The 69926-nt window shown below is 36.0% G+C and overlaps 9 protein-coding genes and 1 pseudogene across 14 annotated transcripts; 9 read left to right on the top strand and 1 right to left on the bottom strand.

Moving 5' to 3' along the window:
• Nucleotides 1-8889: 8889 nt before the first annotated feature.
• Nucleotides 8890-10160, top strand: LOC132172488 (peroxidase 56-like). The gene is made up of 4 exons (XM_059583999.2): nt 8890-9114; nt 9222-9407; nt 9515-9680; nt 9754-10160. The coding sequence occupies exons 1-4, from the start codon at nt 8890-8892 to the stop codon at nt 10158-10160; spliced, it is 984 nt and encodes a 327-aa protein (XP_059439982.2).
• Nucleotides 10161-13111: 2951 nt separating this feature from the next.
• LOC132172693 (NDR1/HIN1-like protein 26) lies at nt 13112-13844 on the top strand. The gene has a single exon (XM_059584243.2). The coding sequence runs from the start codon at nt 13160-13162 to the stop codon at nt 13829-13831; it is 672 nt and encodes a 223-aa protein (XP_059440226.2). The 5' UTR covers nt 13112-13159; the 3' UTR covers nt 13832-13844.
• An 11182-nt stretch (nt 13845-25026) lies between these two features.
• LOC132170078 (protein NDR1-like) lies at nt 25027-25629 on the top strand. Its single transcript, XM_059580985.2, has one exon. It carries the CDS (start codon nt 25033-25035, stop codon nt 25627-25629), a length of 597 nt encoding a protein of 198 aa, XP_059436968.2. The 5' UTR covers nt 25027-25032.
• Nucleotides 25630-26717: 1088 nt separating this feature from the next.
• On the top strand, nt 26718-27281 carry LOC132170077 (protein NDR1-like). The gene has a single exon (XM_059580984.1). It carries the CDS (start codon nt 26718-26720, stop codon nt 27279-27281), a length of 564 nt encoding a protein of 187 aa, XP_059436967.1.
• A 4667-nt stretch (nt 27282-31948) lies between these two features.
• Nucleotides 31949-32508, top strand: LOC132170076 (uncharacterized; annotated as a pseudogene).
• A 681-nt stretch (nt 32509-33189) lies between these two features.
• Nucleotides 33190-33744, top strand: LOC132170074 (uncharacterized). Its single transcript, XM_059580983.2, has one exon. The coding sequence runs from the start codon at nt 33190-33192 to the stop codon at nt 33742-33744; it is 555 nt and encodes a 184-aa protein (XP_059436966.2).
• Nucleotides 33745-34054: 310 nt separating this feature from the next.
• LOC132171259 (putative UDP-3-O-acylglucosamine N-acyltransferase 2, mitochondrial) lies at nt 34055-39474 on the bottom strand. The gene is made up of 10 exons (XM_059582532.2): nt 39148-39474; nt 38289-38496; nt 37234-37310; nt 36704-36753; nt 36518-36582; nt 36333-36384; nt 36192-36262; nt 35988-36054; nt 34431-34502; nt 34055-34268 (listed from the first exon to the last, which is right to left on the bottom strand). Exons 1-10 carry the CDS (start codon nt 39332-39334, stop codon nt 34200-34202), a joined length of 918 nt encoding a protein of 305 aa, XP_059438515.1. The 5' UTR covers nt 39335-39474; the 3' UTR covers nt 34055-34199.
• Nucleotides 39475-42413: 2939 nt separating this feature from the next.
• LOC132170073 (cysteine-rich receptor-like protein kinase 10) lies at nt 42414-45276 on the top strand. 3 transcript variants are annotated; one of them, XM_088516333.1, is made up of 8 exons: nt 42414-43191; nt 43270-43386; nt 43468-43493; nt 43569-43667; nt 43788-43998; nt 44115-44352; nt 44443-44593; nt 44983-45276. In XM_088516333.1, exons 1-8 carry the CDS (start codon nt 42414-42416, stop codon nt 45274-45276), a joined length of 1914 nt encoding a protein of 637 aa, XP_088372459.1. The 3 variants fall into 3 exon arrangements, with proteins under 3 accessions (XP_088372459.1, XP_088372458.1, XP_088372455.1); XM_088516332.1 differs by having other exon boundaries at nt 43468-43667; XM_088516329.1 differs by having other exon boundaries at nt 43270-43398; nt 43468-43667.
• A 5995-nt stretch (nt 45277-51271) lies between these two features.
• LOC132172356 (cysteine-rich receptor-like protein kinase 25) lies at nt 51272-54233 on the top strand. Of its 3 annotated transcripts, none has more exons than XM_088516327.1 (7): nt 51272-52058; nt 52144-52260; nt 52342-52532; nt 52621-52831; nt 52938-53175; nt 53326-53476; nt 53847-54233. In XM_088516327.1, exons 1-7 carry the CDS (start codon nt 51287-51289, stop codon nt 54144-54146), a joined length of 1980 nt encoding a protein of 659 aa, XP_088372453.1. In that variant the 5' UTR covers nt 51272-51286; the 3' UTR covers nt 54147-54233. The 3 variants fall into 3 exon arrangements, with proteins under 3 accessions (XP_088372453.1, XP_059439823.2, XP_088372450.1); XM_059583840.2 differs by having other exon boundaries at nt 51287-52058; nt 52144-52264; nt 52391-52532; XM_088516324.1 differs by having other exon boundaries at nt 51287-52058; nt 52141-52260.
• A 3584-nt stretch (nt 54234-57817) lies between these two features.
• LOC132172398 (cysteine-rich receptor-like protein kinase 8) lies at nt 57818-60797 on the top strand. Of its 2 annotated transcripts, XM_088516320.1 has the most exons (8): nt 57818-58604; nt 58717-58833; nt 58916-58940; nt 59016-59115; nt 59227-59437; nt 59552-59789; nt 59879-60029; nt 60411-60797. In XM_088516320.1, exons 1-8 carry the CDS (start codon nt 57818-57820, stop codon nt 60702-60704), a joined length of 1923 nt encoding a protein of 640 aa, XP_088372446.1. In that variant the 3' UTR covers nt 60705-60797. The 2 variants fall into 2 exon arrangements, with proteins under 2 accessions (XP_088372446.1, XP_059439869.2); XM_059583886.2 differs by having other exon boundaries at nt 58916-59115.
• Nucleotides 60798-69926: the final 9129 nt, after the last annotated feature.

Below are 69926 nucleotides of genomic sequence, written 5' to 3'. Positions count from 1 at the left end.
TTGCAATGCAATTCTTCCATTTCCTTTTCTTTTGGTCCCCGCTTTAATTTCTTTCAATTATGCGGTTGTGGTTTGCGTCAATAAGAGAACATTTTGTCCTCAATTTGAAATCTCGAAAATGAAAGGCAAGTTTTTAATTACCCGAAAAAACAAAAAAGAGAAGAGATATTCCTACCTTATCTTGCTTCAAAATCACATATCTGGAAAATCTTTTTCTTAGCAAGGAGAGAAAGTAATTAACTCGTTTTTTAAAAGCATGTTTCTTTCTCTTCTGTTAAATTACCAGTTATCTCAAAAGCTTAAGTTGATAAGAAGAAGTGGTTGCCCATTCCTTATAAACATGCTTAAGATCTTATCCACAGGCAATATGAGACTATTTCTCAACATCTTCAACCAATTAGTGTGACCTAAACGTACGTGCCCAACAATGAGGCCCATAGCTGAAACAAATTTTAAAATTAAAATATAAGTTGATCTTAATATATTTTTTTTCCAAACCCTGTGGGAAGTTGGTGTAATTTGTTTATAAAAAAGAGAAAATATTACAAGTCAAAGAAGGTGGTTTATTGGGAAGGCTCTAACTCTAACTACCCCCAAATTCTGGTTTATGTTTGCTGGCCACTTCACAGCTTGATATAATCCCTTTGAACATTTGGGTGGTTCAATGAAAATGATAAGAGAGAGGGTCATTGTTCAATCAAATTCCACATCTGCGCGAACTGTATCTCCCATCTTTGGCCTTTGCTCATGCAACCATTCTCATGCATTGTAAAATATCCCCCGCAAATTTGGCATCTTTGTGAAACGAAAGTAAAATTCTCTTGGCTTACTTGTATTTATCTAAAAATGTAAAGAAAAGAAAAGAAAGTCTTGTTTTTTCTCATATCTCGACTGTTTGGAAGCGCAGATGATTTATGAAATGAAAGCTTCAGCTTCATCATTCCCATATATATATATATATATATATATATGTATGTATTTGGTCCACAAAGAAAACAAACAAAAATATACATAAATTAATGCACATATATACACACAAGAACTTTTGTCTGCACATTTTTTTCTGTCATCATCTTCTTACCTGCATATGCAATCTGCATTAATTAAAAATGGCTATATATATATATATAATATTGTTCTCCATAAAAAAAAACAAGGCGAACTATCAGATTGATAAGATAATGCAATCGATCCACCAATTAGGTTGGTGAAAATCCTACCACGTGGTGATCTGCTTATCCAATCGGCGGTTGACATATCCAGATTGTTTTTTATGTTAACTTTCTTCAGTGGTATGTGATACACACACAAGGGGAGAGAGTCAAATAGAGAGATTGTGGGTATCATTAATTTCCTCTCCCACTTAAACCAAACTATTTTTGACAATGAGGTAGATATAATATGTGAGTATCCACACAGCAAATTATGTGGATGGTGGAGAGACAGAGAGATATATTGTTCTAGCCAGAAGCCATTGTTGGTTGCATAATCAAAAGTAATTATGAATATGTAGTCATCCACCAAAACCCATTTGTCTCCTTCAATTTTCCTCTAAACAGAATGAGAATTGGGAGCTCCAATTCAAAATGATAGCTTTCTTGTTATGTGTATCATGTTAGTGGCAAATTTGTTCATTGTATTTTGCAGCTCCGATCCAATGGGCACTGGACTTAATTCACAAAATCATGGTCAGATTGATCTGACAAGCTATGTTAGGTAGAGAGAATTATTAGTTTGTAATTGGATTAATAAATATCAGAATAAAGTAGAACATAAATCCTCTCATCATCATCATTAGCTAATAGCTTGCAGTTAGAACTCAATAATGATTATGGGGCCGTGAAACTAGAAGAGGTTAACGTTGCACATGATGACACCTTTTGAACCTGCTCAAGGAGACAAGTACTGTATACTTTTTGTTTACATGTTTTTGTTTCCCACTTTTATCAATAATAGCTTTGGCTTGAAGGGGAAACCAACAAGAGCTAGAGTTTGCCAGCATGATCAGCCAAAAAAGAGCATAGAAATAGAATACATAGGAAGTGGCCCTTTTCTTGCCCTGGCCAGCAAGGAACAGTAGTTTTGCTTGGCACCAAAGAGCTCTAGCTTCTATAGCGCACACCCCCCCCCCCCCCCCCCCCCCCCCCCTAAAAGTCAGAAAGAAGAAATTAATGGCGGAGTAGAAATTATGACAGAACAGAATCTTCGAGAGTGGTCCGTGTTATGAAGGTTTGGGCCAAGCATAGCTTATCCACCCCAAAACCTCATCAAGAATAAGTACAAATTTAACTGTATATGGGACAATAGGACAATTGGACAGAGATAGTGAGAACATATGTGCCAAATTCCCTATACATATCGAAAGGGAAAGGGTATAACATTATAGGCTCTCTTGTGATTGCTTCGCTGCTTTCACTTGATCTGTACTGATAGGAACCTTTTTGCTGACCCAATTAACTAACCATTTGTTGTAAAAATCGTGTCTACATATTCACCTTAAACCACTTGAACCTTCCATGCAATTAATGTACCAATCTTAATTCTCACGCACTATCACTATCAGCGATTGCTTCCAAAAAAAAAGGCATCTTTTTTAATGATTTTTTAGTAAAACATCCTCAGTAGTGGGTTTTGGAGGTTTTTCCTATTCAAATGGGCTTTATATACAATCAAGGCCCAACAGTCCAAGAGCAATCAAAAGTATCCCGTTTCCATCTCACATGGTTATTTCCCGTTAGAGTTTCATGGCAAACATTTCACTAGCAAGAGACCTAGCAGGTCTTTGAAAAACCCTTCACGTTTGGGGTAGGGAAGGAAATATCTAAATCGGTGCTTCTCATTCATCACAACATGGTAGCTACCTTTTCAAATTAGTATATGTAAAATCCACTATGTGGGTAGAAAATTACATGTAATAATTTAAAAGATGCATGGAACAATAGCTATCCCATGCATAACACTTAATTGAGAAAATAGGGTTAAATTCACTTTACCTCCCTAAAGTTTTAGGAGTTTTTCAATTCGAACTCTAATGTTTAAAAATTAGCAGTATATCCCCCTAATATTTCAAAAATTTTCAATTCAAACCTTCCGTTACTAATTTCCGTCTAATTGGACGGAAATCATCTCACGTGCCTTTCGTGTGGAATTTTGATGCTCTCTATTACAATTTTTCTCTAATTAAAGTTTATGAAATTATGTAATTACCCTCAATTTGATAGGTTTTAATGAGGGTAATTACTTAATTTTATAGGTTTTAATGAGGGTAAAATTGGAATAGAGGGCATCAAAATCTCATGTGAGACGCACGTTGAATGATTTTCGTCTAATTAGACAAAAATTAGTAACGGAGGGTCTGAATTAAAATTTTTTGAAACATTAAGGGGGTACATTGCCAATTTTTAAACATTGAGGTTCGAATTAAAAAATCCCTAAAACTTCAAGGGGTAAAGTAAATTTTTCCCGAGAAAATAAATAAATATCCGCGAATGTGCCACTAATTTGGTAGCTACCACCCACTTCAATTCTAAAATTTTCTTTAAATGGGAATTAGGGATAGTCTCCATGCCCATCAATTATTTCCAATCACAATGCCAATATCATCACGCAATAATTATCTTGTGATTAAAATAAATATTCAGCACAAAATAATGCACATTTAACTCTCAAAAATTAATTAATATATCCCACATGTAAATTTTTATGGAGACTGGTACACATTTATCAACTCAAAAACATTGACCATCAAGGGTGGAGGTTCAGTGGCCTCAAGGCAATCCCTATGTAATTAGTTAAATACTAAGCGTGCGTTTGACTCTCACAATGAGAATCCTCATGCCTGATTAATGTAAATCATGTTGATCGAGTCCTACTAATCGATATACAATCTTAATGGGACTGAGTCAGGATATGGCTCAACCACGCTTGAGGGAATGTTTGTAGTTCTCATTGTCTATACCCCTCTTGTTATTGGTTTTTAGCATTTTTTTAATAGAAAAAAAAAAAATCATACAACATTGAATTAATACATTATATTAGAATACAAAGGCAATCCCTATGTAATTAGTTAAATACTAAGGCATGTGTTTGACTCTCACAATGAGAATCCTCATGCCTGATTAATGTAAATCATGTTGATCGAGTCCTACTAATCGATATACAATCTTAATGGGACTGGGTCAGGATATGGCTCAACCACGCTTAAGGGAATGTTTGTAGTTCTCATTATCTATACCCCTCTTGTTATTGGTTTTTAGCATTTTTTTAATAGAAAAAAAAAAAAAAATCGTACAGCATTGAATTAATACATTATATTAGAATACTGAATACAAAGGGAAATTTTTTAGACACACCTCCAACCATATTTGTTCAAGCTTGCTTTTGATTATTATAAATGCGTTAAAAAAATATTATTAGCTAGCAGCTAAGGTGGCCCCTCAATGAGGTTGTATACATGTCCAATCATCAATAAAAACCTAATTAAAAAATCTTAACACTTTTTTTTGGATGAATAAAATTTTCATTCAAAACACAAACTAAACACCCATACACACCAACAAGAAAGCTTGAACTCAGTTTTGTACATCAAACAATGAAACACCCCACCCCAATCAAACAATTACAAACGTTATGACTAATTAAAAATCTAACAGTTCTCTCTACGCAACTAATTATGACTTGAGAGACACATCTATTCCCAAATTGCAATTATAAACTGTTATATTAATTAAAGGCTTCAAAAGTCTTCTATGAGTTAAGCATGTGCCTATCTTCTAACAGCCTTTATCTGGTTCTCAACCCCTCAAAGTCGGCCACACAGATGCATGAACTGATCAATGGGGTACTGACAAGTGTATATATACACATTAATTAGACCATTTAATTTTGATCATGTTGCTGGCTTTCGGAACAATTAAGTTGATTTTAGTAGGAGAGCTTTGACCAACTCGCATGCAGCATAATTAATTAGTAAATTAAGGTTGGTTCTAATTATAACAGCTAGCCCTTATCCTGTAATTTCTGACTTTAAAAATTCTTCTTTTTTTTTTTTCCTATTCAAATGGGGGATCGAGAGGAAAAAGGAATATACAGATGCTGGCCTTTCCTGTTGCCGAAGTATACGAGGCACAGGTAAATAACACGACCGGCCGACACCCATTGAAGAACCTTAAATATTAATGGGGTTGGTTGCTTGACCAATTACAAGGATGGAAGACTTGATCATATAGAATGCTTTTAATTCCAAGTCACTGGTGTCAATATCGACGGAGCACCTATAACCGGCCGGTGGACGGCGGGCTAAATTAATCCCCAGTCGACGGCAAATGATGTCAACTATTGTATGAGAGCAACTTTTTTGAATATGACAAGAAATCTAGACTAGTAATCCACTACTGATGAACAGGTCAAATGTATCATTATGGTAAAAAAAAAAAAAAAGAAGAGAAAATATGATGGTGAGATATTATTTCTTGGATAATATATATATATATATAAGAAGTTACCAATTTGTTCTCTTAAATATTTTCTAATGGGAAAAAAGTATTGGATTTGTTTGTTAAATTTTTCTCTGGGAAAAATGTAAATTCGGTTTGTTTGGTTTATCTGATTTACAATTAATTTTATGTGGTATCATAATGAATTTAGAGGTCCTGAGGTTCAAAAGAAAAAAAAAAACAATTTACTTCATACATTCAAATTGATCAGCCTATTGATTTAATAGATTCCGTTAGTATAACATTGACTTAAATATGACATATGTCACAATTTATTGGCTCTAGAGTGTCATACCATCGAAATCTATAAGTTAGTGGACGAGATTTGATTGTACGGAACAAATTATTATTATTATTATTTTGCATATCCCAGTAACCTTTGTATTCATTTTGATATCACAATGAATTAATTGTAAATCAGGTAAACAGACTAATTTTTCATTTTTTCCTATTTTTTTCTTTGAAACAAAAACATTAATAAATAATCAAAAAACAAAAGATTCATAAAAACAGATTTCATTCTATCATGTCCTTGAAATTGAAAATTGCTTGTCAAGGCCCATTAATTGATAAATTAAAAAGAAAAGGACATGCATGCATGATCATCGCGGTATTCTTATCTCCAATACAGATATTCTGTAGCATCAAGCAAAGTGCCAACATTGTGAATGGTAACAAAACGACTCGATCTATCCTTTAACTATATTATTTTTGGCCTTAATTTGTTTACCCACCATATTTAAACATGCTTAGCAATTGGCCAGATATTGCTAGTTAGATCTAGTAAAAAGAATATTTATGTACTACCTAGCCAGCCAGCTACAAGTTAACTAATTTCAATGACCACGTCAAAGATATTGCAATAGCTGTATTATTAACTAATTATCAGTGGGTGAAGCCAAGTTCTCAAGCACAATTTTTTAATTTTGATTAATTGTCCTCTATTGCACCAAATAATTGATGTTTCCTGACAAAGTATATTTTATCGATCTAAAAGATATTAAAACCTCTGTATTATCCCCAACTTGGCAATTTCTTTTATTTATATATGTCTTTATGAATGCGAACTTGGTGTCTTATTGAAGACAACAATTTTATGATCTAAATTAAATTTTAATTAAATCAATTTCAAATCCTGTGACATCATGGTTAAATGATAGAGCACCGTATGTAATAACACAAAATTTTAATCGAAATTGAGATAATTCTATTATATCTGTTAAAGTAATGATTAAGTAATTAAATTTACCTCTTCCTATAAGTTTAAGCTTTTGGGACAAGTAGCGATATTCGTAAGCTTTTAGCCTGGATAAGTGGCGATTTAACATGGTATCAGAGTTAAAGGTCTTGAGTTCGAACCTTGACTCTGTCAATTCACCTTCATTTAAATTAAATATTTTAGGTGTTACGCCTCACTTATTAAAAGAGAGTTTGAGCTCACAAGTGAGAGGGTGTTAAAATAATGATTAGGCCTCGTTTGGTTCGCAGATTGTCTATTCCATTGAAAAATGATTAACTACCACTGAGATTAACTACCACTGAGAATAGATTAGCTAGTCTTATTCCTTTGTTTGGTTGTAACGCTGGAATAGACTACATAATCCTATTCCTTCGTTTGGTACAATGCAATATGTTGGTGAATGGAATCGTATTGTGATCTTATTTCCTAAAATACCCTTATAATATAAATACAATTTATATTATTAAGGACTTTCATTCTTTTCTTTTTTTTGAAACATAAACAACTTTACTATAATTTTTTTTTTTAGTTATGTCATGTATGTGGTTTTTTGTTTTTTAACAATTACGCTACAAAATTAAAATTATTTATATAAAAAAATTACATAATCATCATATCACCATATTTATATAATATATATATATATATATATATATATATATATATATATATATATAGACGCACGCTTGAACACAGGTTGTATGCTTGAAACCTGTGTTCAAGCGTGTGTATATATATACATATATGTACGCTTGAACACAAGTTGTACGCTTGAAACCTGTGTTCAAGCGTGTGTATATATATACATATATGTACGCTTGGACACAAGTTGTACGCTTGAAACCTGTGTTCAAGCGTGTGTATATATATACATATATGTACGCTTGGACACAAGTTGTACGCTTGAAACCTGTGTTCAAGCGTGTATATATATATACGCTTGAACACAGGTTATATATATATAACTGAATTAAAAATCAAACTGAGAAAGTATAGAGAAAGAGAGATGGAGAAACAGAATAAAAAAAAAAAAACCCTAAACAGAATCAAAGAGAAACGATACAGAGAATCAAACGAAAAAAAAAAAAAAAAAACTGAGAAACATTGCAGAGAAAAAAAATCCAAGAAACAGAAAGAGAATGAAATAACCAAGAAACAAAGAAGAGAAATCGAAGAGAGGAGAGGGGGAGAGAGATATGCGCAGAGAAGAGAGATCGTTGCTCTTTGAGAGATGAAGATCGTTTTGCAGAGTCTCTTTGAGAGACGTGGGTGCTAGAAGGGTGGAGTTTTTGTGGGCAATTTACACGATAATTTTAATCCCACAGGAAAGGATTAGCTAAGCCACTCGTTTTTGAGTGGCTTAGCTAATCCTGTGTGTATAGGATTAGTAATCCCATGGGAATTGACTATTCGCAGGAATAGAGTGTTACGAAACAAAGAACTATCTATACCTAATGTTAGCTAGTCCAAGTCAAGGGTCTAATCTGCGAACCAAACGGGACTGATTAAGCTTTTGGGACAAATGTGCTAGTCAAGATTCTTATGACTTTTAAGGAGCATTGGCCAGGAGCATGCATACTGTCGGCTGTAATTTAGGCATTTCTAAATTCAAACATAATTTAAAAAAAAAAAAAAAAAAAAGAAGAAGAAAGAAAGAAAGAAAGAAATGAATCAGTTGAGCAAACACATGCAAGCATCCTTTGGACGTACGCGTCGGTATATAGTAAGGTCAACTATCCACTTAAGTCATGAGGAATATATTGTTCTTACGATCGAAGAGTTTAGTTGTTTTTCTTTGGATTAAGGCCCCTAATTGTGTCAGTTGCAGCGAACCATCATGATGAGTTGTGCCTATTAAACAATGATTCCAACGACTCAATTAATAATTAGATGAAAACAATTGGGAAATCTGTTTTATATTAATGCACTTGATTCCTTCGTTTTTAAAATTTAGAACATAAAAAAACCTCTAAGTTTACGTACGTAATTAACTTATTATCCAAAAACAAATCAAAGTGCATGTGCTGACAGCTTTTCTGTATATAAAATCTATCTGGGTTTAACTAGGTTTCAGTATAAAATCCCAGTACACCCACTTAAATTCTAAACAGCATCTGATCATAGCTAGCTTCGATCTCCTAGCTAGCTTGTGCTATGGCAACCTCAAAGATTTTCTCGTTTCTATTTCTCCAGTTGATGTTTGTACTTTTTGTCCTTCACCCAACAAATGCGCATGAGGGGCTGAAAGTAGGGTTTTATGCGAAAACATGTCCAGAAGCCGAGGCCATAGTCAAGAAGGTTATTGTTCAAACGTTGTCAAGAGCACCTACACTTGCTGCCCCTTTGTTGAGGATGCATTTTCATGATTGTTTCGTTAGGGTACGTATACGTAACTGATCAGTGTCTCATTTTCAACGTACAGTACGTTGTAATTTTGTAGCAATTCTTTCAACTCATCACTACTGGCTTTGTTATTTAATTTGCAGGGTTGTGAAGGCTCGGTGCTGTTGAATTCTTCAACTAACCAAGCTGAAAAAAATGCAATTCCAAATCAAACCCTTCGGGGCTTTCAAATTATCGATAACATAAAGTCTGCACTAGAAAAGGCATGTCCTGGTGTGGTTTCATGTGCCGACATCTTAGCTGTTGTAGCCAGGGATGTTGTTGCCACGGTAAAGAAAATACAAAATCCCCTCTTTTTTAATTTTCATAAAATAAATCTAGTGTTAATTTGTTATAAGATAATAATCAGATGAAATTAATTTATGATCATGATCAGCCAAAGGGACCATTCTGGGAAGTCGAAACAGGGCGAAGAGATGGAAGTGTTTCAAACATATCAGAGGCCTTACTAAATCTACCAGCACCAACAGCTAACATTAGCTCATTGAAAACAGAGTTTCAACAAAAGGGTCTAAGCGTAAAAGACTTAGTCGTGCTATCAGGTAGCACACATTAAAGTATTAATTAAATGATTAAATTATCATTTTCCGATTCTAACTCGTTGAGTTTCTTCAGGTGCGCACACAATCGGTATTGGTCACTGCGGCGCCTTCACTAATCGTCTTTACAACTTCACCGGAAAGGGCGACACAGACCCCACGTTGGATCCAAACTATATTACAAAATTGAAGGGCAAATGCAAGCAAGGTGATCTATTTTCATTCGCGGAAATGGATCCAGGAAGCTTCAAGACATTTGATGAAGACTACTACACTCTTGTGGCAAAGAGAAGGGGTCTGTTCCAATCAGATGCAGCTCTCCTTGACGATCCTGAGACAAAAGCATATGTCAAACTACAAGCCACTACTCATGGATCTACTTTCTTCAAAGACTTTGGAGTATCAATGGTGAATATGGCTCGTGTCGGAGTTCTCACCGGCAAGGATGGTGAAATCAGGAAACAATGCAGCAGGGTTAACTAATTATGGACCGGCCGGGAAACCTGCGAGCACAACTGCAAGCAAGAAGATTCCCGGCCGCTTCCTCATGGTTGTACCTTTGACTAGACTTGTTTGGTCACTGTTCCGATCGACTTCATTTCTTCTTCTTAATAAATGTTTAATTAGTTTTGAAAGTCTTTAAATTTCATTTCTAATGTGGATTTTATTTTATTATTATTATTTTATTTTTGCCTTTTTAATTGTAAGGAATTTTTTTCATTTTCAAATTGACTTTTGAAATAAGTGATAATTTAACAAGGTATTAGAGCAATTCTAGGTTCTAACATTGTTTCCGTTATTCACCTTCTATTTTTAAGACTCCTTTATTAAGCTGGACTTTGAGTTCAAACTTGAGAAGATGTTATAACATTAATTAAATGATTAAATTCACAATTTTATAAGCTTTTTGGACAAATGATTATTTAACATGTGGTGTGGGAGCAAATGTCTTAAGCTCGAAACTTGTCTACATCATTTACCTCTCATTTTAATTAAATATTCTTGTGACTCACTTTATAAGGGGTAGTGTTAGAATATGATTTAAGCAAGCACATGAGCCTTATCATATGATAACATATATAGATATATGTAAAATCTAATCTTGACCATAAAATGGCCACTCTCCATTTCAAGTGAATTTATGGAAATTTGATAAATTAACAGCATTTAGATACCATTTTTTTTTCTTTTTGTGAATGAGCAATTTTATTACAGAACAACAAATATTGATCGACAGGGGCAGAACTTGCAGGTTCAATTTGATAGCAGAACCCAAGAAAAACCCAACCCAACAAACAGGGCAGTACCACACTGTCCACAACTAAACAAGCCCTCCCTAAAAACAACAACAATTTTTTTCCTACGGAATTTACAACAGGGATATTTGCACAGCCTAGTAAACCCAACTTAATTAATAACTGTCAGATCTGTTTCTTGTTAATTTAAGATAGATGGATGATTGTCTGCTATGAATTGAAGTCAGCATAACTTTCAGGTTCTATTTGATCCATGCAGCTGTCATAAACTTAATCATAGACTAAGCTTTAAGCATCATTTCACTAATGCCAAGACTGATCTTTTTTGTGAATCAGCAAATTAAGCACATGCCTATGATCTGATTAAAGTCAATTGCTGTTTCAACAAGTTTGTTAGATATATATGATCCCCGCAATCGACGTTAATAACATGCTGGCAAGCAAAAGAAAGCAAAAAAGAACAAGACCCATTACCTACGGCAACCCACTTGTCCTGTTTTTGCAACTTGCTTGTTATGTGACTAAGGTTTCACATGAGCCAATTCTCTTGCATATGCTTTAGATAGCATTTTAATAGGATTCATTTTCTCTCTTCCATCCGGATTATGGGAAAGATCCTCAATTTGGGTAAAATCCACTATTTAACGTCAAAAAAATTAAAAGAATTATTGCCATTGGGTAAAATCCACTCTACATGTTGTAGTAGGGTTCTTCAATGACTCACCCCACCCTCTCGGAGGTTGCTCGCAGGGACCTTCACCATGTGGAGGTTGTCGCAAGGGCGGGAGAGTCCCCTGCGACCTATTCTCTCTGACTCGATCTCACGCTGGGGTAGATTGCAGGGGACCCTCCATCCCTACGGACGTGGATGTTGGGGTGGGTCATGGCGGGACCACCTCCACCTCCACCTCCTTGTTAGTTGCCAAGAATATGGGACCGTCGCCTTAACCCACCCATCATGGAAGAAGATGTGTCACCGGAGGTGGAGATGAACAGGTCACTCGACCAAAAAACACCATGAACACTGAACAGTGTTTATATTTGTCCACACAAGATCCGATCCGGTTAAGGCTTACAGCCCAAGCCCAAGCCCAAGCCCAAGCCCAAGCCCATCCCTAAATCTAAGACTTCTAGCTCCACACCGAATTATGGCCTTATACGGAATTTCTTTACACAACACATTAGGCTTTAATCTAATCCAGATGTGATATGATCCAATTGATATGCAACAGCTTCTTCTTCAAGCACTCCCACCGTAATGAGGTGGGCATGAATTAGGATCCTTTCAAGTTTAATGAATTAGAAAATATACAACTAGTTATATTTTAGGAGTATTTTTATCCTCTCAAAAAATAACAAAATAAAATTACTCATCAAATATAATTAATTTGATACTCTTCCGTTCAAATAAACCAGAAATGATCAAATCCCACAAACCCACATTTTTATACAAAAAATTTTGGTGATGGTTCCGACCAATCTTTAGACAAGTTCTTGTTAAAAGAAAAAAAAAAGTTAAGAGTTAATTAAAACTACTACGTCAACATTGATGAAAACTTGGAAGATAAAAATAGGAGTTTTAGCATTACTCATTAAAATATACTTCATTCTATAAGTTTACCAAAACTAGAGTAACATGTTAAAATATTAATTGATGATTAAATCTAATATTTTTTATTAGATTAAGTTTTTATAATAAATAATAAAAGAGTTATGAATTAAGTACTCCAACATTGTCTCCATAATTTTTCTTTCATTTCACATAATGAGCCTTGAAACTCCAAACGATATCGCTTCGATCTGTCGCCATTTAAGAAGCTTGTTGCCCACCTGTTTCTTAGCATAAAATATTCATTAATTAGAAGTTTAATATATATATACGGGTACATGAAAGGACGAAATATTGAAAATAGAAGAAATCAAAAGCTTCTTATGAAGTATTGGAAGCAGGTACACGAAACCATATTCTGGTATATTTACTTTCCACTTTCCTCACACCGTAGGAAACCTTTATACCTTATTCTCGTAGTTAGAGAAAAAGAATTGAACCATATATATATGAACAATGAGCTGCTATTATTCCTTCCTTTCTCAATGCAAAAGAACCAATTCCAAAACCTTACTCTCTTCCGCCACCTTCCTCCATATATAAAACACACCCAGTAGACACTGCTGTTCATCAACATCTCCCTAGAAAAATCTCCCCATTTCTTGCCGGGAAAAAATATGGACACCTCCAGCCGCTTACCTACCCAGTCAACCCAGGGGCCCCGACCCATAAAACGCCACCACACCGCCCGTGAATTTGCTCACCGGGTCCGTGAAAGCCTCACAACCCGGGTCTTCAAGACGATGTGTGCCATTTTCTTGAGTCTTCTGCTTCTTGTTGGTATTATTGCTTTCGTACTATGGCTTAGTTTACGCCCACACCGCCCGAGATTTCATATCCATGATTTTTCGATTCCGGGTTTGGACCAAGCAACCGGCTTTGAGAATGCCCAGATAGCATTTAATGTGACGGCCCGGAACGCGAACCAAAAAATTGGAATTTACTATGATTCTATGGACGGGTCGGTTTATTATAAGGATCAGCTGGTCGGGCAAGAGCAGTTACTGTATCCGTTCTATCAGGAGCCCAAGAATACTACTGTGGTTGCAGACGTACTGACTGGGAAAGCGCTAACGGTGAATAGCCGGCGTTGGACAGAGTTCATGAATGATCGTGCGGCTGGGAAGGTGGCGTTTCGTCTAGAAATAAGCTCGACCATACGATTTAAGATCAAATGGTGGGGCAGCAAGCACCATCGGGCCCACGCCAATTGTGATGCTTCGGTGGGCCCTGACGGTGCCATCTTGCCAATTTTTAAAGACAAGAGATGCCCTGTTTATTTCACTTGATGTTTATGTGATGAACGAGGGGTTTCATGCATTTTCCTTTCTTTTTTTTTTTTTTATCCCCGTTTGTAATTCTTATGTTTCTTTTGGATTTGTTTATTGGGATTAAATTTGATTTGTGATTGTTAAGGGCTTAATTATTGATTAAAACTCTTAGAATTGTTGGATACTAATTAGATTAAACACTTAATTACTGCGACCCTATTTGAATGTTTGCTCTAACACCAATTTTTAAGGATTTTACCATTGATCCAAAAGCCTTTAAGACTATTGAATCTTGATTTGGTGGTATATATGTTGGGGATAAAATCCACTATGGGTCCCACTATCTCTCAACAACCCTACATTATCTCATAAGGTCCTACGTTATCTCAACCACCTCACATTATCTCCCCACTATTTCAAATGATTCTTCAATCATCTGAAGGGAGAAGATCAAGGAAGTAGTTACAGAGATAAAACCCTATAAAAGAGAACTCAAGACAGAGGTAAAGGGGGATCGGTCATTATTTCTCAATACATTGCTAGCTCCGGCTACATTTTGACCCTATATACGACTGCTAACTTAAGCATCGGAGGGTCTACGGGGCCTTCCCCGTAGACCCCTTTGACGCTCTTATTATTTTGTAGGAGCCCGAAGGTCGTTGATTAGAGACACCTCAAAGAACGTGAAGATCACACCAAACGGAGACTGTTAGATCCAAAAAATGCTTCAACAGAGACACCTCAAAGAACGTGAAGATCACACCAAACGGAGACTGTTAGATCCAAAAAATGCTTCAACAGTTTGGCGCCGTCTGTGGGAACGACAACGTTCTTACAAAATCAAAATTCATTATGGTGATGATAATGCGTTCGTGCGATACATTGACCAATCGGAACTAGATCTGCACAGATCTATACTCATGGATCACATATCCAATCCATGGCGATCTGCATGTACATATACCAAATCGTGTTTGCTTTCGCCAGATTTATATTTATCCGACGGGTCTACACAGATCTACAATCATGAATCTTAGATCCACTATGTTGCGATCTGTGTACACCAAATCGGTGTTTTCTTTCGTCGGATTCACAAAAATAGTTCTCCTACGTATGGATCTTATGCGCGAGGTAGGCAAAAAGCGACAAATTTGCACTCACCGACGCTGAGTCAGATCCACCGCCTCAGTCAACTACACAAGATAAGTTGTTCTTTTTTCTACTCATATTTGTCATAAACGTATAAGTATATACAAATCTGACATAGAGTAATTGAATAATGTTGTTTCTTCGTTTTGACGAAGGGGACTTTTCTTTAAAAGAAGCAAATATTATGTTGCTTCCTTATATGCTGTTATGTAGGCACTTCTAAGGAAAATCTGAAAAAACATGTGAGCCTATGCTTATCTAGGACCATGTGCTACCTAGCTTTTCTACTTTCTTTGTTTAAGGCAAGCCTGTAGAATAAAGTTTCTAATATTCAACATTTAGTGATTTAAATAGATGCTAAATTTTATGAGTATTATTAAACACATGAGTTGCTTCAACAATCCCTAGAAACACAAGATTTATAAACAAAAAGAATGTGATTTCTCTGTTTATTTCCTCTTCACTTTTAATTTTACATGAAAGAGGTGGAAGAAATATGAAGGGAGGAAAGGAAGCAATCATTCCCCAAAAAAAACCCCAAGGGCAATTTCATAATTATTTGTGTACTAAGCCAAGTCAAAGAAAGAGATAGATTAAAGCTTGTATATGCATTGAGTTTATATGACTATGCAGGGAAAGAATCAGAGAAAAATTCTCAACTGGCAAGAGGCGTGGCTGTGTGCAAAACAAATCCATGCAAGGAGACTACTGTCACTGTAGTTGTAAAAAAACAGAGAAAATATCTCTAGTAAAAAAAGAAAAGAAAAGATGCTTTCATTGAGAGGCAAGAAGAAGGCACGGGCTCCCAGTTCCTCGCCGACGACACTGACCCTCGCATCAAGGTCACCAGACCTCGCCCCTCAAACTCGTCGCAGTTTGTAGACTCCAGCTCGAGCCCGCCGAACTTGACCCAAGATTCGCCGAGTATGCCAAGCTCGCCGAGACTGTCAAACTCGCCGAACCTGCCTGCTAAGTCCGCCAAGCCTGCCAAGCTTCGCCGGACTGCCTCACTCAAAGTCGTCGGACCCCTCCTAAAAAACGGAAGTGAAGAGGATGAGCAAGCCCTCCGGCGCCAGCAGATATGGCGGCGAACTCCCTTCAGATTCCCGGCCTCACCTTGTTGGCGAACCAGCATCCCGGCAAGCTCCCTCCAGAGGCCTCGCTAGCTCCGACCTCGCCTTGTCGCTGCCAGTGACCGAGCCTTACTCAAACTATGAGTCACCAAGCCCTCCTCGAACGCCCAGGCTCTTTTCGGCAAACTTGTCGCTTCGACGATCGCCAACCTGCGAGCCCAAGCCTCTGCTCTCTCCGCAACAAACCAGGTTGCCGACCATGCCACCAAGTCTGATTCATCGCCATTTCGAGCCAGCCTCGGACAGTGAGTGGACCATGCCTCGTCGTTTAAGCGACCCAACCTCGGGCACCACCATAAGTGAGCCCAGCCGACCCATGCTTCGCACTCAGAGCTGACAGATGGTCGGGTTCATATGGTCGACCCAGCCTTGGGCACCATTGTTGGACGACCCAACCTCAGCTGAATGCAGGGCCGTCGTGAGTCGGTCTTTTTCAACCTAAAAAATTCATAGGAAAAATCCAGAAAGAACTCCACGGGAATAATTCCGAGGATGGGTCATCCTGTAAAAATCCAAAATTCGATTTCGAGAGCTCGAGTCTGCAGAAATCCGAGACCCGAGTCTGCAGAAATCCGAGACCTGAGGTTGAAGAGAGCCGAGACCCGAGTCTGCTGAGAGCCGAGACCTGAGGCTGAAAAGTGCCGAGACCTGAGGCCTGAGAGAGCCGAGACCTGAGGCTGAAGAGAGCCGAGACCTGAGGCCTGAGAGAGCCGAGACCTGAGGCTGAAGAGAGCCGAGACTTGAGGCCTGAGAGAGCCGAGACCTGAGGCTTAAGAGAGCCGAGACCCGAGTCTGCAGAAATCCGAGACCTGAGGTTGAAGAGAGCCGAGACCCGAGTCTGCTGAGAGCCGAGACCTGAGGCTGAAAAGTGCCGAGACCTGAGGCCTGAGAGAGCCGAGACCTGAGGCTGAAGAGAGTCGAGACCTAAGTCTCACCAGCCGAGACCCGAGACCCTAGGCTGAAGAGAGCCGAGGCCTGAGGTTGAAGAGAGCCGAGACCTGAGTCTCACCAGCCGAGGCCTGAGGCTGAAGAGAGCCGAGACCTGAGTCTCACCAGCCGAGGCCTGAGGCTGAAGAGAGCCGAGACCTGAGTCTCACCAGCCGAGACCCGAGGCTGAAGAGAGTCGAGACCTGAGTCTCACCAGCCGAGACCCGAGGCTGAAGAGAGTCGAGACCTGAGTCTCACCAGCCGAGACCCGAGGCTTGAGTCTGCAGAAAGCTGAGACCCGAGGCTTAAGGCTGAAGAGATCCGAGACTGAGTCTGCAGAGAGCCGAGACCCGAGGCCTAAGGCTGAAGAGAGCCGAGACCTGAGGCCTGAGGCTGAAGAGACCCGAGGCCCGAGTTCGCTGAATTACCAGGTGTGCCGAGTCACAAAGCTTCTAAGCTTTGTCGAGATTGCAGAGCCTGCCTCGGACGGTCTGAAGATGACGACATTCTTATGTCGCAAAAAGAAAGTGGATGTGGCTATTGATGAAGCTGTCTCATGGGTGATGTCCATTGTTCAGTCTCTAGAGGCTCGCCAGCAATACCATCGTCTGCTTGAAAGATACTGTCAAGCTAAGTTAATGAGAGTAAGATAAAATCAGCATTATTGCATGACATGATGCACCTGACTGACTCCCCTCAAGCTTGCCGATCCACGCGAATGGCTGCCGACTCACCTTAAGATGAGTGGTGAAACGGTCCTGAATTAAATTTACGGGCTCAAGCAAATGGGCTTGCAATGTTATTACGGGGGGTCACGATCTCCAGCATGCGAGTCCTAAAACTTGGGCAGCGAGCCTAGCAAGCTCAAACATTTCACAGTGGCCAACCCCTCAGACTGTGCCGATCACCACTTCAGGTTCGCCGGACACCAAGTCTTGCCAAGTCTGACCTTCGGCAAAACAACCTTGGGTCGCCAACCTAAACTCAGGTTCACCGACCCTTCTTCTCCGATTTATAATTATCAATTATATTTTGCTTGGATGTATGCACTTGTTCTCATTTTGTGCAGAAAAAATCCGAGAGTCCGAGAATTAAACTCCGAGACAAACTCCGAGAAATTTTCCAAAGAAAAATTCCGAGAGTCCAAAAAGTCAAATTCCCGAGGATGGGTCATCCTGCAAAATTCTGAGGAAGAATCCCGAGAGTCGTAACTTAGGGAAAAATTCTGAGGAAAAATCTCAAGAGACGACTCTTAAGGGAAAAATTCCGAGGATCTCAAGAGAACTCTTAAGGGAAAGATTCCGAGGAAGAATCCCGAGAGCCACAACTCCGAGGGAACAATTCCGAGGAAAAAATCCCAAGAGCAAACTACTTTGAGAGCACCAAGTCCTTAGCTTCAAGGAACCAAAATGAAAATAATTTTCTAGGTTTATTAATGCTCAATCCGTTATTATATTACTTGGATGCATGCACTTGCTTGGTGTCTTTCTCCTTTTGTGCAGAAAAAACTCAGACCGAAATTCCTAGACAAACTCATAAATTTTTCGAAGAAAATTCCAAGAGTCCGTGGATGAATTTTCGAGAGATTTCCGAGTCAAAAATCCGAGAAGCAAAAAATCTAAGGAGCAAATTTCCTGAGGAGAAATATTTTGAGGATCACTCCACCTCCCGAGGCCCTAGCATCACTCCGCCTCCCAAGGAAGCCTCGCCCTGCCAGATAAGTCTCTATGAACTTATTTTATTTAGTTGTATGTGATTTTTTAGCCAACTGTGAAAAAGCATGTTCACTTCTTGCATAGGTTTCACGTGTAAGGAAAAAAAAAAAAAAAAAAAAAAAAAAAAAAAAGCACATATCTCTTTATGCCTAATTTGCCTTTTTGCAAGCTTTGTTTAAAAGCAAAAGCTCATTGACCTCATCAGGTTGATGACTACGGGATTCGTAAAAAAAAAAAGATTCCTTCTGCATTTAAAACCAAAAACAATATTTCTTTTTACATCAATTGCCATAAATAAGTATATGTATATTTATAATTGTTAAATGCTTTTGTCATTTACCAGAATCAAAGCACAATTTACAATTCTAAATACATATGCTTGTGGCTCTTGATGAAAAGACAATAATACAAGAATGTCTCTGTTGAAGATGTGTTTTAATGCATTAAAATAAATGCATGCCTGATTAGAATAATTCTAAATTTTGGTCTTGGTGAAAGCCAATGGCAATTCAAAAAATCATTGGGTGTCTAATATGTCCTTTTGTGAGAGGCATGCTCCTCTCGTGAGAACAACTTTGTCATATTTTATCTTTAATAGCATTTTACATCCTTAGTTCTGATTTCTTGGGATTATGGTTGCTTGGGCTTGATAATAGTCAACTGTGTTTCATACACCGTAAGAAGGCATGCTGTTACTCGATTTTAGTGCAACATGCTCTATATTCTTCTTTCAATTTTGTGCAGTGAATAACAGAGAGGAAAAAGTGCACAATGTGGCTTATAGTACAAAAGCACTTCATTCCATCCCGAGATGACACAAACCTGAAATCTGAGCAGTATAAAGCAGATTCGGTGCCTCTACTCAAGCCCAATAGAGTATGGCACCCAACCTTCTGAAACAAACTCAACCGAGTAACTCATTTCAGAGAAGCAGATATATTCTCGGGCTCCCATGAACAAGCCCTCCTCAAAGCCACCGGCGCCGACCCCTCTTTGGCACCGACGGCTATCCACACTCGGTGACTTCTTGGATCACCGAGAAGTAAAGAAACACATTTGATAGATACCAGTAAACAACATCTGAGATAAGTGGTTGCTTTCCCTTGCATCCTCTTTTATTTGCAAGATCTGATTCATTAACACTAGCTATTAAAAGTGTTTCATGATAATTGTGGAATCTCTATACTAACCTTCATCTCAGTAGATGATAAAGTTTTATGTTCCATCACTAATTTATAATGCAGTCTAAAAGGACTTGTATGGTTAGTATTTTTCATTTTGTGCAGACTCCAAAACAAAACAATGGCTTAATGGTTAAACCCTTCTTGCACAAACCCATGTGGGTTCAAAGCAAAGAATGGCAAGAAGAAGTTGTCCATTTCGGTAGACATACTATCAGCTCAGCCCCAAGCTAACGCTCACTCTTCCAAGGCTTGTTATAAAAGCTTGCGTGAAGGCATGCGAAAAATGGCTGGGCACAAAGATGAGCAAATGCCAGCCAGGAAGTATCGACCAGAGCAACTCCTATCCACTAAACTTATTACTCAATTTAAGTGTAACATCACTGATGCCACTCCTGCCACATAGAATGGGGGGTACATATTATATTTTATATTATATGCATCTTATAATCAAATACATGCAGGAAAAGTTCAATGTATGAGGAGTTTGTTCCCGAGCTGCCATTAAATGGTTGCCAACAAGATGCTCTGCCTACTAAAGCCTTGAGCCCCGAGCACACCATGGAGTTCCATCCCAAGATGCGAAGAAACTTGGCTTCCTAATTGCTCTAAATATTGAGCTTATGAAAACCCATTTCACAATTTTATGGGGTATCATGGTGGACAAAGGGAGCTCATTTCCAAGAAGCGGAACTTGCTTTTGGTGGCTTACAAGAACATGATCAAAGAGCTATAGTTTCATACGGCCGAGCATCGCTTTGCCACACCAAGGCCAAGCTTCGCTGAGCCGCTCCCTACTAAGTCCATGATCACCTCACCCTCGCTCACTATCGCCGGATCTTGCCAAAAGTTCACGTAATCCCGAGATTTTCTAGGAATCCGAACAAAAGGATCCCGAGAGTCACATATCCAAGAATGGGGGGTATCTAGTTTGAAGATCATCTCTGAAATTTGAAGAAACGGCTTGGTGAGCGCAAATGAGGCAGTCATCCCAACCAGGGTTGGATCAAGAAGCATTTCGGCTCAAGTGCAATAATGAAAGCCTCAAGCTACTCCTTGACATGATGTAGGAGAAGCGAGACTAGCCCCAAGAAACCATGGCAACATAACAGGAGTGAGCGGCTCGACACTTCAACCAAAAGAGGCTCATCGGTGGAACATAGCCGAGAGACATTCCCCGAGAACAACTCGGCGAGATACTCGAGGCGCTTTCCCGAGGACGTTTGCGAGGAACACAGCCGAAGAGACTATAACTTATTCTCTTTTGAGAAAAACAACCAAAGCTTTCCCAAGTCAAAAGGGAAGTACAACTGAAGTTTTCTCGAGTCAAAAGGGAAGTACATCCAAAGTTTTCCCGAGTCTAAAGGAGACACTCCCAAAAAACTTTCCCGAGATCAAACTCGGGAAACATAACTAAGGCACCTTTCTAAGTTTAACCTGTCAAGAACGTAAATCCTTCAAAGAAGGTGTGTTCGAAAAAGGTTAAATAGCTAACCTGTAAAGAACGTAAATCCTTCAAAGAAGGAGTGTTCGAAAAAGGTTAAACAAATAACCTATCAAGAACGTAAATCCTGCAAAGAATGTGTGTTCGAAAAAGGTTAAAGATTTCCTAAGGCCTAGCACTTAGCCAAAAACACTCTACTGAGCAATCACAGGTAATTCATAAATTACTGTCAAGATTGCTAGGATTGATGCATAAGTAATATCATTGCAAGCAAATGAAATGACTAGCAGTTTGATCAATCCAAAAAGTCCTATTATTCCAAGTATATAATTACAAAACAGAAGGGCCAGCTTCAGGAGCTCCAGGGCTTCGGTCGCAAATACGCATAAGATTCCCGATGCCCGACCAGCTGGACAAGTCAGCCATGGGAATCGGGGGGTAACTGTTGGGGATAAAATCCACTATGGGTCCCACTATCTCTCAACAACCCTACATTATCTCATAAGGTCCTACGTTATCTCAACCACCTCACATTATCTCCCCACTATTTCAAATGATTCTTCAATCATCTGAAGGGAGAAGATCAAGGAAGTAGTTACAGAGATAAAACCCTATAAAAGAGAACTCAAGACAGAGGTAAAGGGGGATCGGTCATTATTTCTCAATACATTGCTAGCTCCGGCTACATTTTGACCCTATATACGACTGCTAACTTAAGCATCGGAGGGTCTACGGGGCCTTCCCCGTAGACCCCTTTGACGCTCTTATTATTTTGTAGGAGCCCGAAGGTCGTTGATTAGAGACACCTCAAAGAACGTGAAGATCACACCAAACGGAGACTGTTAGATCCAAAAAATGCTTCAACAGAGACACCTCAAAGAACGTGAAGATCACACCAAACGGAGACTGTTAGATCCAAAAAATGCTTCAACAATATATATGGCCATATTTTTGTATGTAAGTGTAATTGTGTATGGTACATATATGGTCATGTACGAATTCTTTTGTGAAAATGGAAGAGCATGAGATTTCGCAGTTGCAAATTTAATTATAGGAGTAATGTTATATACTATATTTTTATCTTACAATTATTTTATAATTAATGCAATGTGACAGCAGTCCTAATCAACTATTATTTTTTTAAACAATGATTGATCCAAAGGTTAGTTGATTGAACCTGAAACTGTGATTTTTAGCATTACTCTATCAATAATTACATAAAAAAGTAAATTTGACAGTTTTGTGGGAAGAGAGATAAAGAGCAAGTTACGTTATGTGTTTCTTGTTTTTCTTTTTTCATTGATCTTTGAAACTATACAACGATAATAAAATTCTTCGGTATGGGTTTCTATAATTCCACTTATAGTGTACGTAGGGAGGGGGCTTTTCATCATAATTCCACAATCAATCCGGCCACTATATATATTGCTAATATCACAACTTTTCATCATTCACACTTCTTTTCTATAGAGTGGGGAGGGGGCTTGAAAAGGTGAATCTACTTTCTATAATAATTGTATTACATTTTTCATTGTAATTGCTTGGTGTACTATTGTGATCAGCAGTAGTGCTAATACATTAAAGTAATTTTTTCAGTGAAAATTTTGGTAAAGTGTTTTATGCAAGTTGAAACCATAAATATATTCCTGAATCACACCAAGAAGAGTATATAGCATTTTTTTTTTAATAATAATAATTTTTTTTGGATATAATTTCTCTTTCTCTATGGAAAACATATCTAGTAAAAGTACCAGCTTATTCAGAGTAACAAATGGTATAAGGTCTAAAAACTTCATTGTGAAGAGAAGTAACTCCTAAAGTAGTGGTATATTGACCTGATCAACTGATGAAAGACTGATTTGTTTTTATCTATTTGAGTGCTTAAAGCCTTTTTTTTTTTTTTACATGTCCGCACAATAGGGAAGAGGGAGATTTGAATTAATGACCTTCGCTTCATGAGTGCTTAAAGCTATTTAAAAGAGAAGGTAAGGCAAAATGCTTTTTTTTTTTTTTTTTTTACATGTCCACACAATAAGGAGGAGGGAGATTCGAACTATTGATCTCTGCTTTATGAGTACTTAAAGCTATTTAAAAGAGAAAGTAAAGCAAAATGCTTTTCTTTTAACTTTTTTTTTTTTTTCTTTTGTCATATGCTTTTCATCTTCTAGCTGCAGGTTGTGCACTAAAAGCTTCTTCATTCTAACCTGTAATTACATATTATGAAATGGTACATATCGATCTATAGTTTCTTGGGTTGTAAGAAAGCTTGTCTTTTATGAAGAAGTAACACTAAAACAGACAATTATATACCAATACGTGAACTATATGGTGCTTTAAAATGTTTACTTCTCGACCAAAGACCCACCTGTAAAGTGTCTTAAAAAGTTGAAAGAAGTTCTTTTCTTCCAAAGAATAGTTTGCTCATGTGGCAAACACTTTGTAGGAGTAGGACTGCCTTTTTGCTTTTTAATAAAAATAAATAAAAATATTAGTTAATAACTTAACACAAAATATTCATAAAACACTTGAAATAACTTTTAACTTTTTATGTCACATCAAAACTAAAAAGCATTTAAAAAGCATGACTAAACGAACCCAATCAACCTCCTTGCTTAATATGGTGCACAACAAGTTTCAATCACTGCTATTGGGTTATGCATGTCCATAAAATTCAACTAAATGTAAACATTTAAAAGGAATGTTATTGGAGGAATTATAACTTTTACTATAAGTTCTATTATAATGGCAATTTACTCGGCATTTATAATGTCAATTATTAAATAATGTAAAATTTAGGGTTAAATACTATTTCACTATCTGTGGTTTGCACCAAAATCAAATAACTACCTGAGTTTTAAAAAATATCGTAAATGGTACATGTGGTAAGCTAATAAACCTACTTGATACTTCTGTCAAGATTCCGTTAAGTTTTTTGATGGAACGCCACATCACCCTTACACATGGGTGCCACGTGGCATGGTACCTGAATTTTTGGGTGCCACATCATATTTTATTTTTTGAAAAAAAAATCCAAAAAAAAAGGAAAAAAAAAACGCGGGGGTGGCCGGCCACCCCAGCATTTTTTTTTTTTTGTTTTTTTGTTTTGTTTTGTTTTTTTTTTTTTTTGTTTTTTTGTTTTGTTTTTTTTTTTTTGCATTTAAAAAATAAATAAAATAAAATATGATGTGGCACCCAAAAATCCAAGTACCACGTCACATGGTGCCCACATCTAAGGGTGATATGGCGTTTCGTTAAAAAACTTAACGGAATCTTAATAGATGTACCAAGTGAGTTTATTAGCTTACCACATGTACCATTTGCAATATTTTTGAAAACTCAAATAGTTATTTGATTTTGATGCACACTACACGTACTATAATAGTATTTAACCCTAAATTTATATATATATATATATATATATATATATATATATATTATTAAATTTTGTTGCTTAATCACATCACATCACATCATGTGACATTCATAAAAGAAACCTGAGATGGAAGTTTTTAAGAAAATTATAGTAAAAAGTGCAGTAGTAGCCCAAATATTTTCCATAGAACACAACAACCAAAAAAAAAAAAAAAATCAGCCCCCTGTTATATATAATCCAACAATCCTAGAAGAGAATGTTCCATGATCAACTCCTCGAAAATTGCACTTTTCCAACATGGCTGATCTCGAAAATTCCTCCAAATCTATACCTATTCCTCAACAATCCCCCGAAGAACCTAAATCTTCTTTGTGTTTATGGTTTCTCCAAGTTGTAGTCGTGATAGGATTTTCCTCGGCGGCAATATTGCTATGTCTAACTCCAAGGAGTCCAATATACACCATCACCGACGCCTATATTCCGGCGTTAGATGGTCGGAATTCTACTTCACTCCACGCCGGAAACACCTCTATTCTCTTGAATCTCGAATTCTCAAACCCCAACAAAAAGATGGGCATCTTCTACAATAATATCAACATAACCTTATATTACCGCCATGCTGTCATCGGCTCCCAAACCCTGCGGGCTTTCTACCAAGGCTACAAAAAAGCCACAATATATGAAGTGCCTGTGAATGCTGACAAACGGTTGTGGAAAGGAGTTACAAATGCGACAACAGGGTTGAGGGTTTGCTTGGAAAACGTTGTCAAATATAAGATACTCGGTCACACGACAAAGCATCACCGGATGTGTAATCAAGCTCATGTGCCGGTTGGTTCAGATGGGAGGATTTCAGGAGAGAAGAATATAAAGCTACAAAAATTTCTATGTTAATTAAAGTTATGTTTTGGGGTACTCAAACTTGATTTTCTTTTTTCTTCTCTCTTCTTGTTTAATAAATTCTGTCAACTCAAACCTTTATTTTGATACTTTTCTTATATTACAGCAGACAACCAGCGCAGCAGCAGCAAGTCATGCGAACTTCAAGTCCTACTCATACACGGCTTATGTTCTGTTTTCCTTCTGTTTTGTAGTTTGTTCTGTAGTTTATCATTTGTCAGTATTTCAAACTTTAGTGGTAGATCTTTGCAATTTAGTTAACTAATTAAACATATTACTAATATAATTAGGAACTATTGTAACAGACATGTAAGCAAAGTTCTACAATCGACAGTTGTGGACTATCAACCAAAACATTCTCCATGTATTTCTTGGTATCTCTGAATTAATTGTCTCAACCCATGTCTTAATTTGGCCGGTATGTGATGCTTTGACCAATTGGTCCAGGCTCTATTACTACAGATAAGAATAAGCTTGAGAGGTCCCCACGCGTTCCCTACAGATTTTAAGGTTCAATTCCTTCAGTGCCATACACCCCAGGCACAAAGGGGTTAGCTTTCACGGACGATGCTATATGTACGCAACTTTATATATTCTCGCTTATTGAATTTGGGATGAATCAATTTTAATTTTGATTTTAAAACTCACGTTAAAAAATGTGAAAACGTAGCTTAATTACATTAGGGTCCTTAGCAATCCCAAAAAATCAAAATTTGAATTCTCTCAATTTCAAATGAACTGGATAATATCCAGTTAATTATAATGGAAAAGTATTTTTGTTTCCTCAAAAAGTGAAAGGACAAAAATACTCCTTTTATCCAATTTATTTGAAATAGAGATGATCCTGTTCCTGATTCCGCCCTAGCCTATTGAAGGCCGGCGTTAAGAGGAAGCAAGAAAGTAAGCACATGAGAAGAAAAGAATAATTCCCAATCCTTCAAACTTGAGCAACATGCATCAACCGATGATATTCCCCTTAAATGATGGGCATCCTTCCAGACCATATTTAATCCCGAAATGAAACGTGATTCCTCTCCGGCCACGTACACCCTCATCCGATCCTCATCTCTTCCCACAAAAAAATGTGTGAAACCAAGAACTTGTATTTATGGCTTCTCCAAGTTGTAGCCCTCCTGGGTATCCTAGCCTTATGTCTATGGCTAATCCTACGTCCCAGACCCCCCCAATACACCATTGTTGACTTCTCCATCCCACAGTCCTCGTTAGTCAATAAGGAGGGTCAAAACGGCACCATTTTATACAATCTTGAAATTGAGAATCCAAACACAGACTCCACTGTATACTATGATGACATTTTTCTCACATTTTATTTTGGGCAGGACACAGTGGGAGAGAAAAGAATACCTGCTTTCCATCAAGGTGGGAAAAGAACTCGTCAAATAATTGATTATGTGGATGGCAATCGAAGAGTGTGGAAATCTGTTCTCAATGCATTAATATCGAATGCAAAAGCAGAATTGAAGGTGGGTTTACTGACTAGGATTCGATATAAGACGTGGGGGAAGAAGAGTAAGCATCATAAATTAGACTTGCAAGGTCTTCTACAAGTTGGCAAGGATGGGAAGATTTCAGGCAAGAAGAAGAAGAATAAGCTGCACCCTACTTCCAAGAAATGGAGGAGGTAGAAAGTTTGACCCCTTATGGTTGGGGGATTACAGGATTGAATGCTTTTGTACATATAATTAGACATAGAACAAGGGTTGTGGACTTTCTTACCTTTTAGCTAGGTAAATGTACAGTTTGCTGTTTTCATATTTGTCTAGTTTTTTACATATTAATATATTTGTTGCCCAAGAGGGAGCGGGCGAGTAGGTTTTATAGGAGTTTTTTCGGACAACAAAATTACTAGAGAATTTATATTCAACTATAGTTGAAGCGATTTGTCCAACTCCATCGTGTTTAAGTGGTTGTGCACCGGAATACGCCCAATCAAGCAGGGTGATAATAACTTAAAAGTGTATAATTTTATTATTATTATTATTTTAAAGTGAGCATTATCATTCCTTAGTCTCTTCTAATTCTTGTATTTTATATTTAATTAGAAAATATTGTTTAATCACTAAACTTGAGATGAAATAATATTCTACTTCAAGTAATTGTGTTCTTCGTAGGAATTAAAATAATAAAACCAGGAAAGAAAGTGTAAATAATTGCCGAGAAAAGGCCAAAAAAACAAAAAAACAAAAAATAAAGGAAGAAATGGTTGGGACCCATGGCTTGGACGATTCTTTTTATTTTATTTTATTTTTTTATTTTTTTATAATTCAATAATGGGACAATGGCTACCGAGGAGAAAACAAACAAAATGAGATCGATTAGCTCTCCCAACAACAAATCACAAACGGAAAAGGCAATATCGAGATGGAAATGAAAACAAACCGTAGGCAATGGAACCAAAAAGAATATGACATTCTCTAAGAACCACACGAAGCAGGAGGGCTCGGTTAAAAGCCACATGCGATAATAACAACTTCCACTATTAAATGGTTGCTGCAAGAAATCATTGCCTAGTACTAAACGAAATTCGTCAACGAGAAGCAAACACCAATTACAAAAGTCTCTACTGTTGATCGGTGATCGGTCCACAAAAAGAGGGGGGAGATAAAGCAAAGAAAGCAAATTAGAAAGGCTAAAGGTAGTAATACGTGGTGTCTCTCTAGTAGATAAAGCAAATGACAAAAAGAAATTGTGGTCCTATGCGTAGTCAAGAGAGAAGAAGAGACTTGAGTCCAATTTGTTTTCTAGTAGCTCGACACATTTATACGTGGAGATCACAATTAGAGAAAAGGCCGGTAATTGCAAAAGAAGAAACACAATGGAAAGATCAAGAAAAGAAGGATTTATTATTTCCTTCTCCATTATAAAAATAGTCGCACGACATTCTTTCTTTTGTTGTCATTTTTCATTTCTTTAACTTTTTAGTTAGTATTTTAATTCACACTTTGATTATGAAATTTATTTTCATAAACATGAGCTAACACCAAATGCTAGCTTCACCCCTAGCCTAGTATTTTTTTATTTTTATTTTTATTTTATTATGTATTCGTGAGACTATTTTATTTATTGTTATTCATAGATTAATAATTGAATGTTAAAGATAATTTTAATTTGAAAGCACGTAGTTTCATGAGGACAAATTTATTTTGATTTGTTATAATTTTTGTTTATACCAAATTGTAAATTGTAATGCTTGGAGCTAGCCATTCAAGTCTACATTTTTGTATCTTATTTAAAGTATTCACATCCCGTTTAATAAATATTTAGCTAAAAAACATAAATATTTAATTAAAAAAAATATTATTTATGTATTTGCTTTTCCTATTCTATAAAAAGAGAGAAAATCATATATATTATTTTTTTTATTAATATAAATTATAAATTGTTTATCTAGGTGCTCAATAAATTTGCTGAAAATAATGATTTTAGGTTTATTTTGTAGAAATGTTACTTGTGAGAATCAAAATTTTCCTTCCAAAAGGAACATGACATGCAAATTACGGCCATGCACCCCTAATCCCTTAATTGCATCTTAATTTGTGTATGCATTTCAAGATGTCTCTTAAACAAAATTGGCTTACCGAAGTGGAAGCACAAATCTATTAGGCTCAAAAAGGGAATCGAATCCATTTTTTTTTCTTTATAATAATTTTTAGAATTTCTCTTTCTCTGTGGAAAACATATATCTAGTGAATGTCCAAGTTTAAAACTTGATTGTGAAGAAACGCAGCCTCTTTCTCCTTTTTCGTATTGAATAAAAAATAAAAAAGAACAAAAAGAAAGAAGATAAGGCAAAGTAGTATTCTTTTTATCTTATCTTAATTTCTTTCATTGTAAGTACTTGTAATTAAATATATGATGAAATGGTATCTAGAGTTACTTGGGTAGTAAGAAATATATATTGTGCTCTATGAAGAAGTAACACTAATAGAACATAATTATACGGTGGGGTGTAAAAAACAAAACTGGAAAATGGGGACTCGAACCGGAACCGGAAAATCGGAAAACCGGTTGGAAAAACCGGTAACTGGGGTGTCTAGTTTTGGTTACCGGTTTTGGGGTTTTTAAATACCCAGTTATAACCGAGTATATATATATAATAATAATAATATATATTTTCGAATTTAGTATATTTATTATTATTTTTGTTTATCAAAGGCTCATAAAAATCATAAATCACATCTATATTTTTGATTTTTTTAAAAAAAATTTAAATGGGGCACAAAATGGTTAAATTAAGCCCAAAAATTAGGCTCAATACCTAAAATAAGCCTAAAGTTTAAGCCCAATATCTAAAATAAACTAAAAATGCAAAAAAATTAAAAAAACCGGTTGCTTGGTTTGGATAACCGGATACTAACCGGAACCAGCCGGTTATTGTATAACCAGTTAACCGGGTACTCGGTTTCAATTTTTAGAAATAAAAAATCAAATACCTCGGTTCCGGTTCCCAGTTTTAGCCAGTAATAAAAAATAAGACCAAATTTTCACCCCTGAATATATGTCAATGATGAGTGAGCTATATCTACTTTAATTTCCACCGAAGACCAGCCAGTAAATTAAGTATCTTGAATAAAAGAAAGAAATTCCTTCCTTCGAAAGAATATTGTTTATTTTTGGTCAAGATGGTGCACAAGAAGTTTCACGTAATTTTAAAATGGGATCCTTATCCGAATTCATCTCATGTCAGCATGTTTCATAAAGCTGCAGCCTCTATATAATGATCATAATCCCACAAAATGTTCCATGAACAATTCCTCGAAAATTGCAACCTTCCAACATGGATTATCTGGAAAATCCCTCCGATTCTGAGTTTCCTATTAGTCTTCAAACCCGCGAAGAATCTAAACCTTCTTTGTGTTTATGGATTCTCCAAGTTGTAATCGTGAATGGATTTTCCTGAGGTCACTTTGGCAGTCTTTGTTAAACAACACTCCACTCCAGCTTATTCACTTTTATTTTTTTATAAAAATATCAATATTAAAATATTCTCACTTTTATATCACATTATTCATTTTTTATATCATATTATTCACTTTTTATTACTATTCAAATAAAAAAATTACTACAAAACAAAATTTTTCTATTTTTCAATACTACTTTTTCACTTTTCTATATCAATTATTACTTTTTTTTAATTTTTTTTTAAATTATGAACAGTATCTTAAAATTTCCTTCTTGTTAGCAAATAAGGCCCATGTCTCACCGCTTTTCTCCTTATACCACACTTCCTACAAAATCAAACCCTTAACATGTATTGTTTGGCATCTCTTACTAACCCATGTGAACTTTCATAAACAGTATCTTAGATCCAGCAACCACCAACAAAAGTGCTGGTGCGACCACCACCTAAGCCCTTAGGAGAGTACGTAGTTCGGGCTGATAGGGTGGTTACACCACCCAAATTGCAGCCCTTGCAAATTTTCTGAATTGCATTTTTGAGCATCGATCGTGAAACATTCGATTATTGAGGGGCGAATGTTCTTTCTCCTTTAATAGCAACTATAACCTTAGGAAATCAACATAAATCCATTATTTCATACAACTTCGAAGAAATTTATGCACGTTGAACTTTCAAAGAATTTATATATATTGACAATTTTTTGAAGTTGGAGTTCTTAATGAAGTGAATTGTACACATGAGAAGAAATGGAAAGATTACATTACATATCTAGAGTCAATAAATTCCTATTTTCATGCCTAGAGATTTTTTTTAAAGCCTCAATATTGTAAAATTATTATTTTCACCATATTGAGGGCATTAATTAGAGATTATTCATTAAATCGTAACCATATTAGAGTTTTTAAAATATTAAAAGATCTTTTATTGTACAACGTACTAATAATTAGGGGCTTTAATTAGTTAATAACCCTAGAGAAAATGTGTTCTTAACGTACAAGAATCAACACGAAAACTGATATATTATTGATGGCAAAGCTCTAATCATTCCAATACAATTGATCCAAACTTATAGTAAAACCCTAAAGCTACAAAATCTAATAAAATTCTCCTAGGAATGGAAATAAAAAAAATAAAAAAAATGCAATAATTATAGAAATACTGCGGTTAAATTCAAATATAAAATGGAAATCAATAAAGTTGATTTTATTTGTCAACCAAATGTGGTTGAAAATCAGCTGGGATCGTGGTGACAAATATTCCTTTCTTTTTTGTATTTTTACTGTTTGAAACCGAATAAAAATCCCCTCATATGAGCCCTACATTAAAAAAATAAAATAAAACCTACTCAGCCAGTTTATGAATTAGGTGGAGATCGAAAAGAGAGACCAGAAAATGTGTAAAGCCAAGACGCTTATCAAAGTTGTAGCCCTATTGGGTGTGATGGCCATATTCCTATGGCTAGTATGGCATCCAATATTAGTACTCCCTCAATACGCCATTCTTAACTTCTCTATCCCACAGTCCTCGTTAGTAACAAGGAGGGTCAAAACGGCACTGTCTTATATACTCTTGAAATTGAGAATCAAAACTCATACTCCAGCATATACTATGATGACATTTTTCTCAAGTTTTATTTTGGGGAGGATACAGTAGGTGAGAAAAGAATACCTGCTTTCCATCAACGACAAGGAATGATTTCTCACGTAAACGATAATATGGATGCCAATCCACGAGTATGAAAATCTTTTCTCAATGCATTAATATCGAATGCACCAGCCGAATTGAAGGTGAGTTTACGAACTAGGATTCAATATAAGACGTTCGGGAAGAAGAGGAAGCATCATAAACTAGACTTGCAGGGTCTTCTACTAGTTGGCTCCGATGGGAAGCTCTTGGATATGAGGGTGAGACGAAGATCGATTCCGATTAAGCTACGCCATCTAATTAGCTAGACATAGAAGAAGGGTTGTTGTGGACTTTTCTTAATTTCATGGTAAATGTAAGGGTTTTCAGTCTTTTTTTTTTTTTTAACGTAGTAATATAGCTTATTATCTTTAATTAGCACGAATTTTGATTGATGATTTTAGGTATATTGTAATCATATTGCCTTTGACAAGAGACTAGTTTATGATTTATTTATTTATTTATTTTTTATTCTTACATGTAGAATTTGTTTTCTCGTTTGGGTAATAGTTGGTAATTGTGGGATGTTGCTGGGTTGAAAATACTGGTGTATCAAATCTTGGTGGGTAATTTGGATTTTGGAATTCCTTGGCTTTATGATGCAAGAAGGTTTTGAAAGAATGTTCCATGCATGTAGTTTTTTATGAGTTATAATAACCTGGTGCATGTGAGCCTTTGGTTATATTTGTATACATATATGTTTTGGTTCCCTTAACATTCACACATTCTTTGGTTATATAATATAATCAAAATATATCCTCTCATCCTCCAAGAGGAAGCAAGAATAATTCATTGTCCTTAACTTGAAGAACAAGCATGCATCAACATATGATATATATTCCTCCTTAATTAATTTTTTCTCATACAAAACTCTATTTAATCCTGATCGATCGTGATCCCTCTCTCCACCTCCTCTTCCTCTTCATCTCTTCCCCACAAAAAAAAAAAACATGAGTGAATCCAAGTACGTGTGTCGGTTTCTCCTAGTAATTGTACTCCTCTTGGCTATCCCTGCAATACTTCTATCCATAATCCTACCTCCCTATCCCCCCCGCTTCTACATTGTTGACTTCTCCATCCCACAGTCCTCGTTAGTCAGCAAGGAGGGTCAGAACGGCACCGTTTTATTTAGTCTTGAAATTGGAAATCAAAACGCAGTCTCCACAGTATACTATGATGACATTTTTCTCACATTTTATTTTGGGGAGGAGATAGTAGGTGAGAAAACAATACCAGCTTTCCACCAACGAGCAGGGAGAAGTCGTAAAGTATTTGATTATGTGGATGCCAACCCACGAGTGTGGAAATCTTTTCTCAATGAATTAATATCAAATGCAAAAGCCAAATTGATGGTGGGTGTGGTATCTAGGATTCGAGAGAAGGGGGGGAAGCATCATAAATTAGACTTGCAACGTCTTCTATTAGTTGGAAAGGATGGGAAGATTTCAGGCAAGAGGAGGAAGAAGATTAAGCTGCGCCATACTTCCAATAAATGGAGGAGGTAGTAAAGTTTGACCCCCTTAATCCTTATATATGGTTGGGGATTACAGGATTGAATGTGTTTGTATAATTAGACATAGAAGAAGAAGGGTTGTGGACTTTCTTAATTTCAAGGTAAATGTACAGTTTGCTGTCTTGTATTTGTCTTAGTTTTTTCACATTGTAAATACAAGATAAAATTTTTTTCTCTAAACAGCGACTCCATGTGTTTTGGTCCAAATGGTTTACCAGCCCTTTTGAAGGACTAAAAGAACAACAATGTCTTACATAAAAGAATAATTGGATTGTGTACAAAGATTGAGATATGCTGATATATGGTAGAAACCCCCCAGCAAATTAGATACTGCAGAAGAAACATCGCCACAAATCTACTACACCAGAAATCTAGACTGTTATATGCTACAGTTTTTTACCGCACGTAAGCCAAATCTAGAATATATCCTAATACATCTCCCGACTCTTAAGAAACCTTTTTCTTTGAAGTCCGAAATTGGGTAGCAACTTGTCTTCGCCACTCATGAATTGGAACCTGCAAAGCATCAAAGGAAATGTACAATATATCCATGTTATTATATTAGGTCCAATTTTTCAACAATCGGCCAGCACCACCAAGTTTGGCTGACACACCCTATCATCCATTTGTGGAAAATATTAAATAGAATGTAAGAAAGGGCACAAATGCAATCCTTACAGCAGGAAAGCCACCATAATCCCCAGGTTCTTTGATATCCTTGGTGACACAGCTAGTAGCAGCAAGCCGGACCTGCAACTCCTTGTGATTAGATATTTTGTTATCAACCCAGTATTCTTATGCTATAGTCGATAGAAGCCTCGTTGTCCTACATATGTGTGATTGAAGCCATGTGGCATTCTATATGAACAAATAGGATAAGCATGAACATGCAAACATTCAAGCATGAAGGCAAAAGATTTAACATTTCATGGTTATATGAATTCACTTCAGAAAAGTGCAGAAAAGAGAGTAACAAATTAGGTAGACCTCCGCTATGCGGCTGCTAGTAATTCTCAAACCTGATCAGAACCATGCTTTAAGATTGAAAAAGAAAAGAAGGTTATGCAGTGGTTTTAAACTTTGTGATAATAGACAGAGGAAGTCAAAGGTCAGGCTTCATTTGGTTTTCATAACAGTTTGGCACACATGAAAGCCAGTAAGTATTTTCAGGGGTTTTTGGAACTTAAAGGAAATCTTTTGATTTGTTTTTATTACATTTAAAATGATAATATTTCAACTTATTGCAGTTATAACAAGTCCTTCATTTTTGTTAACTTTGCTATCTAGAACTTCATTTTCATTGATACTTTTCTCAGGATGCTAAAGTCAACCTCCTTTGCCACCTCTTCCTACCCATTTGTCTACTTTTATCAAGGCTTCGGATGGTGGAAACTCAATATTGATCAGGAGAAAAGAGAGCCCAAACCATCATTGCTTTCAACCATTTTTTCACAACAAAAGTGGTTTTGACTTTTAGGACGACTTCACAATTGCGAAATAGACCTCCAATATGAAACATTGGGAAAAAAGAAATGAAATATTTTGGGGATTAAGCGGAAATAAAAATTGAATGAAGAGGCTTTTATCATCATTTATTTCAAACTGGAATGTCTTAAAACTCTTGTATTCAAGGAAAAACAAAATAAATTATATCTCTGATAAATGAAAGGTGCCAAGAAATACTCGCATATAGAATGGCAAGTAATATCTCTAAAACTCAATGATGAAACATTGCACTGAAATCATAGAGGAAAAACATGAAAAAGAAAACATAACATATTGAATAAAAGATCAATATATTTGAAGCTAAAAACTTAAAGATTTCATGCTCCATGGTAACCTATAACTGCCTCATACAAATGAAAATGCTTCTCTTTTTCCATAACAGAGCAATCATTACATATTTAATTAATGTCTTTAGTTGGCCATCAAGATTTTAAATAATGTCTCACAAGCTAAATTCTCTATGGAGAAACACAAGTCTTTATGCAACATATGAAATCAATTAACAAAACATTGTACAAACAGCGGATCATGCTGCTAATTATACCACATACAATCTCTGCAAGCAAAAGAGACGGACAACACAAAATCACTGAGTAAAGAAAAGCAAATACAAGATTGTTGGGCTTTCCAATGAAATCAGAAGCAAAAATAATCTATAAAGCTCTCTCACAAGACAAGGCTAAATTACGCTATAATTGGACATCCTTCTTGTTATTACCAAATTAATACCTTTGATACAATGGAAACATGATCCCGAACTGCTACCCTTCCCCCCAAAGTCACATAGTCTCCTATCCTGAAAAGAACATACAAGGCAAAGTTGTAACTCTTCACCAAGTACCAAGTACTTATAAAGGGAAAGTTGGATAAAGTTGAATCTAAACTTCACAAGAAAAATAAAGAATTGAAAAGCACTGATGAGAAGTAACATACGTCACTGAACCTGCAATCCCAACTTGTCCACAAAGCATGCAACTTCTCCCAATAACTACATTATGACCAATCTGCATAGCCAACCAGATTGATCACAAGTTCAGAATAATTTGACTACCAATCAAGAAAGCAAAAACCAACCTGAACTAAATTATCTATCTTTGAATGATCCCCTATAATTGTATCTCTCCAGCTGCACAAACAAATAGATGGTATAATTAACAGTCCCACTGGGACAGCTTCAGGTACAAACTGGTTTAGAAAATATGTATATATAGTGAAAAAAAAAAACTTCAAAGATGTGCAAAAGCCATTACACGTCTCACCTCCCCCTGTCAATGCATGTATTTGCACCAATCTCCACATGGTTCCCTATCATAGCATTCAGCAACTGAGGAAAAAAAACAAGATATCTAAAATAGGGTAGTCTATTGCCGATCGAAAACAGAACAATGATGCTAAAGAAGACAACATAAGGTTGACTTTGAGTAAAAAACTATAACATCACCAACTTGAGGCTTCTTTAACATGTTCCCTTTCTCATCCACGAAAAACCCAAACCCTGTATGTAAACAATGTGGCAACTAATATCAGAAGACACCAAAAGATTTATTGTGAAAACAACATTTTTTGGTTCCAAATAGTATTACATTACCACAATAAGTAACACCTATGATAAAGGGAGTGGAGAGTGAAGGAAAAAAAAAATTTGTATGTTGAAAGCATATGCAGCAAGAGCTGATTAACAGACCAGCAACCAGCAACCAACAGAACAAATGAAAATTTAATCTGTAGACTACAATGTGTATCAGTAACAACATGTATCAGGACTACATTGGTAAATATCAAAAGCATATATTAAAAGTAACTAACTTGATATCCATAATAGGCAAGGACACAAGTATCAGTCAATAAACAAGATTTCCATGATATTGATCCCTAGATAACTTGAGTGTCCATTATGATAAAATCCTATTTATGCAAGTATCCTTACACTTGCACTTGCAATAAAAAAACCAAGTTCATACTTATCAAGCCTTACCATCTTGACCAATGCAAACCCCATTGTGGATTACACATGAATCACCAATAGCGCAATTACTGAGTGCAACATTATACCTGGCAAAATACAGTAGTTTTGGCAAAATCATATTAGTATAACTGTAAAATGGTTTATGAACATTAACCTGTATGGATGTATGCATGCCACAATCCCACAGGTCTGTATGCTCTTGCATTCACAGAATTTCTCACATAACACACCCAAAAGTGCAGGAAGAGCAATGCAATGATCAGGCTCAAGATTGCCAATAACAAGCCTAATACAAAACTTACTCAACCATCAATTAACAGTCACCACTCATTCCCAATACAAAACAAATTATTCTCTCACACTTCCATGAGCTTTCAATTGGGGAATCCTAGATAGACTACACCTGGGCAGTCTATGACTAGACAAAATGTCACTTATTAGAAAAAGTTCTATCTTGTAAGCAAGGGAAAAGGAAAAAGGAGAGAGACAGAGAAAAAAAAAATCCTAGTTCCAGCATAAGCACATCAACTGGTGATCTTGCAACATCTTCACTTTGTACATGTGTAAGACCAATTCTAGATTATTTTCCAATATTTTATGTCAAAAAAATGAGCAAATGACAAAAAAGAACTTCAAGAATAAAAAAGGAAAAATGGAAAAGTAGTATATTGCTTAGTATTTCCAGAGCACAATATAAAGAATTAAACACATTAAAATGTTTTCTTAGAAATATTTCTTGCAAATGGCGCCCCACCTAGAGGAACTTTTCATAATATTTCAAAAGGCAGGGCTGTTAGGGAACTTAGCCTGAATGAACAAACATAATCCATTTAATTAAGCACAAGAAAGAGGCGGCAGAATTACTGGTCAGAACCTTTTTCTCTGCTAGTCCCAAGTGCATTCCTACGTAGTATGTCATTCAAGGAATGTTTCTGGACTAAACATATTATTGCAAAAAGGCTTTAGTGGAACAGAGATGGTAGAGCACTGTAACATTAAGTTGAAATAATAATACTTTACATAGTTGTAAATGTTGCTATTACTGTAAAGGGAAGAAATTTCACCCTATTTTTGTCAATTGGCCGATTACCACAGAAGGTCCAACAACAGTTCCCGATCCAATATGAACATATGCACTGACAACAGATTTCGGATGAACTACAGCACCAGTCTCTATGAGCGCTGTTGGATCAATGGAAGCTGACTTGTGGAAAATCCCACCTCCATTATTCCATCTCTGAAATTCTTTGGGGCTTAGTCCAGCACCATCCTCTAATCTTGAAATTCAAGGCAGGTGGCAAATGCCAGTTAATGCATCATTGAAGTGAAACAATATGAACTTCAATAGCTCATGCTTTAAAAAAAATGCTAAGTTAAAACAGACATCTAAGATTCCAAATGGACAGTTAACAACAAACTGAAACAAAACAAATGCAGATCAGCTTCACGACCCATGTCGGAAATGCATCAAAGTCTTCAAATGTCTATTGAAATTCCATAAAAACTATCATCATTCATAAATACACTTCAAGCTAATTCTTTCATTACATACATTTACATTTACCGGGGAGGTTTCTAACACAACAATATAAATGTGGGGAGCACCTACCATCTAATACAAATTTTATAGCATGCCTATTGGTACAATGCACACAGCAACATTAGACTACATGCTCAATGTTTTCGTATAATTCGAAGCTCATTTTTCACCAAGCCTTTCACCTTTATTTTCTCCCAGTACAAAAAAGTTCTGCAAAATTACCTCTTCATTCTAAGTTCTATCAATGCAAGCGATTATCATGCTTGTATAACATGGTATTGAATGTCATGAACTGTTCTGTAACTGGGTTTACTTTCACAAACATTTTCACAAACAGTACTACTACAAAACAACTTCAAACTCCGTTAGTCCAAACGACGCACCAGACGTATCAGAGGAAGCACTAGACCCAGTTTGGCCAGCCCCCACGGAAAAATCACGACGGATACGATCAACCAACGGAGATAAAGCACGAGGTCCTTGTATATACGCCTTGTGCTTCTTGGACATGAGGTAAGAAAGTGAAGTGGAGGAGCCCAAGCTGGCCAATTTTCTCACAGTGATTTCCATGGCCAAGAGAGAGAGAGAGAGAGAGAGAGAACAATGGCTAAGATGTTAGCTTTCAAAGGATTTGAAAAACAGTTTCGGCTTGGGAAATGGCAGGGAAAGTGCCTCAGAGTATCAGACTGTCTGATTCTTGGGACAAAGGGGTACTCCTGTAATTCGGACTAGGAGATAAGGATATTATGGTCACGCAGATAATAATCTATTAGATGGGCTTGTTCCGAGCCTGGGCCGTGAACCATGGTCAATGGTCTGCCTGTGTGATGTATTTATGGGCTCGAATCAGAAGCCCGAGATCTAAACCTTCTCTAATCAGAAATTACCAAAGGATTATATTTTTTTTTTTGGTAAAGTCCACATACAGCCCTCAAACTACCACCCAACTGACAATGTCCCCCCCAAATTTTCAATTGTGACAATGTCCCCTCTAAACTACCAAAACATTGTCAATGTCCCCCCCCCCCACCCCCCAGAGTCTAGGGGTGGCAAAATGGGTACCCATACACGACCCGATTATGACCCGCGGGTACCCGTTACACGATTAGCCTATACCCAGACACGACCCGTTTAGCTAAACGGGTAATCGGGTTTGACACGATTATGACACGAAAATAACCGGGTAACCCGACACGACCCGTTTACCCGTTTTAAAATAACCGGGTATAAACGGGTAGACACGACCCGACACGACCCGATTACCCTAAACTATAATTTTTTTTTTTAAAAAAAAAATTAAAATTCAAAATTGTAATAATAATACTAATGCATCAATATAGTCAATGCAAAAAATTGAGTTCTAAGAGATTAAAGGCTTTAATAAAGGATAAGAAAAAAAAAAAAAATTGGAAAGTGACCGTAATTGACAAATTGTACTTCAAATAAATTACTAAACTCATAATTTCACCTAAACTTAAAAGTTAAAAGTTAAAACAAGTAAGTTCATTTATTAAAATAGTCCACTTATAATTTAGTCCCACATGTAACAAAAGTGTTAAAAAATTAATTTGAACAAAGATACAAATTCTCAGACATTTTTTTTAGCATCCAACCCTGGGCCAAGACTCAATATTTTTGAATTCCATTAGAGCCATAGAAGACCAAGACCCTTATTTAATTGTGCAAATACATTTATCAAAATGTGTAATATAATAGAATAGTTATAATTTAAGTGATTTTCATTTTAGCAACGACAAGGTAAAGTACAGTAAAGTTTTTCTAAAGATCACAAATTTGCTATCCGAAACAAACAATGGCATCAATGCTTAGAAAGTTCTTCATTAGTAGACATTAGGATTTCATCTGTAATTTTATTACAGAGAGAAAGAAAGTTATTATAAAATCAACATAAATCCCAAGAATCATTCCAAATCCTTATCAATGCAAATACCCAGATGAAGAATATTTAAAAAGAAAAGAAAATCCTAATAAATGCTAAAGCAATAATAATACATGCAATCGGAAATGACACACAGCTAGAATCAAGGAGAAGGAGCTGGGAACTCGTGCGTGAGCTGCTGCCGGGTCCAGAAAAAAACCAAGAAAAAAAAACCGGGTCGGCGGGTCCAGATTCCAGAAAAAAGAAAAAAAAACCGGGTCTGGCGGGTCGACCCGCCAGACACGAAATTTCCGGGTCTTAATCGGATAGACCCGATTACGACCCGAACCCGATTAGCCCAAACCCAATACCTGTTTTTTCGTGTCGTGTTCGTGTCGGATTCACGGGTCGTGTCAAAATTGACGGCCCCAGACTAGCAATAAGACAAAAATACCCCTATAAATTCAAAAAAAAAAATGATTTTCTTAAAAAACAAAAAATTTTAATTTAAAAATAATATTTTTTTAAAAAAAATTTAAACAAAAATTTTTAATTTTTTTTTAGAACGGAAATTTTTATTTAAAAAAAAAACTATTTTTTTATTTAGTTTTAAAAAACAAAAAATTTCATTTTATTAAACGAAAAATTTATTTTTTTTAAAACGTAAATTTTTATTTAAATAAAATTATAAAAAAAAAATAAAAATAAATAAAAAAAACCAAAATTTTCAATTTTTATATAAAAAAAAAATCGAAATTTTTTTAATTTTTTTCTTATAAAATTGATTTAAAAAAAAAAAAAAAAAAATTGGCCAACGTTTGGATTTTTTTTGTTTTTTTGTTAGTTTTAGGTTTTTTTTCTAGAAGTTTTAGTTTTTTTAATTTTACTAAGGGTAATTTCGTTATTGGGGGAACATTGACAGTTTTTGGTAGTTTAGAGGGGACATTGTCACAATTGAAAGTTTGGGGGAGACATTGTCAATTGAGTGGTAGTTTGAGGGGGTTATGTAGACTTTTCCCTTTTTTTTCTTAGGATAAATTATATCAACCTCCGGTAAGGTTGTATTGAGCATGTTAAAGGGACAAATCTAGAAAATCTAAATATTGACTATACATGTTTTTAGCTCTTGATTTCTGGAATGTGCTCTCTTCTCAAGTCTATATAGTCTATATAATAGACTTTTGTAAGCAAAAATATTGTGTGGAATAAGAGAATACTTATTCTTCTAAATTCTTTCATTGAGGTCCCTGCAATTCCTTGGTGGAATTGACCGTTATTTCAGAGACTCGACATCAATGGACCGAGTCTGACAACCTATGGGCCTATAAATTGATGTTTCAAGCGGAAGTAGTGTCCCAGGGGAACTCCCAATCCCAAACGCCTTCCTCGAAACTCTACACTACGGCTCCCACAGATCTTTTGTTAATTGACTAATACAAATACAGTAGAATAAGCCAATATATAAAGCCCCGGTTTTGGATAGAATTGACATTGATGCCGTCTGCCGATGGTTGTATGTAAACTCCTGCTCCTTCAATAAAGTCAACAATTATTTTTTTACAAAAGTGGAATCTTGGAACAACGCATTTGGCTTGATTTTGGCCTAAGAACTCTTCGAAGAAATTACCCTTTTAGATAGGATTATTAAAAGACTCCAAGAAAGGATTTTTCCGCTCATAGCCTAAAGTATAGCAGAAACGGAAACTCCTTCAGCTACCATATTGAGAGATTTGGCCATTATCATAGTATACAAGCCATACAAAGTAAAATATGATTCATTCCCATATTGTTCCAAAAGTTATTGGACCCTTTCTGCTTTATGTTTTCCTCGCCCTCCTCTGCAATAATCTAGCCTATGCCGACCCGCCGTATTCCATTTGTTCAAACAACAGTAATTATGCAGGTAATATTACATTATTTCAGAACAATCTCCAAGATGCCCTCTTTTCTTTATCCTCGAATGCTTCTGTTTCCAAATTCTATAATACCTCCAAAGGAAATGACCCAGATGGAGTTTATAGTCTTTACGTGTGCCTCGGCTATGTTTCAAATGAAACCTGCCAGACATGCATAACAACGGCTACACAAGACATTTTGAGACTTTGTCCAAACACAACAGAAGCAGTTGTATGGGAGGAGGTATGCCAGTTACGTTTCTCCAACAAAAATTTCTTGGGCCAATTGAATGTCACAGGAAACGTTCTTGACCTGGATAACGAGAAGAACATTTCGGAACCAGAACAGTTCAAATCTGTTGTGAAGGAGACGTTGAATACTCTTACTAAGAGGGCAGCTTTCAATCTTTCAGCTAACATGTATGCTACTGGGGAAGTATCCTTTCAAGATAACACGATATATGCTCTAGTGCAGTGCACCAGAGACTTATCCGCTGATGGGTGTAATTCATGCCTTCAGAGGGCCATAACAGATGTTTTCACATGCTGCTATTTCTCTATTGGTGCAAGACTTCCTAGTCGTAGTTGCTTCTTGAGGTATGAGCTATATAACTTTTATGGAGCTCCCACTTCAACTAATGGCCAAGGGGGAAGTAAGTATTTGTCAACTACACTACTCTCTAACACAACTTACTTTTGTTATAGTATTCAATGATTGCTTTCAAATGCAGGCAGTGGATGGAAAACATGGATGACGGTAATCCTTGCAGTTGCATCAGCATCCTTGGCGATAGTACTTCTGGGTTCCTGTATTTTTTGCCTTAAGATGAGGAAGAAGGCTAAAAAATGTAAAGACGCCTGTCAGTGAGTTTGCTTTACAATTTTGAACTTTTGTTTTCATTATTGAGAGACCATTCTTTTTTGTTCAGGGGAGAGAGAAATTATTAGTCAACAAGCAAATATTGGTGATCATTATATCTCAAACTTTCATCGCCCCAATTTTCAAGGAAGATATGATCCGAACGCTCATGAATCCCCCCATATTGATTTGGCATCCATACTAGCAGCTACCAACAACTTCTCTGATTCAAATAAGCTTGGGCAAGGTGGTTTTGGCCCAGTTTACAAGGTGATTCATGTTATCTACTTAAGTCTAGAACACAAAAAAGTTTCAATTTGCCATATTTATTATTATTATTATTATTATTTTATGTTAATCAAGAAAATTAAAGCAAATGCACTTTTGCAGGGTATACTCAGTGATGGAAAGGAAGTAGCAGTTAAGAGGCTCTCTTACTGTTCAGAGCAGGGTTCGCAGGAATTCACAAATGAAGTTCTACTAATAATGAAGCTTCAACACAAAAATCTTGTCAGGCTACTTGGGTTTTGCACAGAGCGAGAAGAAAAGCTGCTTGTTTATGAATTCATGCCCAACAGCAGCCTGGATGTCTTTCTCTTTGGTTCGTTAATTTCTTCCCCACTCTTTTTGTTGTTTTAATGGGCGCACTCGAATCAACTTTGTAAACATTCAGCCATAGAACAATGAATTGAATTAATTTCAAATTTTAATGGTTAGATCCAAGGAGACGTGCACAACTCAATTGGAGCAAACGACGTAATATAATAAATGGAATTGCACGGGGAATTCTTTATCTTCACGAGGATTCTCGACTTAGAATCATTCACAGAGACTTAAAAGCTAGCAATGTATTATTGGACTATGACATGAATCCTAAGATCTCAGACTTTGGAACGGCAAGGATCTTCACAGGAAGCGAAGGTGAAGCTAATACTGCTAAAATAGTTGGAACATAGTAAGTACATGTAAGATTAGTGTGCCTTTGGTTATTTAATTGTGTATATGTTAACTTCTTTTTATTGTTGTTTTAATATGCTTTGAACAGTGGATACATGGCCCCAGAGTATGCTATGGAAGGATTATATTCCATTAAGTCTGATGTTTTTGGCTTTGGAGTACTCTTGCTTGAGATCATAACTGGGAGAGGAAATGCTAGCTTCCATCGGTCAAAAGGTGCTCCTAGCCTCCTAGCATATGTAAGATATTTTTGGCTTAAAGTCTAGTCCATACTTCGGTTGATATTGGGCAAGGGTAGTGGGAATTTATATTTGTGTGTCGGGTTTAGGTCATGTTGAAATATGAGTAAAAAAATACATAGTTAAGTTCGTGGGTCGTGTCAAAAATTGTTAACTCTAAATGTCTAACTCTAAATGTCAAGTGTTAAATTCAGGCCGTGTCGAGACATTGGTATAAGAATACATGATTAATCTTAACTCGACTCATTTAATTAAACAAGTTTAACTCTTCAACCCTAACCAGTTACTTTCGTATTTTATACATATTGAGTTCGTGAGTCTTATCAAAAATTGTCAAACCTAATATTAAGCAAAAAAAAATTGTCTAAACACATTAAATAATGGTGCAGGCATGGCAATTATGGAATGAAGGGAAAGCGCTCGAGATGATGGATCCGTTATTGAATGACTCATGCTACCCGGATGAATTTCTAAGATACATTCATATTGGATTGTTGTGTGCTCAAGAAGATGCAAATGATAGACCAACCATGTCTTCTGTGGTAGTAATGTTGAAAAATGAAAGTATAACTCTTTCCCAACCTCAACGACCTGCATTTTCTGTAGGAAGATTCACGGATCACAATGAAACATGTTATGACTCAATCAACGGCTTATCAATTTCCAATATTGGGCCTCGGTGATGGAACCCATAAAAAGGATTGAAACTTCGTTCTTGTGTGCAGTACATCAATAGATTATAGAAGTTTGTATTTGCTTGTAATTGCCCTCCATCATATATGTGAGTTACACATGTAATATTTAATTTAGTTTGTGTTCGCCTTGAATTCCACAAAAAATACTTATATTCCAATTCAATTGTCAAGTTTAGTACATCATTAACTTGTGAGAATACACCGTAGACTTTAAATTCCAATAAGGATTCCCGCAAAGGCAGGGACGGAGCCAGAAAGTTTTATGGGAGGGGACCAAAGCAATTATTTATTTATTTATTGCAATGTGTAATGAACTAGTATTTTTTTCTATTTTTTTTTCTTATTTTTCTAATCACTGGTACTTAAATACAATAAGGAATTGAGCTTAGAATTGTGTCATACTCTCCAATTAAATGTTTAAATTCTAACAAACAATATTCTCAATATTTAATAACCATAATATCCAAATTACAAGATCACTTAGATTAGGAATTGAACTTAGAGTACTAACCTCAAAAAGTGCGACCTGCGTTGAGTTATTTTGCACATCGTTGATTAACATGATATTCTCATAAGTGACACACAATCCAGGATCAAACTCCAATAAACTTTGTGCATTTTTTCTTTTGAAATAATCAAGTATTGTATTTGACTATTCTCATCATCTACAAATAAATTTACATGATCATTTTGAGTCTTTAGAAAATAAAAGAAAAAATATGTGTAAGTTAACAATGAACAAACTCACATGAATAACATAATCATCACATAGACTCTAAGTTAAACATTACACTTTAACCCTATAATTATTATTCTCTTCCTATTCCATTGATCTAGCAACTTACCCCAAATTTATAATATATATATATATATATATATATATATATATATAATATGACATATTAGAACCTAAACCCCATGGGCATCAATTTCCATTGAACTCATAAAAGTCTAGATTTAATTAACGCTTTAAATGTAATTAACACATCCAATTAGCAATCATAGTGTTCACATACTAAAAGTCCTAATTTTATTCATACTATACAAATTAGGGTTTATGTCCATACTATAAATAATAGTGAAATTAAAGCTTTAAACCCATTAATCTAACAACCCGGATCTTAAATCATGCATAGAAATCCACTACACGCAAAAGCCCTTAGTTAATTTTAGGAATTTATCTTCTTACTAAAATTCCCCCAAATTCGGACCTAATAAAAAATTCCCTAAATCATTATGATTTCAAACTTGAAATTCAATGGGTGGAACAAAAACTCAAAGAGAAACTAGAGATTTCTCAATGGCTTTAGTTATAAAAACCCATCAAAAATTTTCATACGGCCATACCAAATCAAGAACCAGAAATCCTCACAAAAAAAGGATCCAAGATTTACATACATATATAAATAAAATAACAACAACAAAAAACACATAAATTTCCAAGTTTCCAAGATGACAACCAATCAAAGAAGGAAAAAAAAAAAAATCAACTTTTCAGATTCTTAACCAAATTTCTAAGCTAAACAATAGAAAAATTAACCAAAAGAAAATCCTAGGATTAACCTAAGAAGTAAGAACCAACCGGTGGAGGAGAGTTGGGAGGACCGGGACCTATCAATTTATTTTGGGGGGACCAGTATAGTTATTATTTTTTTATTTTTTTTTAACTCCTTAAAAATATCTTTTTTGAGGAAGTGGGGGGACCATGGCCCTCGCCGGTACCCCTTCCCTCTGTCTCTCTGTGTAAGTAACGTCATTGCAAACGTGTATTAATTATAGAAACTTTTTGGAAGCTAGCTATAATAAAAAACAATTTGATATGCTTGCTGCCTTACCAAACGGTTTAGACTTTTGTATTTATAGAATAATGTTTACATGAGATTACACTTAAATGAAATTTAAACATTAAGTGATAAGATATACAAAGAGATAAGTTTAACAAGAAGTTGTTAGCTAAATGATCTGCTGGAAGCTTTATCCAGGGATATTGTTTAAATTGATATTATCTTGTATAGAGTCTTCATTTGAAGAGATGTCTTTAACACTAGCTAATAGCAATTTAAATAATCGGTAATATCTTTTTTGAGGATGGAGGACCATGCCCCAACTGGTCCCCCTCCCTCTGTCTCTGCACAAAGGACAGGCGTGGGCTTACCTACTTCAGACAACATGAGATACAGGATTATTAGGCAGGCTTGCACTTGTCCTATATATATGCAGATGTGCCGAATTATGTGTAATTGGGACAGTTAATTAGTTGTAGGGAATCCGATGGTTTAAAATCTGATTAAAGTGGGTTAACTGAAAATGCCAAGTTTGAGTTAATTAAACAGTTCGAGTAATGTTGTATAAATTCGACTTGAATTCGGTTCAGTTATTAAAAAAACCAAGTTTGAATAAAATTTTGGATTTGTTTATTAAATGAGCCAAATTCATAGAAAATCATATAATTCTATTTTTATTATTTTAATAGTATTATCTAACTTTGTATTGTGAACACGTTAAACATTAATGCTCGAAAATTATTTAAAAAGATAATTTTTTTTATTTTTTTATTGTAATAGATATAGCTCTAGTTTGTTTGAAAATTAAATGAACGGAATTGGAATATATTATTTTGCTCCATGATAAATTCAAGCTCAATTTATATTCAAAAAAAAATTAAACAATCCAAACTTAAATATTCAATATTGAGCTCGATTATAGCTTTAATTATCACACCTGATTTTTTCTTTAAGAAAAAAAAGCAAACCTGTATATTGAGTGACAAATAAAATTACTCTAATGGATTACCAGCAATGTTGTAGGTACGACTTTTATCTCCTAAATATGATACAACATTTAAAATTATTATTTGATCAAAATTTAATGGTAATTCATATTAAATTCAATAATAATTTAATAATGTTAGTCGATTATTTGTCTAAAGGCATTAAATAATGGTGCAGGCATGTCAATTATGGAATGAAGGGAAGGCATTGGAGTTGATTGATCCTTTTTTGATTGACTCATGTTGTTCAGATGAATTTTTAAGATACATTTATATTGGATTATTGTGTGTTCAAGAAGATGCAAATGATAGACCAACCATGTCATCTGTGGTTGTAATGTTGAAAAATGAAAGTATAATTTTTTGTCAACCTCAACGACCTGGGTTTTTTGTGAGAAGATTCACTGATCACTATGAAGCAGGGCCTGACTCTATCAACGGCTTATCGGTCTCCAATATTGGGCCACGGTGATGAAACCCATAAGCTTATTTAAAACTTCATTAATGCCTTATCTTCTGCGCATTACAGCAATAGAAGATTGTATTTGCTTGTAATTGACCTTTAATATATATATATATATATATATATATATGTGTGTGTGTGTGTGTGTGTGTGTGTGTGTGTGTGTGAGAGAGAGAGAGAGAGATTTGCACATGTAATTTTTGATTTGGTGAAAGGGAAGTGATGTCAAAGTTTTTGTTCAATTCCACAAAAAAGACTCCTATTTCAGGTCAATTTGGAATAGTAAATCATTACCTTCCGAACACGCCATAGACTTTAAAGTGATGTCAAAGTTTTTGTTCAATTCCACAAAAAAGACTCCTATTTCAGGTCAATTTGGAATAGTAAATCATTACCTTCCGAACACGCCATAGACTTTAAATTTGAAAAAGGATTCAGACAAAAGACAAGTGTGAGGCTTACTGACTTCAGATAGATTTGTCCTTTATGTGGAATTATCTGAATAATTAGTTGTAGGAAAATCTAATCGTTTAAATTCTTTATGGTTTACAATCTCAAACAGATTTAATTGAAAATGCCCGCAAGAGCTAAATATATAAGTAAACGAATAAAATATATAATAAATATAATATAACAAAGAATTCAACTTATCCAACTTCATTAAATAGCACATGGTCATGTCATTATAGTCATGACAGCTACTGGTTAGTTTACAACAAAGAATTCAACTTATCCAACTTCATTAAATAGCACATGGTCATGTCATTATAGTCATGACAGCTACTGGTTAGTTTATAACAAAGAATTCAACTTATCCAACTTCATTAAATAGCATATGGTCATGACAGCTACTGGTTAGTTTAATAAAGAGTATAGTACATATCTTTAATTATAAGGTCATGAGTTTTTTTTAAAAAATTGGGTTGGAGAAATTACCTAATTTATAAAAATAACATTTTTTTTTTTTAATAACATGTGAGATGCACATGAGTTTTAAAAATTATTTATTATAACTTTGTCCCAACTATTAAAAAAATGTGTGCATCTCATATGTTTAAATGACATATGTCATTTATATAGACTGAATTGAAGAAAATTCTTCCGATTCAATTTGGAGAAAAACTCTGTCCGTTCGAGTGAAAAAAGTGAGCCAAAAAGAAGTCTCGATGGCTTATCAATTATAATACTTCTAAAAAAAGAAAAGAAATCGAAAATAATATTGGAGATGTGCCCCCTGAAGAAATTCGTAGGCCTAACTCATCTCATAAAACCGGTTCAATAGGAGATGGTTGTCCATTCCTTATAAACATGTCCAAGATCTTGTCCACAGGCAATGTGTGACTATTTCTCAACACCATCCCTCACGTGCAGGCCGGTATTTTTCTTGATCATTGTCACAAGGTAAGTAGTGTGGGCCCTCATTTGTCCTGTGGTAGGCTCTGATACCAATTGAAAAACACTTTGCTGAATCCAAAAAAACCTTTTGCAAGACCTTAGCTCTATAAGATCGACAAGCCTATAACTCGTCTCCTTGCTCACAATCTTCTTCGACGTGATTCTCCTTTACCAGACCCTTCCGATAGACTTCTCAATCGTAAATTTATCAAAGGAATAACTCAAACTCTAAGAGATTCAATTTAACGCTCACCACATATGATCTCTCTTAGCATAGCCTCTGATAAACTTTCTGGAGGTAAAAATTCGTACCTCTCTTTTTTTATATATATATATATATATATATATATATCAGTAAATCAAACCCTAGACCTAGACCTACTAAAAACATGTTTTTGGGCATAATAAGTACGGGGTCCAGACAGGGTTAGTGCCTGTTTGGACAGGGCCTTGTGAGCAAAAAACATGCTTGCTGGAATTGGTGTCCAGACAGCCTAGCAGCATGTTCGGACACCCTAGCAGCATGTTCGGACACCCCCTACAAAGAACATTCCGTTGGTCTTTGATCAACAGCTTTGATCGATGAGTGTTTGTGGTCCGATTGAGCTGAAACTTTGCAGTAACGTTCATGACACATGAATCCACATTATGAACAGTGGAGGTTGGATTTTGAGTATTCTATATCAGTGTTTGAGCCCGTGGACAGTAGCCTCTACATTTTGGAATCGAATTAAGCCAACATAAATACTAATAAACTCCCCATTTGGCAATTCAGTGACAAAAACCAAAATGCCAAGCCAATCCCATCATCATCATCTCCCCATATTTACTCCCCTTTTTTGTTACAGAATGACAAAAGGTCTTCATGTTTCTTAGGAATTTAAGCCAAACAGAGTGAACCTGTTATGATATTATGAAGAAATTCGTGAGCCTAACTCATCTCATAAAACCGATTTAATAAGAGAGGGTTGCTCATTCCTTATAAACATACCATGATATTGTCCACATGCAATGTGAGACTATTTCTCAACACCTCCAAACAACATTAGTAAGTTACAAGTAAATTTAATAATGTTAGTCGATTATTTGACTCTTACCATGGTGTCTGGTGAATGCCATTGGCTGTTCAATTAACAAGAGCAAAAAAATAATGATAATACTATGGGCTTTGGTTAGTCAACTCAAGAAACTACAGGTAAATTTGTTCAGAAAAAGATTTTCTGTCAGTATCCAGATGCAGCGCGGAAGTTTCTGTGCAATGTTCAGCGGTTTGACATGACACAAGTTTGAAGATAAATCTGGTTGTCGAAGGATGAAATATTCAGCAGTTCAGCTGAAGCAATCATCCAATTTTCTAGCATATTTGGAAAATGGAAAAGGATGTAGTTGTTTTAGCTATGGTTTTCTTAATTATACCACTTTTAATGCGCCCTGTCCTTGCCAGTGGAGATCCTGTCTATACCTTTTGTAACCCAGAGTCCGGAAATTACACACTCAGCGACCCATTTGAAAACAATCTCAAGCTCCTTCTTCAGTCATTGCCGTCCAATACTTCGGTAACAGGTTTCTACAACAACTCTACTGGGGAGGAACCAAAAGTCTATGCTCAAGCACTTTGTAGAGGGGATGTCAATTCGACAGTTTGCCGGGATTGCATAAAGAGTGCAAGCCAGGAAATCTTCAAGCAGTGCAAAACTGAAGATGCAATGATTTGGTTTGAACTCTGCCAAGTTCGCTACTCCTTGCAGAATTTCTTTTCCTTGATGGTTTATACTGGAAAGTATCCAGATCAGATTTATCTGGAGAAAAATCTATCAAATCCATTTCATTTTGATGAAGTATTAAAATACTTAATGATTAACATCTCAAAGGAGGCTGCGTCTGATCCTTTGAAGGGCTTGTTTGCAACTGGGGAAATTAAATTTTCCAGGAAGGAAACAATTTATGGTCTTGTACAATGTACTAGGGACATCTCTGAAAGTTCCTGTTATAGTTGTCTGGTGCCGGCCTTGGGAGATCTTCATGCATGCTGTGATTCACGCCAAGGTGGAATTATTGTTAGTCCGAATTGTAATGTGAGGTTTCAGCTCTACCAATTCTACAACGCCTCAAGTGTGTTCTTAACCTACCCAAGTTCCAAAGGTAACTAAGGACATAAGAATTTTGCGGATTGATTTCCTTTAAAATAGTGGTCTTGGTGAATCGAAATCTTCTTATGGAAAAGCAGGGCCTAAATTGAAGATTTGGATGGTTGTGGTGATTGCTTGTATCCCAATATCGGTTATAGCAGTTGTTGTTGGGTCTTGTGCTGTTTATCATGGGAGGAACAAGAGAACACAAAGAGGTGAATTTATCTAACTGGCTAACTACTAATTACCATCATAGATGTTTTCCAACAAGTAGGTAATTTCATGTTTATTTGCAGATGATGAGAAAAGCCAGAAAGCACTATTACATGAGCTAACAAGCCACACTGGAGTTGCCATTACACAAGACGGTGAATTAGTGAGTGCTGAAGAACTGTCCTTCATGGATCTATCGACCATAGTGGCAGCTACAGACAACTTTTCAGATTCAAATAAGCTCGGACAAGGTGGCTTTGGCACTGTCTACAAGGTAACACCAACTTCTCTATTTCTTTGTCGTGGCCTAATTATTGCTTCATATATATGGAGCCTGAATTTATGGATGATTCTCCTGGCAGGGTGTGCTGCTAGATGGTAAGGAAGTAGCAGTCAAAAGACTGTCAAGGAAGTCATGGCAAGGCTTAGAGGAACTTAAAAATGAGGTCATACTTATTGCAAAACTTCAACACCGAAACCTTGTAAAGCTCTTGGGATGTGGCATAGAGGGAGAGGAAAAGCTGCTTGTCTACGAATTTATGCCCAATAGAAGCCTTGACTTCTTTATCTTTGGTTTGATCTTTGACCCTTTTTCTTTGCTAACTTTCTTTATTAGCTTAAATTTTTTTATTAGATAAAAGGTTGCGAATTCGAATCTAATTATCTTTCTTACTTTTAGATTTAGAAAAACGCATTGAGCTTGATTGGAAGACATGCTATAACATTATTGCTGGTATTGCTAGAGGACTTCTTTACCTTCACGAGGACTCCCGTCTTAAAATCATTCACCGGGATCTAAAGCCTAGCAATGTATTGTTGGACGATGAAATGGAAGCCAAAATATCAGATTTTGGAATGGCTAGGATCTTTGGTGAAAACCAATACTCGGCTAACACTCGAAGAATTGTCGGAACATAGTGAGTTCGCTTCTTCTTCTTCTTCTTTTTTGTGTTATTTCTTTTTTGTCCCAATTTTGATTTTTAAATGAAATTCAGACAAAAAAAAAAAAAAAAAAACAACAACAACAACAATAACATGCATGGTAATGTTATATATGCTCAAAACAGTGGATACATGGCTCCCGAATATGCAATGGAGGGACTCTTTTCTGTAAAATCTGATGTCTTCAGCTTTGGTGTGATATTACTTGAGATTATTAGCGGGAAGAAAAATAGCGGCTTCTACCTCACGGAGCATGCCCAGACACTGCTTGCATATGTATGTTTCTTTTGTTGGCTTTTTTTTTTTTTTTTTTTTTTGACATGTCCGCACAAGAGTGGAGATGCCTCCTAATCCAAAAGCTTAATAACCCTATGAATTTGAGTCCAACTTTGTTATATCAATCACTCACACTTATTACATATTTTCATTATGGGTCTCAAACTTGTCCACAATACTCATAATTGTATACTCAAAAAAATTCACTCATTCTTATTGGTTTAAGCTTTTAAAAAGAGCGGTTATTTATCATATATATCTTAAACTTGTGAACTCACCCACCCTTTGCTCATGAGGGAGGAGGTGCTAATTCGTAAAATGATGTATTGTATGCATAAGAAATATATTTACTTTAAATGTATATTGACAGGCATGGAGACTATGGAATGAAGGAAAAGAACTGGAATTTGTAGACCCTTTGTTGATGGAGTCGTGCCCAACAACAGAAGTTTTAAAGTGCATGCATATTGGGCTTTTGTGTGTGCAAGAGGATCCAGCAGATAGACCCACGATCTCATCTGTGCTTGTTCTGTTGGGAAACGATTCAGCATCTCTTCCTCACCCAAAACAACCTCTATTTGTTGTGGCTCGAATCATTCAGACTGATCACATTCCCACAACTAATCCTTCTGTAAATCACCTTACTGTTTCCATTCTTTCACCTCGATGATGACTACTCACAAGATTGCCCCCCTTCATGTTATATAGCATGCTAATAAATTGGTGAAATTGTATCATATTTTTGGGATATTATAGAAAATAAAAGGATCTTGCACTAGATGTATTAAAAGAATAATTTAGATTTGTATATATTAAACTTTTACAGTAATATGAAGGAGGGTGTTCTCCCCGTGAGATACCTTAGGGTTCCCCTAATTTCTTCAAGGCTCTCTTTTGCTAATTGTGGTGTGTTTTTGGATAAAATTACTGGTAGAATTTATTCTTGGTTATCCAGAAATCCCTCTTATGCAGGCAGGCTTCAGTTGCTGTCTTCTATTTTGTATAGCCTGCAAGTTTATGGGACAGGTATTTTCATTCTCCCTAAGAAAACTTACTCAACAAGCCTAATACAAAACTTACTCAACCATCAATTAACAGTCACCACTCATTCCCAATACAAAACAAATTATTCTGTCAAACTTCCATGAGCTTTCAATTGGGAAATCGTAGATAGACTACACCTGGGCAGTCTATGACTAGGGAAAATGTCACTTATTAGAAAAAGTTCTATCTTGTAAGCAAGGGAAAAGGAAAAAGGAGAGAGACAGAGAAAAAAAAAAAAGGAAAAAAAAATCCTAGTTACAGCATAAGCACATCAACTGGTTAACTTGCAACATCTTCACTTTGTACATGTGTAAGACCAATTCTAGATTTATTTTCCAATATTTTATGCCAAAAAAAAAGAGCAAATGACAAAAAAGAACTTCAAGAAGAAAAAAGGAGAAATGGAAAAGTAGTATATTGCTTAATATTTCCAGAGCACAATATAAAGAATTAAACACGTTAAAATGTTTTGCTAGAAATATTTCTTGAACATGGCACCCCACCTAGAGGAACTTTTCATAATATTTCAGAAGGCAGGGCTGCTAAGGAACTTAGCCTTAATGAACAAACATAATCCATTTAATTAAGCACAAGAAAGAGGCTGCAGAATTACTGGTCAGAACCTTTTTCTCTACTAGTCCCAAGTGCATTCCTACGTAGTATATTATTGAAGTAGTTGAAATAATAATACTTTACGTGGTTGTAAATATTGCTATTACTGTGAAGGGAAGAAATTTCAACCTATTTTTGTCAATTGGCCGATTACCACAGAAGGTCCAACAACAGTTCCCGATCCAATATGAACATATGCACTGACAACAGATTTCGGATGAACTACAGCACCAGTCTCTATGAGCGCTGTTGGATCAATGGAAGCTGACTTGTGGAAAATCCCACCTCCATTATTCCATCTCTGAAATTCTTTGGGGCTTAGTCCAACACCATCCTCTAATCTTGAAATTCGAGGCAGGTGGCAAATGCCAGTTAATACATGATTGAAGTGAAACAATATGAACTTCAATAGCTCATGCTTTAAAAAAAATGCTAAGATAAAAAAGACATCTAAGATTCGAAATGGACGGTTAACCAACTGAAACAAAACAAACGCAGATCAGCTTCACGACCCATGTCGGAAATGCATCAAATTCTTCACATGTCTATTGAAATTCCGTAAAAACTATCATCATTCATAAATACACCTCAAGCTAATTCTTTCATTACATACATTTACATTTACTGAGGAGGTTTCTAACACAACAATATAAATGTGGGCAGTACATCTAATACATTTTTTATAGCATGCCTATTGGTACAATGCTGTCAATGCACACAGCAAGATTAGACTACATGCTCAATGTTTCCGTATACTTCGAAGCTAATTTTTCACCAAGCCTTTCACCTTTATTTTCTCCCAGTAGAAAAAAGTTCTACAAAATTACCTCTTCATTCTAAGTTCTATCAATGCAAGCGCTTATCATGCTTGTATAATATGTTATTGAATGTCATGAACTGTTCTGTAACTGGGTTTACTTTCACAAACATTTTCACAAACAGTACTACTACAAAACGACTTCAAACTCCATTAGTCCAAACGACGCACCAGACGTATCAGAGGAAGCACAAGACCCAGTTTGGAGGTTCTGGCCAGCCCCCACGGAGAAATCACGACGGATACGATCAACCAACGGAGATAAAGCACGAAGGCCTTGTATATACGCCTTGCGCTTCTTGGACATGAGGTAAGAAAGTGAAGTGGAGGAGCCCAAACTGGCCAATTTTCTCACAGTGATTTCCATGGCCGAGAGAGAGAGAGAACAATGGCTAAGATGTTAGCTTTCAAAGGATTTGAAAAACAGTTTCGGCTTGGGAAATGGCAGGGAAAGTGCCTCAGACTGTCTGATTCTTAGGACAAAGGGGCACTCCTGTTATTCCGACTAGGAGATAAGGATATTATGGTGACGCGGATAATAATCAATTAGATGGGCTTGTTCCGAGCCTGGGCCGTGAACCTTGGTCAATGGTCTGCCTGTGTGATGTATTTATGGGCTCGAATCAGAAGCCCGAGATCTAAACATTCTCTAATCGGAAATTACCAAAGGATTATATTCCGGGTGAGGTTGCATTGAGCGTGTTAAAGGGGCAAATCTAGAAAATTTGGATTTATTTTGTAGTAAATTTCAGAAGTCAGTCAAAAATATCAACTATGCATGTTTTTAGCTCTTGATTTCCGGGACATGCTCTCTCTTCTCAAGTCTATATAGTCTATATAATAGACTTTTGAAAGCAAAAATATTGTGTGAAATAAGAGAATACTTATTCGTCAAAATTCTTTCATTGAGGTCACTGCAATTCATTGGTGGAATTGACTGTTATTTCAGAGACTCGACATCAATGGACCAAGTCTGACAACCTATGGGCATCTAAATTAATGTTTCAAGCGGAGTAGTGTCCCAGACTCCCAATCCCAAACGCCTTCCTCGAAAGTCTACACTACAGCTCCCACGAATCTTTTGTTAGTTGACTAATAATACAAATACAGTAGAATAAGCAAATATATAAGGCCCCAGTTTTGGATAGAATTGACATTGATGCCGTCTGCCGATGGTTGTATGCAGGGACGGGGTAGAAAATTTTATGGGAGGACCTAGTCAAAATTTTTTTTTTTTTCGGTTCTTTAGAATTTTTTTTATTAAAAAATAATAATTTTGGTTTTTTTTTTTTATGAAATAAGGCTAATAAGCACTATCGTAAAGACCAAAAAAAGTGAGCATTTGAAAGTAAAAGCCAAAAAATAAATTATTTGAAAATAAGGACCAAAAATAAAAAAATTTAATGGGTATGACCCAAAAAAAAATTAAAAATATGGCCAAAAGTTTTTATTAAATATAGCCAAAAAATTTAAAAATAAGGCCAAATTTTTTTTTGGAGATGGCCGAAATGACTAAACTTAAATATAAATTTTACTTTATTTTTTTATTTATAATTTTTTTTCTTCCTTATTTTGGGGGGACCATGCCCTACCCCGATTCCCCCCACTGGTTGTATGTAAATTCCTGCTCCTTCAATAAAGTCAACAATTATTTTTTAACAAAAGTGGAATCTTGGAACAACGCTTTTGGCTTGATTTTGGCCTAAGATTTGTTCGAAGAAATTACCCTTTTGATAGGATTATGAAAAGACTCCAAGAAAGGATTTTTACAATCATAGCCCAAGGTATAGCAGAAACAGAAACTCCTTCAGCTACCATATTGAGAGATTTGGCCATTATCATAGTATACAAGCCCTACAAAGCAAAATATGATTCATTCCCATATTGTTCCAAAAGTTATTGGACCCTTTCTGCTTTATGTTTTCCTCGCCCTCCTCTGCAATAATCTAGCCTATGCTGACCCTCCGTATTCCATTTGTTCAAACAACAGTAATTATGCAGGTAATATCACATTATTTCAGAACAATCTCCAAGATGCCTTCTTTTCTTTATCCTCGAATGCTTCTGTTTCCAAATTCTATAATACCTCCAAAGGAAATGACCCAGATGGAGTTTATAGTCTTTACATGTGCCTCGGCTATGTTTCAAATGAAACCTGCCAGACATGCATAACAACCGCTACACAAGACATTTTGAGACTTTGCCCAAACACAACAGAAGCAGTTGTATGGGAGGAGGTATGCCAGTTGCGATTCTCCAACAAAAATTTCTTTGGCCAATTGAATGTCACAGGAAACGTTCTAGACCTGGATAACAAGAAGAACATTTCGGAACCAGAACAATTCAAATCTGTTGTGAATGAGACGTTGAATACTCTTACTAAGAGGGCAGCTTTCAGTCTTTCAGCTAACATGTATGCTACTGGGGAAGTAACCTTTCAAGATAAGACAATATATGCTCTAGTGCAGTGCACCAGAGACTTATCCGCTGATGGGTGTAATTCATGTCTTCAGGGGGCCATAACAGATGTTTTAACTTGCTGCTATTTCTCTGTTGGGGCTAGACTTCCTAGTCGTAGTTGCTACTTGAGGTATGAGCTATATAACTTCTATAATGGATCTGGAGCTTCCAGTTCAACTAATGAGCAAGGAGGAAGTAAGTATTTGTCAACAACACTACTTTTTTTTAACACAAATTACTTTGATTATAGTAATAATTCGTATGTGGTAATCAATAATGAACTCCGAATGATTGCTTTCAAATGCAGGCAATGGATGGACAACATGGATGATGGTAATCCTTGCAGTTGCATCAGCATGCTTGGCGATAGTACTTCTGGGTTCCTGTATTTTTTGCCTTAAGATGAGGAAGAAGGCTAAAAAATGTAAAGACGCCTGTCAGTAAGTTTGCTTTACAATTTTGAACTTTTGTTTTCACTATTGAGACTACCATTCTTTTTTGTTCAGGTGAGAGAGAAATTATTAGTCAACAAGCAAATATTGGTGATCATTATATCTCAAACTTTCATCGCCCCAATTTTCAAGGAAGATATGATCCGAACACTCGGGAATCCCCCCATATTGATTTGGCATCTATACTAGCAGCCACCAACAACTTCTCTGATTCAAATAAGCTTGGGGAAGGTGGTTTTGGCCCAGTTTACAAGGTGATTCGTGTTATCTAATTAAGTCTAGAACACAAAAAAGTTTCAATTTGCCTTTTTTATTTTTATTTTTTTATGTTAATCAGGAAAATTAGAGCAAATGAACTTTTGCAGGGTATACTCAGTGATGGAAAGGAAGTAGCAGTTAAGAGACTCTCTTACTGTTCAGAGCAGGGTTCACAGGAATTCACAAATGAAGTTTTACTAATAATGAAGCTTCAACACAAAAATCTTGTCAGGCTACTTGGGTTTTGCACAGAGCGAGAAGAAAAGCTGCTTGTTTATGAATTCATGCCCAACAGCAGCCTGGATGTCTTTCTCTTTGGTTCGTTAATTTCTTCCTCACTCTTTTTGTTGTTTTAATGGGCACTCGAATCAACTTTGTAAAGATTCAGCCATAGAACAATGAATTGAATTAATTTCAAATTTTAATGGTTAGATCCAAGGAGACGTGCACAACTCAATTGGAGCAAACGACGTAATATAATATGTGGAATTGCAAGGGGAATTCTTTATCTTCATGAGGATTCTCGACTTAAAATCATTCATAGAGACTTAAAAGCTAGTAATGTATTATTGGACTATGACATGAATCCTAAGATCTCAGACTTTGGAACGGCAAGGATCTTAACAGGAAGCGAAGGTGAAACTAATACTGCTAAAATAGTTGGAACATAGTAAGTACATGTAAGATTAGTGTGCCTTTGGTTATTTAATTGTGTATATGTTAACTTCTTTTATTGTTGTTTTAATATGCTTTGAACAGTGGATACATGGCCCCAGAGTATGCTATGGAAGGATTATATTCCATTAAGTCTGATGTTTTTAGCTTTGGAGTACTCTTGCTTGAGATCATAACTGGGAGAGGAAATGCTAGCTTCCGTCGGTCAAAAGGTGCTCCTAGCCTCCTAGCATATGTAAGATATTTTTGGCTTAAAGTCTAGTCCATACTTCTAGAGTTGATATTGGGCAAGGGCAATGGGAATTTATATTTGTGTGTCAGGTTTAGGTCATGTTGAAATATGAGTATGAAATGTATAGTGAAGTTTGTAAGTCGTTTAAAAAATTGCTAACTCTAAATGTCAAGTGTTAAGTTCAGGTCGTGTCGAGACATTAGTATTAGAATACATGGTTAATCTTAACTCAACTCAACTCATTTAATTAAACAAGTTTGACTCTTCAACCCTAACCAGTTAATTTCGTATTTGATACATATTTAGTTCGTGAGTCTTATCAAAAATTGTCAAACCTAATATTAGGCAAAAAAAACTGTCTAAACGAATTAAATAATGGTGCAGGCATGGCAATTATGGAACGAAGGGAAAGCGGTCGAGATGATGGATCCGTTATTGAATGACTCATGCTACCCGGATGAATTTCTAAGATACATTCATATTGGATTGTTGTGTGCTCAAGAAGATGCAAATGATAGACCAACCATGTCATCTGTGGTTGTAATGTTGAAAAATGAAAGTATAACTCTTTGCCAACCTCAACGACCTGCGTTTTCTATAGGGAGATTCACGGATCACAATGAAACATGTTATGACTCTATCAACGGCTTATCAATTTCCAATATTGGGCCTCGGTGATGGAACCCATATTAGGACTGAAACTTCGTTAATGCTTTATCTTGTGTGCAGTACATCAATAGATTATAGAAGTTTGTATTTGCTTATAATTGACCTCATCATATATGTGAGTTACACATGTAATATTTAATTTGGTCAATGAATATGATTTCAAAGTTTGTGTTCGCCTTGAATTCCACAAAAAAAAAGAAAAAGACTTATATATATATATATATATATATATATATTCAAATTCAATTGTCAAGTTTAGTACATCATTAACTTGTGAGAATACGCAATTGACTTTAAATTCCAGTAAGGATTCCCACAAAGGACAGGCGTGGGCTCACCTACTTCAGACAACCTGAGATGCAGAATTAATTAGGCAGTCTTGCACTTGTCCTATATGCTGATGTGCCGAATTATGTGTAATTGGGACAAATAGCTGTAGGGAATCCGATGGTTTAAATTCTTTATGGTTTAAAATCTGATTAAAGTGGGTTAACTGAAAATGCCAAGATCACACTTGGTGCTTTTAATGAATAGAGTAGTTCTTAAACAGTTCGACTTGAATTTGGTTAATTTGGTTAATTATTAAATAAACCAAGTTTGAATAAAATTTTGGATTTTTTTATTAAATGAGCCAAACTCATATAAACTCATAGAAAATTATATGATTTTATTTTTATTATTTTTATAGTATTATCTAACTTTGTATTGTGAACTCGTTAAACATTAATGTTCGAAAATTATTTAAAAAGATAAATTTTTTTTATTGTAATAGATATAGCTCTAGTTTGATGGAAAATTAAATGAACCATATTGGAATATATATATTATTCTGCTCCATGATAAATTCAAGCTCAATTTATATTCAAAACAAAATTAAACAATCCAAACTTAAATATTCAATACTGAGCTCGATTATAGCTTTAATTACACCTTATTTTTTCTTTAAAAAGAAAAAAAGAAAAAGCACACCTGATTTTTAAAAGTCACCCTAAGGACTAAATATATAAGAAAACGAATAAACTATGTAAATAATATAACAAAGGTTTAATTAGAAAAAAAAAAAAAATATATATATATATATATATATATATATATATATAAAACAAAGGTTTAAAGGTAAAATAAACAAGCTAGAAACAAAGAATTCAACTTATCCAACTTCATTAAATAGCACATGGCCGGTCATGTGTCTTTATAGAATTATAGTCATGACAGCTACTCATTAGTTTTTGGGCCCTTGGGAGTGCAATTTTTAAAATGCGTTTTTAAAAATTGCGTTTTAAAAATTATTATTTTTTAAAATCGCATAGGCGTTCGGTAAAATATGTTAAGAAATACTTTTTTTATCAATTGAGTGATTGGATAATATTAGCATATAATTGCCGTTTTATGGTCAAATAGGTAAATATTGCGCCAAATATTGTTTAAAGGGAAATCGTGATTTTTGTTTAAATTCGCACTTTTTCAAATAAGCACCCTATAGTCAGCTTATAAAAATCGCAGATTTTTTCACGATTTTAAAATTTGCATTTTTAAAATCACAATTTCAAACGCTCCAAAATTGTAATTTGGTTTAAAAATGCAGATTAATTTTTTTAAAACGCATTCCCAAACGGACCGTAAGGGTAAACATCTTTAATACTAATACTAATGACTTAATTGCATTCATCGTACTTGACCCAGAATAGTATCCAATGAGAAAATTCCTAATGTTCGTTAAAACTTCAAAGTGGACTAGGAAGCTAGTCATCAGCCTCAGCATGAGAACTAAATAATAGATTGAGATTCTCTCATATTTTTTAAATTATGATATTCTCATATTGTAAAATTTGAGCTATTCATTTAATCTAACAGTTTAAATAAATGTACACGTTTATGTATTACTGAGATAATTAATTTTAGTTTTTTAATATCTAAAATCTATTCGTCTCGGTAACACAAACTTTTGCATTTATTTAAATCGTTAGATGAAATAGATGGCTTAGCTTTTAGAATTCATATTTTAAAAAATATGAGGGAATCCAAAACCCTAAATAATTTAGTATTCTTGCTGATTTACAATAATTAAGATATAAAAGCTGTTGGCTGAGTGCTGTTCTCTCATACTGAAGACTGGTTCTGGTGAGTGGTGATGAATAATTGGTGCATATTCTCAAGCCTTCTTCCTGGTACAGGCTTTCACTAAAGCATTCTGAATAAGTACTATAAATATGGGCATTCAAAGTCCCATGATCTTTGCTGGCTAACTACTGCTAGAGTTATTCCAAACAAGTGTTCTTTAAACATATATAGTTGTTGCTACTCATAAGTGGACACACTCTCCCCAATTTTAAGTACCATGTTAAGGAATGTGTACTTGGAGCATCTCTAGCCATGGTTGTTAGTTTAGCTACTGAAAATGTACTACTTTAACTACTGTTTTTTCGCTACACATTCCAACAAATTTTCTATTTTACAGTTTACTTCCTTTTAAATATTATTTCTCATTCTTTTTTTATTATATTTTTTTTCCAACACTCAAGCAATGGGAAAATAAACATTTATAAAATCATTCATTTCATATATTGTTGTGAAATACTGGAAAATTATTATTCTCTGCTATTCTTTTGTAAATTCACACACAAAAGTTGTGTATATATAGCCATGCATATTGAAGAAGTAATCAGCATTAACATTAAACCCCAATTGTGACGAACATCAACATTAAATCTCAATTCACCACAATGTCTATATATATATAAAAACGTTCAAGGCCAATTTAATTTAAAAAAAGTCACAATTTCTTACAGGAAATTAAATCAGTTTACTTCGACGTAAAATGGTTTCCATCGGAAAATATTTTCAGGGAAGTCATTTTCCCTGAAAATGTTTTCTGCCGAAAACATTTTACGGCATTTACCACGCGCACGGAAAATCAAAATTTTTTTTTTGTTTTTTATATTTTTTATATATACTTTTTTCATTAAATCATATTAAACTCTAAATTGCAAAAATGTCCTGACCAAGCCTTAGAGGTGTCCGAACCAAGTCCTGCAATGACCCCACTGCGACTCACCCGAGACCTACCCGGACCCCACCTAGGACCTATCAGGACCCCGTCAGGATCAGCCCGAGACCCTTGCAAGATCCGCCCAAGACCGGATAGGGACATTTTTTGTAATTTTGTGTTTAATATGATTTTGCGTACACACTAAATATCAGAAAATGTTTTCTGCTAAAAATGTTTTTCAACAACCAGGACCCGTCTGATTTTTTGTACATGCCAAATACCGAAAAATGTTTTTTAAGAAATCATTTTTAAGGAAATTGTTTTGCTGAAAATATTTTCCGATGAGTCCTGGGCAGGTCCATGGTGGGTCCCGGGCGGGAGGATCTCGGGTAGGTCTGGTCAGGTCCCAGTCAGGTCCTAGGCGAGTCCCGATCAAGTCTCGAGCAAGTCCTAGCGGGGTCCTGGGCAAGTCCCGATCAAGTCTAGACAGGGTCCCGGTAGGTTCCAGGCAAGTTCGATCAAGTCCCGATTAGGTCCCGAGTGGGTCCCGGGCTGTGACAATCCTAAGTCCCTATAGGGTATTTTTAGTTGACTCATAGGTTTTTTTTTTAGAAAAAAAAAAAAGAAGAAGAAAGAGTTGGCTTAAGTTAACAATGAGAATGGACCACCGGATATATATATATATATAATAATAATAATAATCATAATAATAATAATATTATTATTATTTATTATTATCAAAAATAAAAAATAATAATAGGTAGTAATACTAATAACAAAAAAAAAAAAAAAAAAAAAAAATCCCTAAAGCCTAAGCGCCGCCTAGGGGGACAACCGCATCTCATACTACGTCTCTCTCTCTCAGTACTTCACTCACACCGGCTGTGTTTGGCAAAGGGCCGGACAGGACCGAACTTAAAAATTTTAAAAAAAAATTCTTAAAATCAACTCTAACATTCTTACTTTTTGCATCACATCAATAACTTTTTATTATTACTCAAATAAAAAAATAACTACAAAATAAATTTTTTTTCACTTTTTTTACAAAATATTCTTACTTTTTTCTCTCATATCAATCAAATCTACAACAATATCATTTCACTCATTTTTTTCATTTCATTGCGAAACACGGCCATCAAAGTCTAGGTGCTCTCCCCTCCTCAACGTGAGTGTCGGCCAGGTATGACCCTTAGACTCACAACTTTTCTTTCTTATTATTCCCCTCCTCAACGTGAGTGTCGGTCGCCAGGTATGACCCTTGGACTCACAACTTTTCATCTTATTATTACATAGGGGGTGTGTTTGCCAATGGCCCTGGAACGGTACTGTTCCTGGGCCTCCCTCAATCTCAAAAAAAAAATTCTTTTCACCTCAAAATTAATCTCAACATCTCAACTTTTTATATCACATCAATCATTTTTTTTTATTATTATTCAAATAAAAAAATCATTACAAAACAAATTTTTTACATTTTTTCATATAAAATATATTTTTTCACTTTTTTCCACAAAACTTTTTTACTAAAACTAATCAAACATATATTCTTTAAAAAATGCTACAGTACCATTCCAGAGCCATGGCAAACACACCCATATACTCATTCAAAAGCAAGTGGGGTCAAAGTTATTGTATGTATTGTAGCCTTGGTTACTGTGCTGTCTTGTAGTGGGAAAGAGGGATTGTTTTTTTTACTCTTCACGTGATGCCATTGCCATATCTCACACCAACTTGTCCTTTGAGAAAATAAAGTAATGAGTATGTGCCAGACTTATTTTTAAAACCAGCCCTCTTGGACCCTTGGGCTTTGTTTGCCAACAGTGCCAAGAGCCAGGAACCGCACTGTAGCTGGAATGGTACTGTTCCAGTTACAGTGCAATCCTTTAAAAAATTGTTTTTTTTTTTCTTTAAAAAAAAAGAAAAGAAAAATATTAAAAAAATTATTTTTTTTTTTTAAAAAAACAAAACGAGAAAGAGATCGGCGTTGGCCAAAATGGGGTGGCCGAACCACCCCACTTTTGGCCAAGGGGGTGGCCGGAGCCACCTCCATGGCCGGTATGGGGGTGGTTCGAACCACCCCCATGGCCAAGGGGGTGGTCTCAGACTACGCCCTTGGCCAAAAAAAAAAGGGACCGGGTGCATTTGGGGGTGGCCGGACCACCCCCAAGGGACTGGGGTGGTTTCGGCCACTCCATACGGGCCGTATGGGGTGGCCGAAACCACCCCAGCCCCTTGGGGGTGGTTTGGCCACCCCCAAATGAACCCGGTCCCTTTTTTTTTTTTTTTTGGCCAAGGGGGTGGCCGGACCACCCCCTTGGCCATGGGGGTGGTTCGAACCACCCTATACCGGCCATGGGGGTGGCTCCGGCCACCCCCTTGGCCAAAAATGGGGTGGTTCGGCCACCCCATTTTGGCCAATGCCAATCTCTTTCTCCCTTTGTTTTTTTTTTATTATTTTTTTAAGAAAAAAAAAAAAACAATTTTTAAAAGGATTGTACTGTAGCTGGAACAGTACCATTCCAACTACAGTGTGGTTCCTGGCCTCTTGGCACTGTTGGCAAACAGAGCCTTGGTTGTCGTTTTAACAGGTTCTCCCATTAATGTTATTTTCTTCTTTTCCACTCTAGCCGTAGACCCTCACTGTCATCAATGCTTCTGTCATCAATGCTTATATATATATATATATATATATATATATATATATATATACACACTTGTCCTTTTGGTTGTCGTTTTAACAGGTTCTCCCATTAATGTTATTTTCCTCTTTTCCACTCTAGCGGTAGGCCCTCACTGTCATCTATGCTTATATATATGGGTTAAATATTCCATACCCCCTAGGGTTTTCCAACTTTATTTTTTTCTCCCTGTGGTTTCATTTTTATCACAGGAGGTCCCTGTAGTTTTGATAAGTGACCAAATTAGTCCATCCGTTAGTTAACTGTTAGGACTGACACGTGGACCAATCAGACGTCGACACGTGGCACATATTTAATTTTTTTTAATAAAATTTAAAAAAAATGTATTTAAAAGAAAAAAGAAACGGAAAAAAATTGGGGCCACCCCCTTGGCCATTTGGGGGTGGCTCGGCCAACCCCTTTGGCCATGGGGGTGGCCTGGCCACCCCCTGGGCACCAGGGGTGGCTCGGCCACCCCCTTAGAGCCTAAGGGGGTGGCCGAAACCACCCCCAGTACCCACTGGGGGTGGCTCGGCCACCCCCATGGAGCCTTGGGGGTGGCTTGGCCACCCCCAGTGGGTACTGGGGGTGGTTTCGTCCACCCCCTGGTGCCCAGGGGGTGGCTCGGCCACCCCAATTTTTGTTCCGTTTTTTTTTTTTTTTTTTTTTCACAATTATATATCTTGAAACATTCCAGATGTACGTGTATTTATAAATACTTCCATTATATGGAAGTATTTATAAATACACGTACATCTGGAATGTTTCAAGATATATAGATATACATGATGATTCAAAGTATTCATACATGTACAGATGTAGTACCTCAGTGTGTATATATAGGTACAACAAGGTTTGAGGTATACTTAGCTATATATATATATATATATATATATATAGAATAAATGAGAGTAATTTTTTTAAACAAAATAATTTAAAGTACATTAAGATATATTATATAAATATATTTATATGAATCCTAAGGAATAAAATAATTCCTGGAAATTTTATGAGAAAGCATACCTAAATACCTAAGTAAGTTAATTCTCAATTGATTTTGCAAGCCAACTCATAGTAGTAATAATATGCTATACTGTGAGATGTATGAGGGTAGTAATGTGTTTGTATTTCCTTCAGGCAATTAGTTAGCAGTTAGAGGAAATTCTTAGCGGCAGTCAAGAGGTAAGTGAATTTACTATCATTTCCAGAAAAATTATCATGTCATGCTACTTATACAATTTTGTTTCAAACTGCAAATGATTATTTTGTTTATATTATGGAATTATGCTGCATGCATGACAAGTTTGAGAAAAAAGAAACATTGAAAATAGTGATGTTTATAAAGAGAATTTTGAGAAAATGGTAATAAACCCTCTTACATGATGCCTTACGATATATCTAGAGATGTACAAAGAAAATACAAGAAATGAGGAAATAATGTTTTAAAATGAGGGCACATGTAGGGGGAAGTATATTTTTGGCCCAAAAAGAAACAAAAAAGAAGCTCGGTACCGATCCTAAGGACGAAGGCACAACTGCTAAAAGAGGCTCTGCCAAAAGGTGGTTCCATCATAGTTTTTTTTGCCATGCTGAGTGCACCCAGAGTTAATCGGCTGGCCAAGGGGACGGGGCTGCGGCCACAGTATCTCATCCTAGGTCGCAAGGACCGCGCAACCCTAGTATACGGGGGTAATAGTATATATGGGCCTAGTATGAGATAAAGTTCTGTTATGTTTTCTTAAAAAAAATATACTGGGAACATATGTAGTTATGAGTTCCAATTTCAAAACGAGACAAAGAGTAAAATTGTTTATGCTTGTGGATATCACTTACTGCGCTCCCTTTGAGCTCATCAGTTTTATTTTTTGTTTCAGGTGGTGATTAGATTGCATTAGGAGACCGGAATGGGGGTAGACGTATTTAGGATTTCTTGTGATTTCATAGTAGCCAAGTTAATAAGTGCGTTGGCACAGTTTTCGTTCAGAGATTGACGAATTTATTTTAATAAGGATCACTATTATCGTTTTGAGACATATTTTTGTTAAACATGAATATTTTAGTTTATCTTTTTTGGACGTGATATTCTAGACTTTAATGCATTCACTTCTTACTAGCTAGTCTTATATGTTTGACAAACCTTATGGATCTTTGCGAGTAAGAATATGGATTTACAAACCTAACCCTAACGGGCTGAGGATGTTACACGGGCGGGTCCCGGTCAAGTCCCGGGTGGGTCCCGATCAACTCTCGAGCGGGTCCCAATGGGGTCCTAGGCAAGTTCCAGTTGAGTCCCGGTCGAGTCCCAAGCAAGTCCCGGGTAGGTCTCAGTCAAGTCCCTTGTAGGTCCCAATCGACTCTCGGGAGGGTCTTGGGCAGGTCCGGACGGGTCTTGTTCAGGTTCGGTCGGATCTCAGGCAGGTCCTGTCGGGGTCCCGAGCGGGTCTTGGGGGAGTCTCGGGCGGGTCTCAGGCAAGTCCCAACGAGGTCCTGGGCTAGTCTTGGCCGGGTCCGTCGATTTGAGAATAAGATGCTCAAAGTAGAAAAATGGTTTACGATTTTGCGAAAATTAAAGAAAAATTTTTGGTCAAAAGGAAAATATTTTCCGTTGACTACTATTTTACATCGAAGTAAACACCGTAAAATGCGGAAATCATTTTCTGGAAACCATTTTACGTTAAAGTAAATGGAGCCAAAAATTTAACAAAGCTTCAAAACCCAAATCTAGTAAAACCCATGAAATTTGATTTCAACCTTTTGAACCAAAATTTCGTAAAACCCATCATCTTTATCAACCCTTTGAACCAAAATTTCCTAAATCCCATCATCTTCGTTGACCCATTAAACCGAAATTTCTTAAAAACTTTTTACTAACCTTCAAGAGTTTTCTTTCCAGCTTCCTAGAGTTTCAGAGACAAAAGTTTCGAGGAAAAAAAAAATTGGGTGCTGAGAATGAAAGAGAAGAGAGAAGAAGAGAAAGTGGGAGAGAAAGAGAAGAAGAGGAAAAAATATTTTGGATGCTGAGAGGTGTTTTGGTGGAGTCTTGAGTCTTGGAGATGAACTAGAGAGAAAGAAAATGAGGGAGAGAGAAAGAAGAGTAAAATAAGAAATTGAAACAGTTGGAAATGATATTATATTAATTGCAACAATAAACTTTTATATTTGAAAGTTCAATGTAAAATTGTAGGAAAAATGCTTTTTTACTAGGACTAAAAAAAGAGAAAGACATAATGATTAAATTTAACTAAAAAGCTAAGTTATAAGTACTGCTGGAGTTTTTGAAGCTGAGCCAACCGTAATGCCCCCTCCCCCACAAAAAAAAACTAATCTTTATGTACAAATGTTACAGGAGACCCACATTTGTGCATAATATATATATATAGCATTACTTTTTGGTTAAAGGACCGTGTCACATAGACTTTGCATGTTGGATGGATGAGGGAGTGGCAAATAAAATTACTCTAATGGATTGCCAAAATGAGTAATTGTTTATTTATTTGTTCTTCTACATAAGCTGCAGGTTTAATTGTTTTCTTATTTTAAAAAAGCTATCTTTCTTGCAGCTTGGGG

Source organism: Corylus avellana, chromosome 1 (assembly GCF_965113065.1).
Source record: "Corylus avellana chromosome 1, dhCorAvel1.hap1.2, whole genome shotgun sequence".
Lineage (NCBI taxonomy): Eukaryota > Viridiplantae > Streptophyta > Magnoliopsida > Fagales > Betulaceae > Corylus > Corylus avellana.
The sequence above is the reverse complement of the archived record's forward strand: the minus strand, read 5'-3'. Positions and strand labels throughout refer to the sequence as shown.

What these genes read in the sequence shown, in the direction of transcription:
- LOC132170074 (XM_059580983.2), top strand. Translation starts at nt 33,190, where the DNA reads ATGAGTGAATCCAAGTACGTGTGTCGGTTTCTCCTAGTAATTGTACTC.
- LOC132171259 (XM_059582532.2), bottom strand. Translation starts at nt 39,334, where the DNA reads ATGGAAATCACTGTGAGAAAATTGGCCAGCTTGGGCTCCTCCACTTCA. An exon ending in TGCTTCCTCTGATACGTCTG is followed by an intron (nt 38,497 to 39,147) that starts GTGCGTCGTTTG and finishes TTTCAAGATTAG; the next exon opens with AGGATGGTGCTGGACTAAGC. An exon ending in GGGATTGCAGGTTCAGTGAC is followed by an intron (nt 36,055 to 36,191) that starts GTATGTTACTTC and finishes TGTTCTTTTCAG; the next exon opens with GATAGGAGACTATGTGACTT.
- LOC132172398 (XM_059583886.2), top strand. Translation starts at nt 57,818, where the DNA reads ATGATTCATTCCCATATTGTTCCAAAAGTTATTGGACCCTTTCTGCTT. An exon ending in AACTAATGAGCAAGGAGGAA is followed by an intron (nt 58,605 to 58,716) that starts GTAAGTATTTGT and finishes TTTCAAATGCAG; the next exon opens with GCAATGGATGGACAACATGG. An exon ending in GAGGAAGAAGGCTAAAAAAT is followed by an intron (nt 58,834 to 58,915) that starts GTAAAGACGCCT and finishes TTTTTTGTTCAG; the next exon opens with GTGAGAGAGAAATTATTAGT.
- LOC132170078 (XM_059580985.2), top strand. Translation starts at nt 25,033, where the DNA reads ATGGCTGATCTCGAAAATTCCTCCAAATCTATACCTATTCCTCAACAA.
- LOC132172488 (XM_059583999.2), top strand. Translation starts at nt 8,890, where the DNA reads ATGGCAACCTCAAAGATTTTCTCGTTTCTATTTCTCCAGTTGATGTTT. An exon ending in CCAGGGATGTTGTTGCCACG is followed by an intron (nt 9,408 to 9,514) that starts GTAAAGAAAATA and finishes GATCATGATCAG; the next exon opens with CCAAAGGGACCATTCTGGGA. An exon ending in AGACTTAGTCGTGCTATCAG is followed by an intron (nt 9,681 to 9,753) that starts GTAGCACACATT and finishes GAGTTTCTTCAG; the next exon opens with GTGCGCACACAATCGGTATT.
- LOC132170077 (XM_059580984.1), top strand. Translation starts at nt 26,718, where the DNA reads ATGTGTGAAACCAAGAACTTGTATTTATGGCTTCTCCAAGTTGTAGCC.
- LOC132170073 (XM_088516329.1), top strand. Translation starts at nt 42,414, where the DNA reads ATGATTCATTCCCATATTGTTCCAAAAGTTATTGGACCCTTTCTGCTT. An exon ending in AACTAATGGCCAAGGGGGAA is followed by an intron (nt 43,192 to 43,269) that starts GTAAGTATTTGT and finishes TTTCAAATGCAG; the next exon opens with GCAGTGGATGGAAAACATGG. An exon ending in CTCCTAGCCTCCTAGCATAT is followed by an intron (nt 44,594 to 44,982) that starts GTAAGATATTTT and finishes ATAATGGTGCAG; the next exon opens with GCATGGCAATTATGGAATGA.
- LOC132172693 (XM_059584243.2), top strand. Translation starts at nt 13,160, where the DNA reads ATGGACACCTCCAGCCGCTTACCTACCCAGTCAACCCAGGGGCCCCGA.
- LOC132172356 (XM_088516324.1), top strand. Translation starts at nt 51,287, where the DNA reads ATGGAAAAGGATGTAGTTGTTTTAGCTATGGTTTTCTTAATTATACCA. An exon ending in AACCTACCCAAGTTCCAAAG is followed by an intron (nt 52,059 to 52,140) that starts GTAACTAAGGAC and finishes CTTATGGAAAAG; the next exon opens with CAGGGCCTAAATTGAAGATT. An exon ending in CGAAGAATTGTCGGAACATA is followed by an intron (nt 53,176 to 53,325) that starts GTGAGTTCGCTT and finishes TGCTCAAAACAG; the next exon opens with TGGATACATGGCTCCCGAAT.